The 72,089-nt window shown below is 37.2% G+C and overlaps 2 protein-coding genes and 1 pseudogene across 2 annotated transcripts; all 3 read right to left on the bottom strand.

Annotated features, from left to right (window-relative positions):
• Positions 1-26,219: 26,219 nt before the first annotated feature.
• On the bottom strand, positions 26,220-44,795 carry LOC140508526 (olfactory receptor 2L2-like; annotated as a pseudogene).
• On the bottom strand, positions 40,402-41,832 carry LOC140508525 (olfactory receptor 2L3-like). Its single transcript, XM_072616478.1, has one exon. It carries the CDS (start codon positions 41,654-41,656, stop codon positions 40,589-40,591), a length of 1,068 nt encoding a protein of 355 aa, XP_072472579.1. The 5' UTR covers positions 41,657-41,832; the 3' UTR covers positions 40,402-40,588.
• Positions 44,796-59,859: 15,064 nt separating the features above from the next.
• Positions 59,860-60,880, bottom strand: LOC140508524 (olfactory receptor 2L3-like). Its single transcript, XM_072616477.1, has one exon. The coding sequence runs from the start codon at positions 60,878-60,880 to the stop codon at positions 59,942-59,944; it is 939 nt and encodes a 312-aa protein (XP_072472578.1). The 3' UTR covers positions 59,860-59,941.
• Between the last annotated feature and the right edge of the window lie 11,209 nt (positions 60,881-72,089).

Genomic DNA, 72,089 nt, shown 5'->3' with positions numbered 1-72,089 from the left:
TTCAGTGGTGAACATTGGCCTTTTCTAGCTAAGGACTGCAAAGGTCTCAGTCTGACTGAAGCAATGTACACTCAGTGAGTAGTACTTCTTAATAAGAAATGAGGTAGGGAATGGCCTGTTTACCTAGTAAAAAAAAATCCATGTGAGAGAAGAAGGCTCTCAGCTTTTCCGGCCAAAACAGAAACAATTACTATTTACACTCACTTCAGTCAATTTGTCCCCCCAAAATGGCTAAGTGGGACTTATTGTTGGCAAGTCAATGAGAGCCAGAGTAATTTAGTTTGAACTTGCAAGATAGGATACATCTCTTCTTAAATATTTAAAAAACTCGACCATACCTTAATAACAACTTGAGAAGAATCAGGTCTGTTAACATTCACAGCCATATGAGAGGGGGAGTGAATTATTAACTAAATAAGAATAGAAGAGATATCCAGAGATAATTTCAGCTATGTGAAATTGAAAAACTTTTGATCAAAGTTCATGAAAACCATTCTAAGAAGGGAAGTGATTTTTCTCAAACAGAATAAAAGATCTTTGTATCAAAAGCCCTTAGAAGATACTGATATCTAGAATCGATAGTAGGCATGTATAAGACCAAAAGTCATTTCCCAATAGATAGGTAGTCAAACAATATAAAGAAAGTTTTCATAACTAGTATTTCAGCCTATGGATAACTACCTTAAGGAATATTGCCAATCACTAATTCTAATAACAACACAAACTAAAAAAAAAATCCTGAAATTTCATTCCACAGTCAGAAAATGGAAAAGATCACAAAAGTTGAGAAATATCAACGTCAAAGTGACTGCAAATATTGACAACGTAATGCATTGTTGGTAGGGTTGTGAATTGATCCTACTGTTGGATCAGATGGAGGCAGGCAAAGACAGTGACTAAGTGTACATACTCTTTGAACCAGAAACTTCATAGGTAGGAATATGCCTTAAGGATATCAAAAGCAAACAGAGCCCATTTACACATCAAATGAATTACAGAAGAATATTTTATGGTGGTAAAGAATGTTTTTTGGGGGCAGGTAATATTCTTTAGTGAATGAATAAAAGAAAGCTCTGATACACGGATAGAATGGGATATTATTATTCTGCAAGAGATGATGAGTGTGATGAAACAGAGAAACATGGAAAGAGCTAGAGAAAGTAATAAGAAATGAAGCATACATAATGAAAAACAACAATATATACAATGCCTTCAAGAAAAGAAATTAAATAAACAACAAAACAATTGAAATTAGCACCAAGTTTAGTCCCAAAGATGAGGCACTTGGAGTGTAAGACACTCAGATAACGTCTGACATTTTCCTATAAGTTGTTTAACTGATTTTTTCTTCTTCACTTTAATTCTGTAATAGAGACTGACCCTTTTTACATCATAAATTGTAGGTATAATAAAGAAATTACAATATGGTATTAAAACAGAGAAAATCATCATTCAGCACAAGCATAGTGGAAATCACATTATGTCAGCACTATAAGTCATTCCATAACTACAGTGGAGATTTTTACAGGTTACTGGTCTGGGAAATATTATCTAACACTCAGAAACTAGAGATTGTCATAGCCATGGAACCTGAGAAAATAAACTCCAAGAAAGAATAAGAAAATCTTCTTTACTCACATGACTTTCTATATCAAAGGGTTCTTGAGAAGAAATGTTCTCTATAAGGAAAAATGCTATAAAAATGTTAGATGCAATTAGCATTGAACTGCTGAACTAAATCCTACCATCTAATCCTCAATGGAGATTGGCAATGACTTTCTACAGGTCCCCCACACACTTGGTTGGCATAGAACATGGAGCAATGTACTTTGAGTCTGAATGGTTTCACTATAATTCTATCTCAGTTACTGGTCATGATAACCTGGGATGCACCTTCATTTCATTTGGCCTCAGTTTCCTCATCTGTCAAATGAGTAACTTTTACTTGATGATCTCAAAGTGTCTTTCCAACTCTAAATACATGATCTCTGTGATCCAGCTTTTATACCCCTCTCACCTTGACAAGTGATGATGAACAGCAGACTAGTAGGCTGCTCTTGCTCAGCTGATCCTGATGCAGTTCCTGAAGGCAGCTGCTGCAGGGAAAGACAGCTCAGAAATCCTATATATGTTATGTGGTTCTGTCAGGTGTGCTGATATCTATTTCTGTAACAATTCTGTTGCCCAAGTCTTCAGGGACAGCCTCTACAAACACCTCCTTCTCTGCCCCAAATAGCTTCCCTGAGCTCATTTATTTGTACATCACTGGCTCATGACATACAAACAAGCCATCATCCATACAGTGTCTCTGTGGAGAGGATTGTTGGCAATGAGACCAAAGCAGATCAAAAGGGAACATACTGACAGTCAATCACTGAAAAAATACATTAAGAAGACAATTTCTGAGTTGGCTATGGCTTTTAGAAGTCATCTATTCAATGCCTTCATTTTAAAATTGTAAGACTAATTTCCAGATGGGAGAAGGGACTTGCTTAACTTGATCCTGAAGGTCTGTGGTAGAATGAGGAGGGCCGCTTATAAGAGAGCAGTCATAGAATTGGAGAATTGGAAGCTGAGATGTGCCAGACTGGCTTAAACTGGATTGCAAGAAATGATTGTTAAAGTTTCATTGTGAACATTTTCACCTTGGAAATTCACAAATTACTACAAATCAGGGCATAATTTATTATTTATTATATTATTATTATTTATTAAGTCCATACTTATAAAGTGATCAAATTGTTAATAATTCAGATTAAAATGAACATTGTTTCAAGCATGTTTTTTTTTTTTTTTTTTTTTTGCGGGGGGAGAGTCAGTTGTCAGTTTTGGAGAATCATTTACTAGCACGTTTCTGACTGGAAGGCTCTTTTCATTTCACTTCAAGAGAGACAGTTCCAAGGACAGTATCACCAGAACTCAGGATGAGACACTTGCAACCTGGCTCTGACAGGAGTTGTCCAGTCGGCTAAAATTCCCTCCACTTCTCACGGCAAGTCATAGTCCAAAGGGCATATTGATGTTGCATTTGTGTTGCTTACTGTTAGAGGTATTGGGGGAAGAAACCACGATCCCCACCCGTTTCACTAACCATTGGGTTTACTGTTCCCTCAAATCAATTAGGGGTACAAACACTCCTAGGACCTTCCAGATAATACAATTGGATTTCCTTATATTACCTTTTGAAGATCCAGTGAGATCAAGGAACTGACCATGGTGAGTGCCAGAAGCAGAACAGATAAGTCGATAGCAAACACTTCCTCAGCCCCACTCCTGGAATTCTTGGGGATGCTCTAGTCAGACACAAAATGAGTCTTCTACATTCCCATGTGGTTTTAGTCCCATCTCTAGTACTTACTTGGAATCTTGTTCACTTGTTCTCTTGATTCAAAAGCAAAATGAGTACCAATAGTTGATCTTCCTCCATAACAGGACAATTGATAGAAAAATCCTCTGCATATTGGAAAGTGCTTGAGAGGGCAGTGGTTACTGTGTAAGACTTGAAGTCAGAATGATTGGAAATGGAATCCTGCTTGTGACACTTCCTAGCTGTGTGACCCTGGGCAAGTATCTTAATCTCTCTCAGGTTCAGTTTCCTTATTCTTCTACCCCAATTTATTAATTTATTGTTTTTCAGTTTTCAACATTCACTTGAACAAGTTTTAAATAATTTCTCTCTCCCTCCTACCTTCCCCCACCCCAAGATGACATACTATCTTATAAAGGCTCTACACATATATTCCTATTAAACACATTTTCACACTAGTCATGTTGCATAGAAGAATTACAGCAAAAGGGAGAAACCCCAAGGAAAAGAAAAGAACAAAGCATAACGAAATAAAAAATAGTCTGCTTCATTCTCCGATTCAGCTCCATAGTTCTTTCTCCGGATGTGGAGGGCATTTTGCATCATGAGCCCTTTGAAAATATTTTAGGTCCTTGCATTGCTGAGAAGGGCGAAATCTTTTGAAATCACTCCTCACACATGGTGGCTGTTATTGTGTATAATGTTCTCCTGGTTCTGCTCTCTTCACTCAGCATCAGTTAATATAAGTCTTTCTAGGTTTTTCTGAAGTCTACCTGTTTGTCATTTCTAATAGCACAACAGTACTTCATTACATTTATACACCACAGGTTGTTCAGTCATTCACCAATTGATGGGCATCCCCTGGATTGCCAGTTCTTGGCCACCACAAAAAGAACGGCTTTAAATGTTTTTGTATATGTATGTCCTTTTCCCCCTTTTTATAACCTCTTTGGGATATAGTCCTAGAACCAATATTGCTGAGTCAAATGATATGCACATTTTTATAGCCCTTTGAGCATAGTTCCAAACAACTCTCCAGAGTAGCTGGATCTGCTCAATAATGAATTAGTGTTCCAACTCTCCCACATCTTCTCCAACATTTATCATTTTCCTGTTTTGTCATGTTATTCAATCTCATAGGTTTGATGGGGTACTCAGAGTTGTTTTGATTTGCATATCTCTAATCAATAGTGATTAATGCATTTTTTTATATGACTGTAGATAGCTTTCATCTCTTCCTCTGAAAAGTGCCTTTTCAAATCCTTTGACCATTTATCACTTGGGGAATGATTTGTATTGTAAATTTTTCTCAGTTCTCTATATATTTTAGAAATAAGACTTTTATCATAGACAGTAGTTACAAAAATGCTTTCCCAGTTTTCTGATTTTCTCCTAATCTTATTTACATTAGCTGTGTTTGTGCAAAAACCTTTCAATTTAACATAATCAAACATCCATTTTGCATTTCATAATGTTCTCTGTCTCTTGTTTGATCATAAATTCCCCAAATCTCCATGAATCTGACAAATAAACTCCCCTGATTTGTTTGTTATACCAGTCTTTATACCTAGATTGTGTAATCTTTTTGGGTTTCATTCTGGTATATGGTGTCAGGCGTTGGTCTATCCCTGGTTTCTGTCACACTGTTTGCCAATTTTTCCAGTACTTTCTGTCAAATAGGTAATTCTTATCCCAGACAGTATCTTTATCAGACAGTAGACTGCTGCAATCATTGACTACTGTGCTGTGTGTACCTGATCTATTCCTCCAATCTACCCCTTTATTTCTTAGTAAGGACCCAATGGTTTTGATGATTGCTGCTTTATAATCCAATTTAAGCTTTGGTATGACTAGGCCATCTTCCCTAACATTTGTTTTCATTAATATCTTTGATATTCTGCACCTTTTTTTCTTCCAGAAAAATTTTAATATGACTTTTTCTTGTTCTACAAAATAATATTTTCATAGTTTGATTGGTATACCACTGGATAAGTAAATTAATTTAGGTAGAATTGTCATTTTTATTGTGTTAGCTTAACTTAACCATGAGCAACTGATGTTTTTCCACTCATTTACATCTGATTTTATTTGTGTGGAAAGTGTTTTGTAATTTTGTTCATATAGTCCTTGAGTCTGTTTTGGCAGATAGACTCCCAAGTATTTTATAATACCTATAGTAACTGAAAATGGGACTTCACTTTCTATTTCTTGCTCTTTGTTGGTAATATATAGAAAAACAGATGATTTATGTGGGTTAATTTTATATCCTGCAATTTTGCCAAAGTTGTTTATTATTTCAAGTAGGTTACTTGTTTTTCTAGGATTCTCTAAGTACATAATCATATCATCTGCAAAGAGTGATGACTACTTTCTTTTTCTCTATCAATTTCTGTTCCTTCTCTTATTGCTATAGGTAATATTTCTAGTACTATATTCAATAACAAGTTTTGATAATGGACATCCTTGTTTCACCGCTAATATTATTGGAAATGCATCTAGCTTATCCACATTACATATAAGGCCTGCTGATGGTTTTGCATAGATGTTACTTATCATTTAAAGGAAGGCTCCATTTATTCCTATGCTCTCCCATGTTTTCAATAAGAATGGTGTATTTTATCAAAAGGTTTTTCTGCATCTATTGAGGTCATCATATGTTTTCTGTTAGTTTTCCTTTTGATATGATCAATAATGTTGATAATTTTCCTAATATTTTCCTAATATTTAACTAGCCCTACATTCGTGATATAAATCCTACCTGACTGTGTGACCTGTCACTGGACTGTGAGGATTTTTGGCCTTAGTGCATGGTCACTTTTCATGCATGTGCCATGTACCACTGAGAAAAAAATATATTCCTTTCTGTCCTTATGCAGTTTTCTCCAGAGGTCTATCACACCTACCTACTATTCACCTCCTTAGCTTCTTTCTTGTTTATTTTGAGGTTAGATTTATCAACTTCAGAGAGGGGGAGGTTGAGACTCCCGATTAGTATGGTTTTGCTCTCTCTTTCTTCCTGTAACTCCTTTAACTTCTCCTCTAAGAATTTGGATGCTATACCACTCGGTTCATATATGTTTAGTAATTATATTACTCCATTGTCTGTGGTGCCTTTTAGGAGGGTATAGTTTCCTTCATATCTGTTGATTGGGTCTATTTTTGCTTTTGCTTTGTCTAACATTAGAATTTTGATCCCTGTTTATTTCTATTTCAGCTGAAGCATAATACATTCCACTCCAACTTTGCATATTTACTCTGTGTATATCTCCCTGTTTCAAATGTGTACCTTGTAAACAACATATTATAGGATTATGTTTTTTAGTCCATTCTGCTATGCACCTCTGTTTTATGGGAGAGTTCATCTCATTCACATTTACACTTATGATAACTATCTGTGTCTTTCTCTCTATCCTGCTTCCCCTTCTGTTCACATTTTTATTTCTCCTTTCTCCTTTCCCTCATCAAAAGAGTTTTACTTTTGACCATCACCTCTCTCACTCTTCCTTCCCTTCTATCAGTCCCTTTCCCTTTTCTTTCTCTTTTCCCTTATTACTTCTTACCTCCCTTCTTAGCACCCCTCCCTTTCCTTTCCTCTTTCCCCTTCTACTGCTTGTGGCGAAAGTTAGATTTTTGAACTTAACTGACTATGTTATTGTCTCTTTGAACAAAATCTGACAAGAATAAAGTTCAAACAGTACTCATCTCCCTCCCTTCTTTTCCTGTGCAATAGTAAGTTTTTGTGCCTCTTCATGTGATGTAATTTACCCTTTTCTGTCTCCTCCTTTCTGCTTCTTCCCTACACAACTCTTAATTAGGTTTTTTATTATTACATCAATTAATTTATGCCCACACTCTCTTTCTATGTATATCCCTTTTAAATGTCATAATAAATATGCAATTCTCAAAATTAATATGTATCATCCTCCCATATAGGAATGTAAACCATTTGCCCTTATTGAATATCAAGTTTTTTTCCCCTTTTCCCCCTGTTTACATTTCTATGCCTCTCTTGAGTCTTGTATTTGAAAACCAAATTTTCCATTGAGCTCTGTCCTTTTCATCAAGATGGTTTGGAAATTCCCTATTTCATTGAATGTCCATATCTGTAATGATAATTTAAATGGGAAGTTATTTCCCATTCATTATTAGACCCATGAGACTTATTTAAATCGCATGGAAATCTAAGTCTCATGTGGTGGGAGGAGCTTGCTGAACAGGTGGAACAGGGAGGCTAGACCTGAACTCAGAGGAAATTTGGTCAGAGCAGTCAGAACTGAGAGAGAAGGCAGACAGCTAGGCTCAAGGATGTTTGTTTGTTTGTGGGAAGACTCTAACATGGGGAAAGTTTGGGGATGGTATTGTTCTCTGCATTTTTGTTACTTTCATGCATTTGGCTTTCTGGTGCTGGAATTTGGCTTTCTGGTATCTGAATAAATATTTTTCTTCTGTCTTTTACATGGAAAGTCTGTTATACTTTGGAATTCAGAATTACACTGGCATAGTCATGGTTACTGTAGGAACTGTGAATATCATGATGTCACTCCCAATGGTGATAAGGGTGGGATTGTGAATATCAGACCCTTATTTGGAGACAGGCTTTAGAGGAAGAAATGTATATCCCAGGATGGGAAGATTTGCCTTATTCTTTCCTGGTGAGAGAATGGGCTAAAAATACAGGGCTCTGTGAAAACTGGCAAACAAGGCTATAGAAGAGAGAACCAAGAGATTTAGAAAGATGTTTGCAAGGAATACCAATAGAACCAGGGAAATAACTGGCAGGGGTGTATAGGAGAGACTGGACCTTGTTAATAAGTTATCACCTTATGTGTACAAGCAGAGACAAGCTACTGTAAGTGAAAGCTCACATGCAAAGGGAGTTGGCTAATTTGCATGAGGAGCTTTTTATGTTGTAACATTCAAACTCTCATTTAGAAAAGCAATCTCAAAAGTATCAGGTGGTAGAAGAAAAAGCTGTTGTTAGTTTATCTCACAAAAAGAAGCAAAAAATAACAAGAGGAAGGATGCATGGGAGGCTTCTCAGGCAGAAACACAACAGGAGGATCAAACACAACACAGTGTTTAGAGAGGCAACTGAGAGTTTTACTCAGCAGAAACTCACAGAAATTTTGAGTCATTTCACTCAATGGATAGGAGAATTGTTGGTATCTTGGGTGGTGAGAGTCAGTGAAAAAAAATAAATTTCCTTGAGAAAGTAGAGTAAGTAGCCAACATATTCAAAGTCAGAATAGATTAACAAGAAAATAATTATTTACTACTCTATTGAGAGCAGGGGTAGATTTTGGAAGAACAGATGGCATTTCAACTAATGAACTATACAGACTGTATTGAGAAGAGGAGCTTTATATAAGACTGAACAGGGAAGTAACAACCATCCTTACAGAATCTCCTGAAACATTGTATTCAAGTGTGTCCTGCAGGATGTCCAGGCCCCAGCTCAGATTAAAGAAAGTACACCTCTAGCCAGAATGATGACCCCAAAAGGACAAACCAGAAAATTTTAAACAACAGTGAATGAGGCTTTGCTAGTGGGTTCATAGACTCTGGAAGCATGGTTCACCTTATCTACCCTGCTTCTGGTTACTGTCTCCTTGTTTCATTTTGGCTTTTTGTCTGCTCAACTTGTTTGTCAGATTTGTTTCCTGTAGGCCCTGTCTGCAGATGCCTGACTGCTTAAGCTGAATGTAAGCCCCTATTGACTACTATGATATGTCACCCTGGACCTGGTGTTGACCAAGCTCTGGATGACAACTACAGAACTGACTCCTGGAATGGGATCTCTTGGGGCACAGACAACTCTACAACCAGTTTTAGCAGAAAGTTACTATGGAAGAAGAGAGTTTCTCCATTACCCAACGATGTGAGGTCCCATTCGACTGAGGGTGGAAGGATAGAGTGCTTGTGCTCAGACACCACCATAAGCTGTTGTTTTAATGTGCTTATTTTGTGTTATCCCTGTTACACTGTTGTAAAGTTCTATTGACATGTTGCCTAAGATAATGTTTTATATACTTCTGTTATCCCTGTTAAAGTTCTTTTGATACCAGTTACCGTAACAACCTATATAATGAAGATGAAAGATGCTGGGGAGAATGTAATGATAATTTAAATGGGAATATCTTTCCCATTTGTTAATAGGCCCATGGGACCTGCTTAAAACACATGGAAGCCTAAATCACATTTTGTGGGAGGAGCTTGTTGAACAGGTGGAACAGGATGGCTGAAAGAAGTAGAAACATGCATTGCAGACAGCCTTTTCAAGGAATTTAGCCACAAAAGATACTGGGGATATAGTATGATCATCAGCAAGGATAGAAGGATCAAGTGAGGGTTCCTTTTTTAGGATGGGGAAAACATGGATATGTTTTTAGACAGTAGGAAATGAGTAAATAAGACAGGTAGATATTGAAAAGAAGTGACACAACAGGGATAGCAGAGGGGGCAATCTGTTGGAGATTACAGAAAGACATGTATTGCCTGAGCAAGTAGAGAGGTTAGCCTTAATCAAGATTAAAGTTACTTCATCATGTGAGATGAAGTGAAGGTGAATATGTTGAAAAAGCTATATAAGTGATGTGAGATGAGGAAGAGGAGAGAAAAGGGAGCTTCTTACCTCATTTGTTTCTGCAAAATATGAGATTGTTTGATTCTGTGAGGAGAGGGAGAGCCATGTCATGTTTATGGTTGGATGAAAGAATTTGAGAGAGGCATTCTGGAAGATGGAGGAGTAAAAGAACTGACCTTCTCTGAGTTCTACCCCCAAAGCCCGTACAATCCCTGTAAAAAATGACTTTAAACAAATTCTAGATCAGCAGAAGCTACAAAACTACAGAGTGAAAGAAATTTCCATGCCAAGACAACCTGGAAGGCTCATAGGAAATGTCTATCTCACTGGGTGTGGAGCGGAGGGCAGCCCAGCCTTGGTTGCTCTGCATGGTGTGGACAGGACTGGAGCAGGTGGAATATCGGGCAGCAGCTGCAGTTCCAAGATTTTTTACTCCACAAATGCAAAAGACAGCTTCAGAGGTCAGAGGTTTGTGTATTGGTCCTTTCCTATGTTAAAATATTCTCGCTTTGGTACCCATAGTTCATAGTATCTTAAGTATGACTCAATGTCTGAGTTGTGATTTTAAACAGGTCACCATGTTTTCGCTTCCACCTTTCAAAAAGTTCAAGGATTTATGTCTTTTCACTTATTACTATATTTTAAGGCTTTCTCTCAATCAGGACCCCACAATCATTTTTTGAGTCAATCCAAAAAAAATGCATGAATGCTACATGGGATATTTTGTACACATTTCTAATTGGACAACCAAGGGCATTGAATTTAATTTTAAATAAATCTTAATTTCTGTGCTTAGGTGTCTTTCCTAAAACCATCTTCATGGCACATAAGACATCTTTATTTCTGAGGTTGTAGATAATAAGACTGAACATGGGATTAAACATGAGAATGGTACATATGGTGGCTAAGAGCTTGTTCTGACCTGGAGTATGATAGGATTTTAGTCTCATGTATGTAAAGGTGATCAGTGGTCCTTTAAAGTAAAAACTGTTATGTCTTGTGAAATCCTGAATCTACGTCTACTGTAGGTAGGGGCCAAAATTAAAATAGGCTAAAATTCTTTGGTCCACAGATAGGTTTTCAGTGGCTCACTTTCCAAGTAAAGGTGTAATTAATGATGAAGCTATTTTGCAAATATGGAAAAAAGGGAAATTTCAATAAATATCCATTAATTACAGCTATTACTTAAGATGTCTATTTATCATGAAATCCCTCTTCTCAGATGAAAAATTGATAATGGTTGATTCTGGTGGGTCAGGTAACAAAGAGGAGAGGGTACACTCACCAAGTGACATAATGGGCACAAAAGTGAAAAGTGGGAGGTGGGTTAAGCAGGTCATGGACAAATCACTTGCTATGTCTTTACTTTCTTTGTATCCTCTACATTTTTCACCAGGCAACCTGAAATGCTTTGGAAGGCTCCAAGCACCTGTAGGCCATATGTTGGGCAGGCCTGGTCTAAGACATCTTAAGGAGACCTCAGACTCCAAGGGATGAGGTTTGGTCTGACTGAAGTGTAAATACCTCCAGGATACACTGAATCAACAAGCCACAGACCCTGAGGAAAGCAAACTAGACTTCAGGTAATTTCACCTCACAAACTTTTACCTACAAATTTTCATCTAAAGAATAGCAAATGCTGAATGAGAGAAGATTGTAGGACAATCCAGTGTTACTGGATTCCAGGCCTTGCTGTGATGACCAGACATGGGCTGTTGCTGTATATGAGGAGAAGTCTATAGAGTGCAGTACCACAGGAAGCAGTATCACAGGAACATTTTTGAGAGAGTATGGTTGGGACTTATGGGAGGAAGAGAGGAGCCCCTGAGGATGAGCCCCAAGAAAAATTCAGAAAGCAAAAGTAGGTAGGGAAATATTTCCCACAACTCAGGACTGAAACTTGATGATGATGATGATGATGATGATGATGATGATGATGATAATAACAAGCTGCTCAAATAGGAGACCCACCCTAACCTCTTTTAATCCCAGTGCTTTTCCTCCATTAACTATTTCCTCCATTAACTATTTCTTCTTTAGCTTGTATGTAGCTTGTTTTGCATATATTTGTTTCTATATTTTCACCCCATTAATTGTAAGTTCTTGAGGTTAGGGCCTGTCTTTTCTCTCTTGTACTCTCAGCACTTAATACAGTGCCTGACACATAGTAGGAGGTTTCTTGAATTGAATTACCATCAGTTATAGTGATTCTGGATGGAAGCATGTCTAGGACACCAGTGAAAAAGTCCAAGTCTTCTGAAACTCTGAAATTAACAAGGCCATCTTTCAAGTTCACTATTCAAGAGTGAGTCTGGAAGCCAGGGTCCTACCCTCTCCCCAGTGATTTATTCCATCAGAGGCACTTGGCTCTCTTTCCTTTATCCTGCTAGATGCTAGAAAACTTGATTCTAAACTACATCTCTGATTTTCTACAATCCCTTAGGACACTGGTTCAGCTAAATACAAGGGGCGGGAGAAGGTAAATTGAGCAAAAAGCCTGGAGTCAGGAAGCCCTGATACCAGGCCTCAGACTCTTGCTGGCTGTGTGACCCTGGTTAACTCAATTAATCCTGCTTGCCTCAGTTTCTTCATCTGTAAAACGAAGTGGATAAGGAAATGTCAAACTGCTCCAGTTCTAGTGTCTTTGCCAAGAAAACCCAAAATGACTTCATGAAAAGTCGAACATGTTTAAGAAAGGACTGAATCAATACACCAACACAGGATACCACCACAGCTCCTTAAGAAATGCAAATGTGTTTCTTGTGCAATATCACTGCATTTAACCTAAAGGATTTCAAAGACTTCCAAACTGACCAATGTTGGGACTGGAAGCTCAATTCCGTGTGGACAGTCTCGGGCAGGTAAAAGTGGGACTTCTAAATCTTAGAGTCTTACGAGGCCCTCCATGAACAGCGGGGGTTCGAGAAGGTCAGACCGAGCTAGCTCGGCTAGCTCGGGTATTTCCGCCTCTCCCCCGGAGATACCTGATGGGTGGAGTCTCCCTGCCCTCGAGGTCGTCCCGGATTGGAGCACACCTAGTTACCTAACAGCACGGTATTGAGATGCAAACTGTGTGGCTAAAGGTTAAGTAGGATTGAGGAAGCCTAAAAGCTCTCTTAGCACGTGTGGAGCCAAAGAGAAAAGTAGGGCTCCGCTTCTTTTCTTTCCTCTCTCCCCTCCCCCTCTCTCCCCGCTTGTACTTCTACTTCCAATCCCTTAAGCTTAGCCTCCTTAGGAAATCTCCCCCTCTTCCTCCTAAGGAAGACCCCCCTGCACTTGTAACCGATTCCCTGGAATAAAGCTCAACCCTTGTTCGACTCTGGAACGACCTTTCTCTCATACGTTTATCCGGTTTGGCCAACCGAAGACCTGGGACAGGTAAGAAAGACTCGGGTAGCCCAATACAGGCCTCTAGGCTTGGCAGACCAAGTATGTTTTGAACCTAATCTACAGCCTTATCGGTTAGTTCAGTAAATATAACTAAGTTTTGTTCACAACTAGATTACCTCAGATTGACTTAATTGAGAAATTTAACCTTTTAAATTGAGAAATTTTAACCATTGAAGGACACTCCCCCACCTCACTTCTGTCAAAGGCATGGGGGATATTGCCCCTCCCCACACCCATAGAGAAGGCTTGGGGCACACTGCCAACCTATACTGAAACCTGCCTATTCTTTTCTCAAATCTTTATCTAGGATATTCTCTGTGTAAATTCTCACAAAGATTATACAGAGGTGAGAAAATGATAATATAGGTTTTTAGCTGCCCTTTTCATCATGATAAGGCCTGAAAATTTCAAGATAATGATATCTTCTACTTTTTGCAAATATCTTAAAATTCAATTTCGTTTTTTGAAAAGTAAAACTATTGAAAAAAGCAAAAAATGCTTCACTCAATGATATTATCTGACAGTGTATTCCTAGTTAAATAAAATAGCTTTTTACTTTTGATATGTTAAGAATTTAGTGTTTACACTACTATTTAAAAGGCCTTTTACATACTTGTGACTACTCTAGCAGTTTGAATGAAGTTTATGATGCCAACCACTTAAATAATTATTTTTCAATATTATATGGTGCTTACTATATTCCAGGCATTGAAATAGTTGATTTACAGTTATGATCTCTTTGATCCTAACAAGAACCTTGAGAAGGAGGTGCTATTATTATTTTCATTTTACAGGTAACAAAAATAAGGCAAACACAGGTTAAGTGACTTGTCTAGGGTCACCAGCTAGTAAACATCTGAGCCAAGATTTGAACTCAGGTGTTCCTGACTCTAGGCCTAGTACCATCCATTATTTTAGCAATTAACAGCTCTATTCAAGAGAACATAACTGTGACTAAAAAAAAAAAAATTATATTGGAGATTTCTGCAGTAGCATTGTAGCTATTAGTGCTTTTAAAACAAGCTTGCTTTCAGCATATGTTGTTGGTTTAGTCCAGTCACTCTTCCTAAATTCACCTTTTCCAATGTCATTTACAACGGACATTTCTTCTAATTTGAATTCTTTCTTCTAGGAAGTCATAGGACTGACTGTTGATAGACAACCCATTTGGAAGTGAATTCTCCATTGATAACGGTCACTTTTTATCAAAAAAATTAGAGTTATTTTCATTTTGTTTTGTTGATTCTATTTGGTACCACCATGTCTCACATTCTCCCAATTCTCCTCTCAATTAAAGTATCAATTAAAGTTTGGACTCAGTCAATAAACCTTTGATCTTTTTATTCTTTACTCATAAACCACATTTTTTCCAACATATGCCCATTAATCTACTTTTGCACTGAATGGATTGAGTATTAAAGCATATGTTCATTTTAGATTATTGACACCAAGGCTTCGAAATTACTTGTCATTCTCACTCTCTCTCAGTCCACACCATCAATCTCTTACCCAAACTTATCAATTTTACCTTCATAAAAACCCTTGGATATCCAAGGAAACTGACAAAATTATCACTTGTTCTGGTAAATTATACTCAAAGGATTCATACAGTCTATCAACTTTGTAACTCAGGCAACCAAGATATTAAGGTAATGCTAGCCTAACTTACTCTTCATGGAGCCATGCGTATTCATACTGATCCTTGCTTCCTCTTCTAGATCTTCATTTAGGATTATACACACATACACACACACACACATATATTGAAATCTATACATAGATATAGATGTATGCATATACACACATGTGTATGTGTGTATTATATATGTGTATGTGTATAGATACATGCAAACACCCATATGGATAGATAGATTCTAAACTTTCTCCTGCAACTAAAATCAAACTCATGCTGCCACATGTTATAAATTCTATTCTTTTCCATTTTTTTTATATTTTCCCAAAATTTGCCTTCCTCCAATCCTCTAGTTTTTATCTAATTTGCCACAATATTTCAAATGTCACTAGCATTTATTTAGTGATCCTGTTTGATCCTGTTCTTTCTATGGTTAAGGATATGGGTCATATTAGAGACACCATAGTATAGTGGAAATACTGTCTCCATAATTTTCTTTTTTTTTTTTAATTTATTTATTTAACTTTTGACATTCATTTCCACAAAATTTTAGGTTCCAAATTATCTCCCCATTTCTCCCCTCCCCCACCCCAAAACCCCAAGCATTCTAATTGTCACTATCACCAATCTGCCCTCTCTTCTAACATCCCTCCCTTCCCTTATCCCCATCTTCTCTTTTGTCCTGTAGGGCAAGATAACTTTCTATACCCCATTACCTGTATTTCTTATTTCCTAGTGGCAAGAACAGTACTTGACAGTTGTTCCTAAAACTTTGAGTTCCAACTTCTCATCATCCCTCCCTCCCCATCCATTCCCTTTGGGAAGGCAAGCAATTCAATAAAGGCCATATCTGTGTAATTTTGCAAATGACTTCCATAATAGTCATGTTGTGTAAGACTAACTATATTTCCCTCCATCCTATCCTACCCCCCATTGCTTCTATTCTCTCTTTTGATCCTGTCCCTCCCCAAGAGTGTTGACTTCTAATTGCTCCCTCCTCCCCTTGCCCTCCCTGCCATCATACCCCCCACCCTACTTATCCCCTTCTCCCCCCCTTTCCTGTGTTATAAGATAGGTTTTCATACCAAAATGAGCTGTGCGTTTTATTCCTTCCTTTAGTGGAATGTGATGAGAGAAAGCTTCATGTTTTTCTCTCACCTCACCTCTTTTTCCCTCCACTAAAAAAATGTTTTACCTGCCTCTTTTATGAGAGATAATTTGCCTCATTCCATTTCTCCCTTTCTCCTCCCAATATATTTCTCTCTCACAGCTTGATTTCATTTTTTTAAGATTTGATCCCATCCTATTCAATTCACTCTGTGCTCTCTGTCTCTCTGTCTCTGTCTCTCTGTCTCTGTCTCTGTCTCTCTCTCTCTCTCTCTCTGTTTGTGTGTGTGTGTGTAATCCCAGCAACTTACCAGATACTGAAAAGTTTCAAGCGTTACAAATATTGTCTTTCCATGTAGGAATGTAAACAGTTCAACTTTAGTGAAGTCCCTTATGGATTCTCTTTGCTGTTTACCTTTTCATGCTTCTCTTCATTCTTGTGTTTGAAAGTCAAATTTTCTTTTCAGCTCTGGTCTTTTCATCAAGAATGCTTGAAAGTCCTTGATTTCATTGAAAGACCATTTTTTCCCCCTGAAGTATTATACTCGGTTTGCTGGGGAGGTGATTCTTGGTTTTAGTCCTAGTTCCTTTGACTTCTGGAATACCATATTCCATGCCCTTCCATCCCTTAATGTAGAAGCTGCTAGATCTTGTGTTATCCTGATTGTATTTCCACAATACTTGAATTGTTTCTTTCTAGCTGCTTGTAATATTTTCTCCTTGATCAGGGAACTCTGGAATTTGGCCACAATGTTCCTAGGAGTTTCTCTTTTTGGATCTCTTTCAGGAGGTGGTCCGTGGATTCCTTGAATACTTATTTTTCCCTGTGGTTCTAGAATATCAGGGCAGTTTTCCTTGATAATTTCATGAAAGATGATGTCTAGGCTCTTTTTTTGATCATGGCTTTCAGGTAGTCCCATAATTTTTAAATTATCTCTCCTGGATCTGCTTTCCAGGTCAGTTGTTTTTCAAATGAGATATTTCACATTATCTTCCACTTTTTCATTCTTTTGGTTTTGTTTTGTGATTTCTTGGTTTCTCATAAAGTCATTAGCTTCCATCCGTTCCATTCTAATTTTGAAAGAACTATTTTCTTCAGTGAGCTTTTGAATGTCCTTTTCCATTTGGCTAATTCTGCTTTTGAAAGCATTCTTCTCCTCATTGGCTTTTTGAACCTCTTTTGTCAATTGAGTTAGCCTATTTTTCAAGGTGTTATTTTCTTCAGCATTTTTTAAGGTCTCCTTTAGCAGGGTGTTGACCTGCTTTTCATGCTTTTCTTGCATCTGTCTCATTTCTCTTCCCAGTTTTTCCTCCACCTCTCTAACTTGATTTTCCAAATCCTTTTTGAGCTCTTCCATGGCCTGAGCCCATTGAATATTTATTTTGGGTATGTGGGATACAGCAGCCTTGACTTCTGCGTATTTCCCTGATGGTAAACATTGTTCTTCCTCATCAGAAAGGAAGGAAGGAGATATCTGTTCACTAAGAAAGTAACCTTCTATGGTCTTATTTTTTCCCCTCTTTTCTGGGCATTTTTCCAGTTGGTTACTTGACTTCTGAGTGTCCTCTCCACACCCATCTGGCCTCCAGATCCTTCCAGTCAGCGCTTGGGGTCTGAGATTCAAATGCTGCTTCCCAGCCTCAGGGCTTTGGGCGGGGGCAGGGCTGCTATTCAGTGTGAGATTAAGTTCAGGTACTCAGGTGGGGGCAGGGCCACTCAGAGATCATTTCCCTCAGGGGGTTTATGTGGAGACCTTCAACAATGGATACGGGTTTCTGCCTGCTTTGGGAGCCCTTGTCCACTGCCACCTCTGCTGCTGCCTCACGAAGGGGCCTGAGTTATGGGGACACCCCGCTCCTCTCTCGGCAAGCTGGAAAGACCCTCTCACTGACCTTTGGTGTCTGTGGGTGGAGGGACCTGCCCAGCCACTGGAGTTTCCATCCTTGAAGCCTGCTCAGATCTGCTCCCTCTGGTGCTGCATATCCAAGGCAGTGCTGGGCTCTGCTCTGGGTCCGGTGTGTGACAGACCTTTTGGGGCAGTTTTTCAGGTCTCTCTGGAGCAGAAATCTCCTCCACTCCACTGTTCTGTGGCTTCTGCTGCTCCAGAATTTGTTGGGAGTTCTTCTTTACAGGTATTTTAAGGACTGTGGGTTTGGAGCTAGCATATGTGTATCTTTCTACTCCACCATCTTGGCTCCTCCTTCCCATAATTTTCTAGACATGTGACAATGATCAAATTGCTTAACCTTTCTGAGCCTCTATTTTTTCTAGTATAAGTTGGGAAAAATAATACCTCACAGAGTTGTGATGAGATCAAAATAATGTAAGGAAAGCACTTTTTCACCCCTAAAGAACCATAGCAATAGTTTGTGGTTATTGTTCAGTTATTCAGTAATATCTGACTCTTGGTGACCCCATGGATCATAGCAGCGAGACTCTGAACCTCTAGTTATCTCTTACTACCCTATCTCCTCCCTAACTGATGAATAAAATTCTACTAGTCATCTTTATTATGTTCTTTGCAGCACTAATGTTGTCTTCCTTTGCAAAAAACGAGTCAAGTATAAACCAAGCAGTACTCTCTTCTCTTTGATGTCCCGTGATTATCATCTCAGTCACCTTGAGTAGTGATCTTTAACTTTCTTTGATCTTGTACTTCCACTCTATATATGAAAAATATTTTTATTGCTTTTCTTCTCAACCTTAACTTACCCTTGTCTTTAGAAGCAATCATGTCAGTATCCTATCTTACGCACATTCCACAAAGTACCTTGCAGAGTGTCTTTCAATAAATGTCATTGAGATAAACAGGAGGAAACTCTGATTTTAGAAACTTTTATTCCATTGCCAAGTTTTAGCAAAACTGCAAAGTCAGCCAAGTTTACTTTCAGAGTGTATGATCTCCTCAGGCTGCACAGTTTTTCCACATTTGGTGACCCTTTGTTACCACCTTTTCAGGCAACTGAACTCTTCAAATCCATCCTTCTTACCCTTTATTAAAAATCTGATTTCAGAGTCAACTGCTTGTTAAAGGGTATGCTGAAGAAAACAAAACCTTTAAAAACTGACCAACCCATGCAGCAAAAGTGTTCCAAAAAGCAAGTGAGTAGAAGCTTGCCTTAAAAAGCAGAATTGGACAAATGGAAAAGGAAGTCCAAAAGCTCATTGAAGAAAATAATTCCTTAAAGATTAGAATGGAGCAGAGGGAAGCTGATGATGTCATGAAAAATCAAGAAATTATAAAACTAAAAGAATAAAAAATAGTGGATAATGCAAAATATCTCACAGAAAAAAAAGGGGAACTGGAAAACATATGTCAGATATAGGTATAAGGATGTAAGAAGGTGCCAATCAATAAATATGTTTTTAAAAGTCACTACTATGTACCTGGTATATCAGGCATTACAAATTCAAAGATCCAATAAAATATCTCTTATTCTTCCTGTTGTGGTTAGCCTTACCGTGAGATCCAATTTTTATGAAAATGCAATAACAGAACCCAGAAATCCACAGAACCAGTCTCCTAACTGCTGTGATGTCCTCATTCTTACCTGTGGCCAGAGAGGCTGAAACACACCTATGGGATCCCTTTGCCACTTACAAAAGATTCAGTCACTTGACACTAACTAAGCTAAGAAAACACTTAAGGACCAAAATAGAATTTCAGAAAATGAGATATGATAGACCTTTGGTGATAAGTGAGTGACAATAGAAAGGAACATGCATATTTCTCTGTTATGCATGTCACATTTGCAAAAAGTGGTCATATATTAGGGCATAAAATGTTATAAACGAATGCAGAAAAGCAGAATATTAAACATAGCATTTATAAACCACAATGAAATAAAATTCTTAAGAAAGGGGAACAGAGAAGTTTTCAAAACTCATTGCAGAACAAACTATTTAACCATAAAGAATGGTTGGACCAAAGAACAAATGATAGAAATAATTAATAATTCCATTAAATATAATGACCCTGATGACATAACATAACATTATTTTGGGGGATGTAGCCAAGGCAATTCTTGGGGGGAAAATCTGTGTTCTTTATACTCTATAATTCAGCCAAATTTGCCTTTGCTCTTTGCATCAGAGTTCCATCTATCATTAATATATCTTTGCACTGGAAATTCTTCATGATTCAAACTTACTCTTTCTTTATATTTGTCTTATGGAGCCCTCTTTTTTTCCTTTAAGAGGCAACAACATTTTATTCATGATGCTTTTTCTCATCTCTTTTCCTCTGCCCAATTGTTAGTGTTCTTGGTTCAAAATTACCTTATATTCAATTAGCAGATGACGTCTGTAAACTGATGAAGCAAGTAAACAAAGCTAGCACAATATTTTCTAAAGTAGCAATAATACTGCTAATATAAGTGTGGGAAACAAGAAAGTTCTATTTTTCACATTCCTAGGTGATAAGGGTTGAGACCTAGTATAGACAGGTTAGAGATCAGAAACTAATGTGCCGACACAAAGACTTGTGTGAGGAAAAGCCTATCAGAGAGGAGAACATGGAGTCACATTGCCAGGGAACAGTATTGTGGGAGGTCCAAAGTTAGAAAAACAGTCTAAGAATTCCCATATTTCTGAACGTGATGTAATCCTCTTGTAACCTTAATGGGGAGGTGACCTGTCCATTCAAGGGGAATGGACATTTAGATTAGTAAAGGTTTTCCCGATTTCACAACAGGGATTGTTCTTTGCTTAAGGTGAGCATGTTTCTCAGTGTTGGGAACTTGTTGGATGGGTTCACTTCTAACAGTTCTTGGGGCCTCATCATGATCTTTAGCATCAGAAAGGTTAGAAAAGAATTTTGCTTGTGGGGGATGGGAGCACGCCCATCGATTTTTCAGTGATCCAAACACCCACAGCCATGGTTCCCCTCTTCTGACCTCTAACTTCTCCTGAAATGTTTGAAATTGTTGTGAACTCAGAAAAGCAGTTAAAATAATCGATTGAATGGTCAGAGGCAGCTTAAGTCAGGGACCTAAGCAAGGGCAGGACAATTGGTGGCTAAGCACTTAGGCAGGACCAGTCCTTTTGTGGTCTCCTGAGCAAAAGTCCCAAGGTGGGAAGTGAGCTCTCTCAAGATAATGCTACTAGGTAGGGAATGAATAATCCTCTGGGTATTCCTTCAGAAGCCCATTTGAAGGAATTCTGGCTACATTCCTTCTCCTGTCTGCTCTGGAGAGAAAGCAGAGAGAAAGAGGGGGAGGGAGAATCTAGATTCTGGGAAGGATCCTGTTGAATTTGGCTTGGAATCAGTCAGAGTAAATTGACATGAATAGTTGAATTTTGACTAGTCAAATCTGAAATTATTTTATTTTCTAAAAAGAGAGGAACTGTATTCTTTATCTGTTCTGTGTATGTCTGTGTGTTTGGCAAGTGTTTTGTTACATTGTAAATGCAGCCATGCAGCCAGCCAGAGTAGCAAGGGCTGTAGCTGGACTTTCCCTTGGAATTCTGCTGACTCTTAACCTCCCCCTCTCCCTCCTTCTCTGATTACAGCAGCCTCAGAGGAGTGAGTGGGAGAGAGAGAGAGAGAGAGAGAGAGAGAGAGAGAGAGAGAGAGAGAGAGAGAGAGAGAGAGGGAGAGAGGGAGAGAGAGAGCGAGAGAGCGCTGTTAAAAAAAGTATCTTTCTCCATTCTAAACCCTGGTCAGGTTTGTGAAGGTTAAAAGGAAGATTTTTGCTCTTTGAAGAGTATCCAACTTAAAAAAAAACGTGGCTCTATTAACAAGTGCCTCATCAGTGAGGGTGTGAGGAAGTATTTTGAGAAGACAGAAAAATCATGTAACTTGATTTGATAATTAACAGCTCAATCAAATTTGAGATGACTCTCTCTGAAAGGATATCAGGGGATAGAGTGTTCCCATGTGTTGATAAGGAGATGAATTACTGTGCAAGGTGATGTGGAAATCCATTCGCCTGAATGAGTAATGACTTATTTTAAGCTTCAAGTAAGCTTAAATAGTTTAAATTTGTAAGTAAATCTAAATATTGTACATTGGGAATTACATTGTTAAATTAATGATGAATTGGTTTTAAAAAACTGTTATGAATTCTGTGTAAGAGCTTCTGGGCTATAGAATTCTTATTGAGAAAATGAGAATCTTGGAAAAAATACATATATTTTTATATATGGGTATGATTTTTAAGCCTGTTCCATCTAAGGATGTATTAAGTATGTTAAAAAAAAAGTTTATTTCTGCTGTTAAAGAAGTTTTTAACTAAACTTGGTTTTGCTGCGAATCAAGTATTTACAAAAGTATGTTTGTAAAAGGAAACTTATGGGCAAATGTCCAAAGGTCTTTGTTTTAAATTTATTTTTGGTAATTTTTTTGTCAGTTAGGTTCATGAGGGTTTTGTGATAAATTGTAAACTGTTCTTAAAAGAGGAAGATATTTTTTGTATGAAGAAATGTTTTGTATATCTTTTGTATGATTTTTGAAAGACCAACCTACCAAATTTACATTTGTAAGCTAATTTGTTATAATGACTTTAGGTTTTATGAGGGATTGGAAGATAAGGGACAAGATAAGAGAGACAAGAAATTTTATGGCTCCAGGAAGCTGTGTGATAATTTCAAGACAAAAAGCCTCCTGGACATATCCTGCTTTCCTTTGGAAGTCTAGTCATTACAGAAGGACTTCTTAAGATCTAATCTGAATGGGAGATGCTCAAAAAAGAGATGGTAACTCTTTCCTATTGTAGAAGGAGAGGAGGAGTGCCAGCCCACCCAGGGCCCCTAAGACTTGAAAAGCCTAAAATAACCACCCGAGTGGTGTGGCCCCTCACTTTGTTAAAATTTTAATCTCTTATGTAAACTGTAAACTGTTTATATTTGGAGTTCCAAAACAAGAAATTTATTTTGATGATAAATTATCTCTAGTGATCTGTTTTTAGGACTAATTTAAGATTTAAGTTATGAGTCCTGGTAAATTTTTGAATTGTGATACCTGATACCTGCCATTTAGCAAAAGCCTCTGGGACCGTTTCTTGTTGTGTCTTACTACTCAGACAGGAATGTGACTGTTACACTCAGGAGATGGTCTTGTCTTTAGCCTGGGGTGGGATCCTTCTGGCTCAGCTTCCCCACTGTATCCCTTTGAAAAGCAATGTTTTCCCACTTGGTTATTTCTGAGTCTGGTTATAAGATGTAGATGATATCTAATTAGGTCCTTGCTTTTCATCTTCATGGCATGTTTCTATAATCAAAGCAGATAGTTTAAGACGTAAACACAATGCAAGTAGTGGTATCTTGCTGTTTTCAGTTAACTGGGTAAATGAGTACTCTGGTATGGTCTTGTGAAAGATAAAATCCTTGAAATAGAACCTTCTTTCTGAATGTTATGGGAATAATTAAATAAAAGAAGGGAACCAAAATGTAAATGTGATGTTGTATCATTCTTCCATAGAACAAGACTGGGATTTAAAGCTGACTGTAATTCCATCGAATCATTGAGTTTAGGGGTGCTTAGGACCCAAAAATACTGGCATGCTGGATCCTGATCAAATGAATTCAATCCAAGCCTTCTATCAGCTAAAGAAGGTGAAAGCTTGTTATCTTATCTACAAAGGGACTGAGGGAGGAATCTGGGATGATCCCAGGCAATCTGGGGGTTGCAGGAATGGTCTTGATGGGAGTGACCAGTAGCTTGGAGAATTGGATTGATGATAGAACATAGTGATAGGTAAAACTTATTGGCCTCAGGAGAGCCAGTTCACCTGGGGAAAGCCAAAGAGCTTTCAAGGTTATGTTTTCCATGGTCATTTTACACAAATGGGACTAAAACTCTCTTGGGTAAGGGACAAAGCTCCCAATTTGGAATAAGGTCTTTACCTGTTACAAAATGATGTAAACACAATTAGTTTTAAAACAATTAACTGAATTAATTACTGAGACTAAATCAGAGGCATCTTTAGTTTGGGAAAAGAATTTCGGTCTGAGTTTTTTAAAGGAAAATAACCTCTGTTAATATTTTGCAGTGATGGAAAAGTTAAATACTTCTGTTTCAATTTGAATTCATTTCATGAACATAAGTTGAAATTAGTGTTTGAACTTATCATATGTGTAGCTCATTCTTTTAGATTGAGCATGGTTTGAAAGGGGCAGAGTAGTTTGGGAAACATGTAAATCTATTAGAGCAATAACTTATGGCTATAATGTTAAGTTTGATTTTATGACTGATTTGATCAGGAACTAGAACAAGTACAGAAAGCCAAAAGATGTTCTTTAGTCAATATGAAGTTATAGTAATATCTGAAACTGATTATTGGAACTTTCTGTTTTAAGATTTTATGAGACTATTAACTGGCTGTTCTTCTGAGTGTAAATCCATGTGTGGATAGTAAGAAAGACTGTCTGAGCCACTGATCAGTGATGCCAGTGAGCCTATGAGATGCTGGTATGAACTGCAAAGGGGTAATCTCATGCAAAGGTTAGGAGACCGGCTGTTAGGCCTGGGCTGAGGTAGGATTCTCCTGACTCAATTTTCCCACTGACACCTGACACACTTTAAGCCTGGCTGAATGCCAGTTAACAATCTACTCCTGCTTGGAATTGACATGAAGTTACGGAGATGCTGTTTCCCTGAAAAGTCCCTACTCAGTGGAAATTTCCTATGATCAAAAGTTTCATAAGCAAAATATCAGATCTATTAAATAGTAGATTGTTGGTAGGGGAACATCTGAGGTTAAGTCTAAAATTGAGCTATTAGGCTGAGGATTTCTGAACAACAACAATAAGTTAGGGTCCTTTAATTTTAGTAATACTGTACCATGGAGACAATCAGGTCAAGGACCTGTGAAGTTAGCATACACAGTTATTTTTATTTTGTCTCAGTTGGTTAATGTTAAAAGAAAAATGGCTTGTGGTCTATACCATAAATGCTTTAAAAGAAGCATCACATGACCAAAAGTTGGAATTGTTTTATGATGTGATACATACTGTGTAAAAATGATTATTTACTCTATTTATGTAAGTACTGGAGCCTGGTAATGACTCCTTAGTGAAATCTCATCCTCCTGATGTGGGAAATGAATAGTAAATTAATATAAAATGTACCAACTGGGTTCTAATGTGAATTTCTTAAACATGACAGTTGATCAAAGTTCCAATTTTGATTTTGTAAGAGTGATAAGAGTATAAAGCTTAGGAATGGTAACCTAAAATTGTATCAAGGTCAGTTTTATAGGAGAATGGACATCTGGATATCCACAAGAAGACAAAGGGAAGAAGTTACTGAGATACTGTGCTGAAGACAGCTTGAACAAGCATCCAGATCAGAAAACTCCATCAGATGATGTTCCTCCCCAGACTGCTGTATGAGACGGAACCTCTGAATGGACAATTCATTGATTTACATTTTTATTTTGAATCTCTGTATCTGTACTTACGAAAGGGACTGGCCCCTTATGATTTTCAATGCACTGGTAACTTTAGTCCCTTTCCACATTCATATAAAAGGGGAGATAGATGAAGGGAAGAATTCATAAGCGAAAGAATGTGGAGAGGTATTGATTGATTGGATTTAGGTGTGGAAAAAGACATTTTAATAAAGAGAAAAAGGGGAATTTTGTGGGAAACAAGAAAGTTCTGTTTTCTACAGTCCTAGGTCATAAGAATTGTGACCTAGCACGGAAAAGTAAGAGGTCGGAAACTAATATGCAAGCTCAAGGAGCTGTTTGAGGAAAAGTCTGTCACACAGGAAAACATAAAATCACTTGGCCATGGGATGGTATCCTGGGAGATCCAAAGTCTGAAAAACAATATAAGAAGCCCCATTTTTCTGAACGTGTTGTAGTCATCCTATAACCTTACCAGGGAGGCTACAGGTCCATTCAGGAGGAATGGACTTAAAGGTTAATAAAAGCTTTCCTGATTTCACAACAAGTATTGTTCTTTGCTTAAGGTGAGCATGTTTCTCAATGCTGGGGGCTTGTTAGATGGGCTCACTTCTAATAGAAACAATTTTGAAAATAGTAAGGACTCTGATAATCCAAAAGGCCAACCATATTTTGACAGTATGGGTGATGAAGAGTTGTACCCATCTTCTAACAGAGTAGTGATGAACTAGTAATACAGAAAGTCACACAAATTATTGGCAACGACAAATGATTGAATTTTCCAAGTTGCTACAAGTATTTGCACATGTGTTTCTTTCCAGGAAGATTAAGGCAGAGAAAGAGAAAGTAAATATGTATTAATTGAGCAAAATAAAATTTAATTTTAAATAATGGTTAATCAGGTTAATATACCCTTCTTTAATCTGTCAAATAAAGCAGTTCAACTATGTGATTTGTAAGAACATTTTGGGTTCTATGTCTGTGACTTTGTGTCCCCATCTACACTTTTTGGGATAAGTATCTCCCAAAGACTCTCTGAACAGCCCCCAGCACCTCCTTATTCCTCAGGCTATAGATGATAGGATTGAGCATAGGAGTGAGTATGGTATAGAAGACAGCCAATTTCTTGTCTTTTTCTGGGGAACGCAGAGATTGGGGCCTCAGATATGTATACACAAATGGGGCATAGTAGAAGGAGACCACAGTCAAGTGGGTAGAACAGGTAGTGAAGGCTTTCTTCCTCCCCTGTGATGAGTACATATGATGGACAGCATAGAGTACCCGACCATCGGAAGCAATGATGCCAAGGAAAGGGACCAAAAGAAACAGGTTGGTGCTGAAAAGCACTGTGTACTCATAGGCCCAGGTGTCTATGCAGGCCAGAGGCACCATGGCTGGGATATCACAAAAGAAATGATTAATAATTCTGGAGTTGCAATAGGGTATACAGAGTGCATACACAGTATGGAACATGGAATTAATGGATGCAGAGACCCAGGATACATCAATCATTAGCAAACACATTCTCTTGTTCATGAGAATGGGATAATGGAGGGGGCGGCAAATGGCCACATAGCGGTCAATGGCCATAGATGCCAGGAGCAGCCCTTCACCACTCCCTATGAGCAAAAAACAGAAACTTTGGAATCCACAACCTACCAAAGAAATGAAATTGTCCCCGGAAAGAAGTTAACAGCCATCTTGGGCACTGTACTGCAAATGTACACTAGGTCCATGAGAGAGAGCTGACTGAGCAGGATGTACATGGGGATGTGGAGACGGTGATCCATCCAGATGAGAAGAATCATGGTTGAGTTACCCGAGAAGGGTATTAGGAAGATGAGGAAAACCAGGAGGAAGAGGAGCAGGCCAGTTTTGGTTGGGGGAAACAGTCCCAGCAAGAAGAAACCAGTGGTGGTTTGATTCCATTCCTCCATAGCAGGGTGTTTCTGGAACTGTTTTGATGTAGGATAAAATGAGGGAATGGGAAGTAACTGCTGTGGAGTCCAACTTCCTTTAGTTTCTCCTAGAATCTTCCTATTCCTGAATGTCAACAATGATCCCATATTTTCCTGCCATGATTTTTCAGTAGCTATATGATATATTGGTAAGGATATTGGACTCGGAGCCAGGAAGATCTCATTTTAACTTTGGCCTCAGATATTTGCTTGCTGTGTGAGTCTGGCTATGTCATTGAGCTTTTTTGTGCCTCATTTTCTTCACCTGTGAAATGGAAAGAATAATTGAGTCTATTCCATAAGATTATTTCTGACATAACTTTGTTATGGGCTTTTAAAACATTAAAACACTGTGTAAATATGTGATGAGGCAGATCACTTTAGCACTCCAGGAGTCGTGTTGTGCATCTGTAAGGATGGAATTGAATTCTATGGCACCTAGGCAGCGAGTATTTGCTTGGCACCTTCTCTTCACTTCATTCTTTTTATGTTGTCTCCCATGTATTTGTCAATATTGAATAATATTTGCCAAATAAACGACTGCCCAAAACACTGTTTTATAGAGAACTCAAACAGGGGAAGGGTTCACATGGTGGTCAGAATAAAAGACACAAAGACATTCTGAAGATCTCTCTCAAAAATGTTTAAATTAATTGTATGACATGGGAGACAATGGCACAGGACACCTCAACATGGCATGCCCACCTCAGAGAAAGTGCTGCTTTGCTGAGCAAAGCAGAAGTGAAACAGCTCAAAGAAAATGTAGGATATGCAAATTTAGAGTATCCACTCCAAATGTTCAAAAGGACTGTTTGTTCCCGACCTCTGGCAGAGCATTCTGATCTCATATTGGTCTGATCAGCCACAGTCAGATATTGAAATCTGATACCAGCATAGTGATGACATTTTGTTCCTTTTCGAGAATGAAGCACAATAACCAATGAAACAAACAACCATTTGTAAGTGTTTAACAACCAGCTCTCTGAAAACTAGGCTATGGTTTAAATTCAATCTGCACTATTGATATGTTTTCCATCACTTTATAAAGTCTAAACACACAATGAAACAAACCAAACCCCTGAGTTTTGATGTGTAGCTTCTGCCAATTTCTGATGTGCGAATGTTCACCCTGAATGGTTAAGAATGGGAACCATCTCCAACACAGCCTGAGACATCTTTCCTAAGAAAGATGGTTTTTTAGTCTTCTCATCCTTCAGAGGTGGGGTCATGATCTAGTCCCTGCAAGTGGCTTTGCTGACTACCCTACTTCCCCTGGATTTCTGTCATTCTGAGGTCATACTGTACCAGAGACGATACCAATGACTTTCAATAATGTAGTTTTCCTTCCTCAAAATACTAGTATCTTCCTTGAGGGCACAATATTCTCCTTTCACTTCTCCAACTACCCCTCTCATACTTATCCATATGATAGCATTTTATTAATTATAGGTAATCATTGCATTTATGTGCATACATACATATATGTGCACATTCATTTATAGCTTTTGTATATTTATATAAAATATTCATATATTGTGCTAATCTATATAATTAATGTATATTAATTATACATAGCATTTGTCTAATGCTTTTAAGTTTGAAAAGTGCTGTGCAAATATTTTCTCATTTCGATCCTCACAACAACCATGAAAGGCAGGTGCTATTATTATTCCTCTTTATAAATGGGGTATCTGAGGTAAAGAAGAGTTAAGCGACTTGCCCAGGGTCACAGATTCAGTAAGTATCTGAGTATCTGCTAGATATTTGTGACAAATACCAAAGCACAAACATATATACATACATTTATTTCCAACTCTAACCCACATCAAACAATCAAACTATTTCTGGATATTTTCACGTTCATTTTAACCCATAGAATTCAAAGCATTACACAATCTGAGTTTTAATTTTTATGATATTCCTGTTGTGAAGTGGTATTTTATTTTGAGATTTGAAACTGTATTCCCTTCTTGAAACTCTACCTTCAGATTTGTTCTTTCCCAGGAACTGAGTCATGCTGACACAAGATAGCTGTTAATTCACCTTATCCAAAGATCTATCTATGGTCTGGGAGAAAGAGGATGACTGTAATCTCACTCAAATTTCCATATTTATAGCTATGTTTCCTTTGAAAAGAAAATAAAAATAAACTCAAATATCTGTTGCCTAAGACAGAATTTCCTATTCAATAAGGGTTACAGGGAAAACTGTCAATAAGTCAGGAAGCAAGTAGAGTTAGATCAACATCTTACTCCAAGACCACAGTAACCTGAAACACACAGATAATCTAAATGGTGCTGTTGTTGCCTGTACTTCATTCTCAAGGAGAACCATGGCATCCAGGAAATGATGGCATGACAGAAAAGTGAATTGGATTTAAGTGAAACAGGGCTATGCAAAGTCACCAGTCTCACTTTCTCCTCCAGAACCATCTGGGTCCAGTGGCCACATATATATCAAGACAACGGGAGATGGTCCAGGATGCAATGGGGGAGCATTTGCTGTTTCAAGCTAAGCTCTTCAAAGGACTCAGTCTGACTGAGGCAATGACCATTTAGTGATTAAGGCTTACTAAGAAATGAGGTAGAGAATGACTAGTTTACCTAGTTAAAAAATAATTCATCTGGTAAGAAAACCTTCAGGGTTTCTGGCCAAAACAAAAACAAATGCTATTTACAATCACTCTGAGCCAATTTGGATACAAAAAATGGCCAAGTGGGGACTGACCTGGGACTTAGTGTTGACCAATCAATGAGAGGCAGTGTGATTTATCTTGAACCTTTGCAACATAGCTTGTTTATAGGCTACCTTTCTTTATAAATATTAAAATAAATGCATCATACCTTAAAAACAAATTGAAGAGAAACAGGTCAGTTAATACTCACAGCTATTTTGGGGGCAGGTGTGTGTGCGTGTGTGTGTGTGTGAGTAAGTGTGTCTGTTTGTCTGTGTTTGTTTGTGTGTGTTGGTATCTGTGAATTCTTATTTGTGTGTGTTGATATCTGTGAATTCTTAACTAAATAAGAGTAGAAGAGATCGTCAGGGATAATTTCAGTTACATGAAATTGAAAAACTTTTGAACAAAGGTCATGAAAACTATTCTAAGATTGGAAGTGATTTTTTTCAACAAAGAAAAAATATATTTGTATCTAAAGTCCTTAAGAGGTACTTCTATCTAGAACAGACAACAGGCACGTATAAGAGCAAAAATCTTTCCCAATAGATAGGTAGTCAAAGAATGTAAAGAAAGAGTCTCCCAAAGTAGTGTTTCAGGCTGTGAATAATCACATTAATGAATATTGCTAATAACAATCCCAAGAGAAACACAAATTTTAAACGTTCCTGAAGTTTCATCTCACAGTCAGAAGATTGGAAATGATAACAAAAGATTGGGATTACCAATATTAGAGTGACTGTGTCAAGATGGACACAGTAATGCAATATTGGTTGGGTTGTGAAATGATCCCACTGTTGGAAAGCCAGATGGAGTCATATAAAGAAATTGTCTAAGTGTTCATGCTCTTTAAAGACTGACTTCATGGTTAAGAATATGCCTTAAGGAGTTCAATGACAGAGCCCATGTACACAAGAAATGATTTATAGCACAATACTTTATGATTGAAAAGAATACATTTTGAAGTATTATATATGTACGTGTATATATATAATTATATATATATTTATCGGAGGTAATATCCCTTAGCGAATGAATAAAAAGTTCTGATTCATGAATATAAAGGGATATTATTTATTCTGTAAGAAATGATGAGTGTGATGAAATCAGAGAAACATAGAAAGAGCTAGATAAACTAATGAGAAGTGAACAGAATGAAAAAAACAATATACACAATGACTTCAAGAATACAAATTAAATGAACAACAACACAATTGAAACTAGGACCAAATTTGGTCCCAAAGATGGAGCACTTTGCGTCTAGGGCACTGCACGTAATATCTGACATTTTCCTGTATGTTGTTAAAGCTTTATGGACTTTTTTCTTCGTTTTAGTTCTCTTAGAGAAACTGGCCATTTTACATTGCAAAATGTAGGCAATATGAAAAATTATCATACAGTATTATAATAGAGTAAATGAAATCATATTTAACATTGAAACTTCTTCTCAGTTTGAAGAACTGAGTAGAGGAAAACATCTTTTCGAAAAATGGGAAGCAAAGAAATACAAGATGCATTACATCTGTCACCCTGCCAGTTTTCTCTCTGTGTTCCAAGATTTTACTATGATATTTTTATTTGGAAACATGCAGGGCTTCATTGGCCAAGGCAATGAAAATTAATTAGCATTCTTGAGACCTTCCCTGTCAAGTTCTCTTAATGACTCAATGGAACCGTTTCTTTGTCAACTTATCCATTTATTGTCACTGCTTGCTACTCCACCAATCCATTATTAAATTGAGTTTTTAATGAGTCTAAGACTTAGATTCTAAGATATGATGCACCTCATTGCCAAACTAGCTTAACCTACGATAATGCTTTGCATTCTCTGGTATAACTGACATACTTTGCTTTGCTCTCTGAGTGAACCTAAAATGTCCCTTCCTGTGTCAGCAGCGACAAGGCCCAATGAAGCTGACCAGAAACATTCTTTTGTTGATGACTGCCAAGGACAAGGCACTGTGAACCAAATATAACTTGAATAACGGGACTTTTCTTATCTTTACATTTTATGGATTTATGCTATGCTAAGTCATACTATGTCGTGTTAATGATAGAAGAAACAGAGATATGCTAGATTTAAAATTTCAATTGACACTTTAACATTTCTCTTATCTTACTGTATTTGCAACTTATCTAATTAAAAATATTTTCTCACTGAAGGGGGAAGACCTAAGATGGTGGAGTAAAATTACGGGCATGCTACAGCTCTCCCTACAGACCCCTCAAAAAACATTTAAAAATGTCTCTCAACAAATTTTAGAGCAGCAGAAGCCACAAAATGACGGACTGAAGCAAATTTCCAGACCAAGACAATCTGGAAGGTTGACAGGAAGGGTCTATACCACTGGACTGGGAGTGGAGCACAGTCTGGCATGGGTCACTGCAGCACAACTGAATGGAGTAGGTCTTAGGGGACTGAATTGCTGGTGGTTACTGCAGATTCCAAACGTCTCAACCCACCAATGTTAAAGACAACTTCAAATGTCAGTGGGAAGGGTCTCTCACCTGGCTAAGAGGGGAGCATGATCTGGTCCCTGTCACAAGGTTGTAGCGACTGTTGAAACGATGGCTGCTTCTGGAGCCCTCCACTTAAACAAAGTCATTGAGTGGGAAAATAAACAAATGGGGAAAAAGAAACAAACTATAGATATCTTCTCACATCATTGCTGATGAGGATGATGAAAACATATAGCCAGAAGAAGACATCAAAGACAAAGCTCCTGTACCCAAAGAATTTTAGAAAAACATGAATTGATCTCTGGCCACGGAAGAGCTCAAAAACGATTTTCAAAAAAAAAATCAAGTAAGAGATGTAGAGGAAAAACTGGGAAGGAAAATGAGAGTGATGCAAGAAAATCATAAAAAATTCTAGTCAACAGGGGATGCAAAAAATGATGAAGAAAACAAAACCTTAAATTATAGGGTAACCCATACAGCAAAAGAGTTCCAAAAAGCCAATGAGGAGAAGTATGCCTTAAAAATCAGAACTGGGCAGATGGAAAAGGAGGTTCAAAAGCTCACTGAAGAAAATATTTCCGTAAGGATTAGAATGGAGCAGAGGGAAGCTAACGACTTCATGAAAAATCAAGAAATTATAAAACAAAACTAAAAGAATGAAAAAATAGTGGAAAATACAAAATATCTCATAGGGAAAAAAAAGTAGAACTGGAAAATACGTCAAGGAGAGAAAATAAAAAAAATATTGGACTACCTGAAAGTCATAATCAAAAGCAAGGACTTTAGACATCATACTTCAAGAAATTATCAAGGAAAACTATCCTGATATTCTAGAAGCAGAGGGTAAAATAGAAATGGAAAGAATCCAGTGAACATCTCCTGAAAGAGATCCAAAAAGGAAGACTCCTAGAAATATTGTAACCTAATTCCAGAGTTCCCAGGTAAAGGACAAAATATTACAAGCAGTGGGTAGGAAATAATTTAAGTATTGTGGAAACACAATCACAGGACTTAGCAGTTTCTACCGTGAGGCTTGGGATATGATATTGCAAAAGTCAAAGGAGATAGGATTAAAACCAAGAATCACCCACCCAGCAAAACTGAGTATAATACTTCAGGGGAAAAGGGAACTTAAATGACACAGAGGACTTCCAAGCATTCTTGTTGAAAAGACTAGAACTGAATAGAAAATTTGACTTTCAAATAAAAGAATCAAAAGAAGCATTAAAAAGTAAACAGGAAAGAGAAGTCATAAGGAACTTATTAAAGTTGAACTATTTACATTCCTACATGGAAACATAATATTTGCAAGTCATGAAACTTTTCCAAGTATTAGGATTGTTGGTGTGTGTATGTGTGTTTGTAGGTGTGTATATGTGTGTGTGTATACACACACACACACACACACACACACACACATATATATATAGAGAGAGAAGACAGAGACATAGAGAGACACAGAGACAGAGCAAGAGCACATAGTGTGAGGTGAATATGAAGAGATGATATCTAAAGAAGAAAATTAAGCACTGAGAGGAATGTACTAGGAGGAAGAGAAAGGAAGAGGTAGAATATAATAAATCATGTCCCATAGAAGAGGCAAGAAAAAGTTTTTACAATGGAAGGGAAGAAGGGGAAGGTAAGAGAGAATAAGTGAATCTTCCTTTTGTTAGATTTGGCTTAAGGCACAATAATATACACATTCAGTTGGCTATTTAAGTTTGTCTTACCCTACAGGAAAGCTGTGGATAAGGGGATAAGAGAGGGGGAATAATAGCAGCGATTACAGGTTGATAAAAGAGGCAATCAGAAGGAAGCACTTTGGAAGAAGGATAGATCACAGGAGAGAAATAAATAAATGGAGGGTGGAACAGTATAAAGGGAAATATCGTCAGTGTTTCACAACATAACCTTTATGGAAGTGTTTTGCATGATCACACATGTGTAACCCTTATCGAATTGCTTGCCTTATCAATGAGTGTGGGTGGGGAAGGGGAAGGGAGAGTATGTGGAACTCAAAGTTTAAAAATGAATGTTAGAGGTTGTTTTTAAATGCCACTAAGAAATAAGATATATAGACAATATAGTATGGAAATCTATCTTAACGTACAGGAAAATAGAAAAGAAGGGGTTAGGGGGAGAATAGAAGGATGGCAGATGGGAGGAAAGGGCAATCAGCATATATTTTGTCCTGGGTTGGGGATAGCAGTAGATGGGGAGAAAATATGAAATTCAAAATTTTGTTGAAGTGAATATTGAAAACTGAAAATAAATAAATTTATGTAAAAAAAGAAAAAAAATTCTTTCTTGTATTAAGGATAATGCTTATGGAGACCATAATTTTAGCTGGCATAGGTATTCTGAGCCAGGAAGGGAGGGAGGGGTGAAAGGGAATTGCTCTGAAGATAAAAAGTCCCTTTTGTCTGTCCATCCTTCAGTCTTTCCCCAAAGTTGGATCGAATTCCTGCATAGAGAAAGTGTAAAGCTTTCACAAATTTGGTTGTAAGAAAGAGACAAACAAGTTTATTGTATGTCCTTCTTTTAATTGCTCTCAAGATGACAACATGCATTTCATGGGAGTCAAATTCCAGAACTAGCTCACCTCAGAACCAAGAAGGCCAGTTCAGAATTGGTTAAATCTAGGTATTGGGCTGTCTCATTTATATGCCTTTTCAATAGAGACTATCACATCACTATCATTTTATGTGTTGACAGAGAAAATGTTTGTTCCATCAAATGATCCTTCAACCATACAAGACCATTCCCAGCTTTGGACAAAAGACTGTCTCCATCCAGGCTTGAGCAAAACACAAAGGAGCTTGTATACTGTTGAATAAATCAACTCAGGGTTGGACTGAGTTTGACCAGTATAAGACTCAATGCAATCTCATTTTCAGTAATGTCCTTCTGAAGAACTTTAGAGAATTAGGGGATGGTTAGAGCTCTCAGTCTCCTTGATGACAATCACTAAGAAAAATCATTTTTCACATTCCCCCATCTAATTCTATTGAGAAGCATAACCTTCTCAATGAACCACTAAGGGATAGGGCCAACACTTCATCAAGGAATTTAGATATTAGAATGGGTAACAATATGGGAAAGGGAGAAATTCGTCTGATGCATTGACAAAATCAAGGGGCAGTGCCATTTTTAGTAGGTTGACCATAAAGATAAAAATACAGTAAGTGAAAAGGTAAATATTGAATAAAATTATCCATTTAAGCCTCACAAGTCTCATCTCAAACAGTGGTCTGGTTTTTGGGATATCATCTGAGGAAGTTTTCTGGTCAGAGTGAGATTTAAACAGTCTCCAACATTATCTTCATTATGACTCCTTGTAGAGAAATTCTCTTTCTTTGTCAAGATCTCCTACAAAATTGATCTGAACGCAATTTTAAATTACTTTGCTAATAACCAAATAAAATAATGGAACTTGTCAACCTTTATGTTTCTATAATTATAAAATCAAAAATTGGGACCTTGGCCAATTTTCATGTTGATATACCTAAAAAAGTCAAATAAAAATAAGAAATAGAAAAATTAGAACTCAGTTTTTAGATTTCACATTATTCATTCCTTCATCAAGTGAATGAAATGCCACTAAAGAATTAATTACAGAAAAGCTGCCAGATTAACTACCATTGTAACAAAAGGTTCAGGAATGGTATACATAAATACATTGAGTAATCAACTTCAAAATAGTGCATATCAAACAAGTTATTTATAATAAAACAATTCCTATTTCTAGACATGTTCGAATAAATAACCCCTAATTAAAGTAGTTGCTTCCTTTAAGGCATTTACAAAATAGACCACAAAATTACCTAAATTAAAACTAACAAAATTAATTAACTGTACCCTAACTTATACCAGAACATATGTAGCTAGCAACCTATATCAAAGCTAAATACTTACTTATTAGAACTGAAATTCTAGACTAAATAGCTCAATCTTATACTTGCATCTTACTGTAATAACTCAGATGTTCCACTATTAGCCTATTATTTAATATATTTATTATCATTCTTACAAAATTTTTTGGTAATAGAAAATTGCTGTAATAAAAAAGGGATATGACTATAATAAGGGAACAGTATTTCCCAACTTCATGTCCATTCCAGACAGAAGTTAGATAGTTGGTAAATTGCTTTGAGGCAGGCTTAAAGTCTGTGAAGTGAGATATTCACTTTGGGGTAATTGAGTCAGGAGAATCTTACCTAAGCTCAAGCAGAATGGTCATTCTCCCAACTGTTCCTCTGAGAACGCCCTCTGTAGTTCATAAATGAAGTTAATGGCCCTCATGTAGTTGAAGGCAGTATGAATTATTGGTTCAATAGCATTCCTTGGTAACCATACCTGGAGTTAGACTCAGAATAAATTCAGTAAACAGTCCCATGAAGTAATGAATATCAAGTTCCAATAATCAGAAATTCAGATACGTGACTACAATCTCACATTGGTAAGAGAGTCACAATAGAAAGACACTACTGCTTTCAGAATCTTTTAAACAATGGGAACATCTTTAAGGTGAGCCTTAACTAGTTTGCATACATTCATATTCCTGGACTAGTTCCTGATCAAATAACAAACATAAGTAAAATCAAATTTCCCATTAAGATAACACAAAGTAGTTCATAAGTTACTTCTCTACATAGATTTGCATCTGTTTCTCAAGCTTATTTACCATCCTCTAACCATACTCAGTGTGAAAAGAATGAGGTACTTCACTTCCTCATCCTTTTTAAAAGCAAACAATTCATATTACAATACAATTTATCATATGCCAATTTACTCTGACTGACCCATAGTCAAATTACAGAGGCTAGCCTTACCTTTCAGGAGACCTATCTTGAAGTCTCTGCCTCCAGAATCTTGGTAATACAGGGAGTTGGAAAGACAAGGAGCAGAGTTTTGGGGAATAAGACTCACCCACTCTTCAGGGCCAGGAAAGGGTACTGTGGGCACCCAATCCCAGTGCTGTGGAGGGGGTAAAGATCAGTCTGCAAATTCCCTTCCAAATCTGAATCATATGACACCATGTAAATATTAACCATTCAGAGTTTGTTCTAAGAAAAGACAAATGAATTAGGATGTGTGTCCACATTTTAATTTCTCTCAAGTTGACAACATACATAGGAGTTGCAGTTCAGAAATAGGCCATCCCAAAGGGGGGCAGTCCAGAACTGGCTCATTTCGGGGATTGGGATGCCCAAGTTATAAACCCTTTTAACAGGGGCTGATATGACCCCACTGTCATTTTACCTCTGGACAGAGGATATACCTGTTCTGTCAGACCACACCCTAGCCACACAAGATCTTTCCCACCTTTGGGCTATCTAGATATCTAGGTAGAAGAATCTGTCCCCACCAGTGCCTGAGAAGAAGAGAATGGAAATTCCACACCTTTGATTAAGACAATTAGGCTGCAGCTGGAGTTTGGACAGGATGAGACTGCAGGCAGTCTCATTATCAGTAAAGTCTTTCTGAAGAATTTTGTAGAAGAGGTCTGGGGATGGATCTTTGAATCTCCGAGACAACCATCACCAGGAAAAATAATTTTTTCACAAAAGCAATCCCCCTCTCCCTATTCATTTGCTCCATTGAAAGAAAAAAGTAATACAATTACCTTGGTGGAGAGGCATGATAAATTTCTGACAAAAGGACTACGCATTTTGCTGTCTTCCTGGTCCAGAAGCCATGAGGAGGTATACAGTAAATGTTTCCCTATTTTTACATTCTTATCTCACCTCCTGACCTCTCTGCCTTTCTGCACACTTACCTCTCACCCTTCCAGGAGCATGAATCTAATGGGTGCAAACATATAGACCAAGTCAAATATTGTTTTCAGGGGCTCTACAAAACTCCTCCCAGTGCCTGAAATCCTTGGGTAGAACTTGCCAGAGAGAATCATAAACATTTTAGGACAAGCATTATAGTTTTCAAAGAAGGCAGTAAAGTCAAACAATGAGTACTGTGGAATAATTGGATAGATTGATTGAATTACTGAGTTTCTTGGTAGGAGAAGAGACTAGATAATCACTTGTCCAAAATGTGGCAAAAGGACATTGTCCTGCATTGAGCAGAGTTAAACGAGCTGATCTCAAAGGTCTATCTCAAGGATTCCAGATCAATTAAAAAGATTCATTCAACCCATTAGGCAGCAGATTTGATTACTGGATTGAACCTTTCATCATTTCATTTTATTCCAAATAGTTTTATATACTACCTTCATGCAGATACAGGCCATGAAAATACTGTCTTCCCATTAAAGAGTAACTGCAATCAGAAAATTAGAACGGAAAGAATATTGGATTTAGAGTTAGAGGTTCTGAGTTCTAATTGTCCTGTTTACTACTTCTATGACCAACAGCAACTCAATTCACTTTGAAGGTCATCAATTTCCTTACATATAAAATGTAATGTAAGAAGTGGTGGGGCTAGGTGACTTCTAAAATCTACCCAAACTCTAAATCAATGACCTTAGGATTCTGTGGGTGGCAACAAGGCATATTGGAACAATAATCATGAAGACCTAAACTCCAGTAAGGCTGCAGGCTATAGTGACCTAAACTATTCACTTAACCTCTTTGGGTTTCAGCATTTTCATTGATAAAATGCGAATAATGATAACAACTATCCGACATTTTCCTGTGAAGATCACATAAGATAAGCATTTAAGAGCCAATCAGTCAACAAACATATTTTTAAAAGTCCTTACAATATACTTAGTATTTCAAGTACTGCAAACTGCAAAGATCCATTGAAATATCTCTTATTTTTGCTGCTGTAATAATTCCTATCCTGTGATCATATTTTTGTGAAAATGCAATAATAGAACTCAGAAATCTGCCAAACCATTCTCCTAACTGGTGGAATGCCCTCATTCTTACCTGTATCCAGAGAGGATGCAACACACCTAGGCGATCCCTTTGCCATCTACAAAAGATTCAATTACTTGATACTAACTAAACTAAGTAAACACCTAAGGACCTAAGCACAATTTCAGAAAATGAGATATGATAGAACTTTGGTGATAAGTGAATGAGAATAGAAAAGAATATGCATATTTCTCTATAATGCATACCACATTTACAAAAATTGGCCATATATTAGGGCATGAAAATGTTATAAACAAATGCAGAAAAGCAGAATATTAAACATCGTTTATAGGCTACAATAAAATAAAATACTCAAAAAAGGAGGATAGAGAGTTATTCAAAAGTAATTGCAGCTGAAGTGATTTAATCCTAAAGAATAGATGGACCAAAGAACAAATCATGGCAATAATGGATAATTCCATTAAATATAGTGATGCTAATGAGATCACATACCTACATTTTTGGGCATGGAACCGGGCTAACTTCAGGGGAAAATTCATATCTCATATTACATATATACATATATATATTATATATATTCATATTACAGAACAGGTTGCCTTCTCTCTTTTCATTGAACAGAATTCCATCTTCCATCACTCTGTCTTTACACTGGAAATCCTTCATCTCTCAAACGTACTCTCTCTTTATATTTGTCTTATGTAGTCTTCTTTTTCCTTTAAGAGGTACCTAAGGAACCATTTTCTTCATGATACCTTTTCTCATCTCTTCTCTGCCTGATATTGCTCTTTGTTCAAAATTTTCTTGTATTCAATTCCCAGAAGACATGTGTGAACTGATGAAACAAACAAAACTAGCAGAGCAATTTCTAAAATTGCAATAATACTTCTAATACAAGCAATTTTGAAACAGTTAAGAATTCTGATCATCCAAAAGGTCCACCATGTTTTGACAATATGATTGATGAAGAATTGTATCCATCTCCTAATAGAGCAGTGATGAACCAATTATACACAATGTGCCACACATTGTTGGAGCTGGCCAGTGACTGATTATTCCAAGTTGCTGCAAGGGATTGCATATTGGTTTGTTTCCAGGGTCTTCATGGCAGAGAAAGAGAAAGTAAATACATATTAACTGAGAAAAATAAAATTTAATTTAATATAAGGGTTAATCAGGACTGATGGTTTAATACAGCCTGTGTCTTAATCTGTCAAATAAAGAAGTTCAGTTATGTGATTGGTAAGAATGCTTCAGGTTCTACTTCTGTGACTTTATGTTCCCATCTACACTTTTTGGGATAATGATCTCCCAAAGACTCTCTGGAGGGCTCCCAACACCTCTTTATTCCTCAGGCTATAGATGATAGGGTTGAGCATAGGAGTGAGGATTGTGTAGAAGACAGCTAAGTTCTTGTCCTCTTCTGGGGAACGCAGAGATGGGGGCCTCAGATATGTATAGACAAATGGGGCATAATAGAAGGAGACCACAGTTAGGAGGGTAGAACAGGTAGTGAAGGCTTTCTTTCTCCCCTGTGATGAACGCATATGATGGATGGCCAGGAGAACCCGACCATAGGAAGCCATGATTCCAAGGAAAGGGACCAAAAGAAACAGGTTGGTGCTGAAGAGCACTGTGTACTCATAGGCCCAGGTATCCATACAGGCCAAAGGCAACATGGCTGGGATATCACAAAAGAAATGATTAATGATTCTGGACTTGCAATAAGGCATACAGAGTGCATACATGGTATGGAACATGGAATTAATGGATGAAGAGACCCAGGACCCAGCTATCATTAGCAAACACATTCTCTTGTTCATGAGAATGGGATAATGGAGGGGCCGGCAAATGGCCACATAGCGGTCATAGGCCATAGATGCCAGGAGTAACCCCTCACCACCAGCTATAAGTAAAAAAGAGTAACTTTGGAATCCACAACCTACCAAAGAAATGGAATTGTTTCCAGAAAGAAAGTTAGTAGCCATCTTGGGCACTGTACTGCAAATGTGCACTAGGTCCATGAGAGAGAGCTGACTGAGCAGAATATACATGGGAGTGTGGAGATGGTGGTCTGTCCAAATGAGGAGAATCATGGTTGAGTTACCCAAGAAGGCGATTAGGAAGATGAGGACAACCAGGAGGAAGAGGAGCAGGCCAGTTTTGGTTGGGGGAAAAAGCCCCAGCAAGAAGAAACCAGTGGTAGTTTTATTCCATTCCTCCATAGCAGAGTGTTTCTGGAACTGTTTTGCTGTAGGATAAAATGAGGGAATGGGAAGTAACTGCTGTGGAGTCCAACTCCCTTTCGTTTCTCCTAGAATTTTCCTGTTCCTGCACATCAACAATGACTTCATATTCCGATGCTATGATTTTTCTTCAGCTTGATGGTTTATTAGATAAGAGCACGGGACATAAAGCCAGGAAGATCTCGTTTCAACTTTAGCTTCAAACATTTGCTTGCTGTGTGACTCTGGGTATGCCATTTATCCTCTTTGTGCCTCGTTTTCCCCACCTGTGAAGTGGAAGACTAATAGCATCTATTCCATAAAATTGTTTCTGACATAATATAAGTGCAGTATTTTGAAAATCTTCAAGCACTATATAAATATGTATTATTGTTGTTGCTAACATAGCAACTAGCTGGTAAAGTAAATAACTGCTGAACCTGTCATTAAAAAGATCTGAGTTTAAACCTGACATGATGCATTGGTTAACTCTGTGACTTTGAGAAAGGCACTTAACTTAACTGGTGTAAATTTTCACATTTCTAAAATGAGCTAGAGAAGGAAATGGCAAACTACTGTAGTATCCTTTGCCAAGGAAACCCCAAAGAAGGTCACAAAGAGTTGGACATGAGTGGAAACACGAAAACAACAAGTAGTATTAATCCCAGATCATTCCCATTCTAAATAATTGTCATTATTGTTAATAAGGGAATAGGAATGAACTTTGCACGCTCATCATATGTGTCTGATGTTGTGGGCAAGAGACAATTGTCATGGAGATTCCAGTGTTCCATGTGGATTTTATCTTCCACACTAGTTGCCCTTTTGTAAACTTTCATTCCCAAAGGTTAAGGCCATCTTAGTAGGAAACCATAGCGTCTGGGTTGTGAGGTACCTTTGAACAGCAATGATGCTTCTCCAGTTAAAACACTGCTGTGACAGAACCTTTGTGAGTCAAAGGACTCTGAGTTGGTGAGTCCCTGGTCATCTGGCCTCCTCTAATTTCTTAAGTGTTGGGCCTCACCGAGCTCTGAGATGGCAAGATTCTTGACTTGGTTGAAGGTTCACTGGACTGAGATTTGGATTTTACAATCCCGAAATAAGCAAGAAAGAGTGCATCTTAACTGGCTTCTAGAACATCAGGAGGCACAATAATGTAGCATGATCACACTGGTCTAGGCATCAAGAGGACTGGTTATCTGGTTACTGCTTTGCAACTAACAAGCTGTGATGAGGCAGTACCCTTTAGCCTTCCATGAGACATCTTGTACATCTGTAAAGATGGAATTGGATTCTATGGCACCTGTGCAATGATTATTTCATGCTTTGTATATTGTCCCATATATTTGCAAATATTATTCAATATTTACAAAACGTACAACTGCCCAAAAGACTATTTTATGGAGAACTCAAACAGGGCAAGGCTTCACATCGTGGTCAGAAGACGTGATACAAGGACACTCTCAAGGTCTCTCTCAAGAACTTTGGAATTAATTGTATGACATGCAAGACACTGGTACAGGACACCTCCACATGTCATGCCCACCTCAGAGAATGTGCTGTTCTCTGTGAGCAAAGCAAAAGTGAAACAGTTTAAAGGAAATGTAGGGTGTGCAAATTTAGAGTATCCACTCCAAATGTTCACATGGATTGTTTGTGCCTGACTTGTGGTTCAGCATTCAGAGTTCATATTGATCTGATCAACCACAGTCAGATATTGAAATCTGATACCAGCATAGTGATGACATTTTGATCTTCTTAGAGAATGAAGGCCAACAACCAACCAACTAAACAACCAACCATTTGTAAATGTTTAACAACCCGCTCTCTGAAAACTTGACTGCGGTTTAAGTTCAATCTACACTATTTACATGTTTTCAGTCACTTTCTTAAGTCTAAATACACAATGAAACAAATCAATCCCCTGAGCTTTGATGTGTAGCTTCTGCCAATTTCTGACGTGTGAATGTTCACCCTGAATAGCTAACAATGGGAACTAGCTCCAGCACAGCCTGAGCCATCTTTCCTGAGAAAGATGCCTTTGTAGTCTTCTAATCCTTTGGGGTCCAGATAACACTCCAGTTCCTGGAGGAGGCTTCACTGACTACCCTGCTTCTCCTAGATTTCTGTCATTCTGAGGTCATACTGTACCTAGAGTCAATACCAATGGCTTTAAGTCCTACAATTTTCCTTCCTCAAAATAATAGTATTTTCCTTAAGGGCACAAAACTCTCCTTTCACTTCTCTAACTACCCCTCTCATAACCAGCCCCAATAATAGCATTTTATTAAGTATAGATACCCATTGCATTGACACACACACACACATATATATACACATTCATTTATGGCATCTATATATTTATATGATTTATTCATATATTATACTAATTTATATAATTAATTTATAGTATTTATATACAGCATTTGTCTAGTGATTTTAGATTTGAAAATTGCTGTGCACATATTATCTCATATTTATCCTCACAACAACCCTGGGAGGTATGTGCTATTATTATTCCTTTTTTTAAAAGTGGGGGAACTGAGGTACAAAACATTTAAGTGATTTGTCCACGGTCATGGGTCAATTAAGTACCTGCATGTCTGCTAGATATTTGTGATAGATATCAAAACACAAATATGTATACATACATATATTTCCAACTCTAACCCACATCAAGTAATTAAACCATTTCTGGATAGTTCTAAATTCATTTTAACCCATAGAACTCAAAGCGTTACAAAATCTGAGTATGAATTTTTATGATATTCCTGTTGTGAGGTGGCATTTTATTTTGAGATCTGAAAACACATTTCCTAATTGATATTGTATCTTCACATTTCTTCTTTCCCAGGAGCTGAGTCATACTGACCCAATATAGCTGTTAATTCACCTAATTCAAAGAACTACCTATAGTCTAGGTAAAAGAGGAGGACTGCAATCTCACTAAAACTTCCATGTTTATACTTATTATTCTTTCGAAAAGAAAATAAAAATAAACTCAGAAATCTGCTACCTAAGAAAGAATTTCCGATTGATTAAGGATTACTGGGAAAATTGTCATTAATCAGGAAGCAAGTAGAGTGAGATCAACATCTTACACCAAGACTGCAGTAATCTGAAACTGTAATAATAACTGAAATAGAAAGATCTTTCTCATTAATTAATAAGCCCATATGATCTGCTTAAATTACCCGGAAGCCTAAGTCACATATGGTGGGAGGAGTTTGCTGAAGAGGCAGAATAGGAAGGGTGGAGAGGAACTGTGATGAAGTGAGTGGGGTCAGGTCAGAGGGGACAGAACGCAGGCCAACTGACACAACGTCACAGTTGATAGTCACAATGCCCTGACTGAGGGAGGGGAGGTTTGAGAATGGCTTTGCCCCCTGATGTGGTCACGGTTATTAACTTCTTGGTCATCGTGATGGATTTTGCTTTCTGGCTCTGGGATTTGGCTTTCTGGTGTTTTAATAAATGCTTTTCTTCAGCCTTCTATATGGAGAGTCTTCTATACATGGTGATTGAGAACTACACTGGTATCTTCATAGTCACCAGCAGTGCTGTGAATATTGCCTTGGCGATACAAACACACAGATGATCTAAGGGTTGTTGTCAGTCCTTCATTCTCAAGGAGGATCATGACATCAGGGAGATGATGCCATGACGACAAGCGTACTGGATTTAAGTGAGACAGGACTGTCCAAAGTCACCATCCTCAGTTTCTCCTCCAGAACCATATGAGTCCAGTGGCAACATGGATCAGGACAGAAATAGATGACCCAGGATGCAGTGGGGGACATTGGCCTTTCCAAGCTAAGGCCTTCAAAGGATTGAGTTTGACTGAGGCAATGCCCACTCAGTGAGTAAGGCTTGATAAGAAATAAGGTAGAGAATGACCACTTTACTAGTTAAAAAGTTATCCTTCTGGAAGAGCAATAACCTCAAGGTTTCTGACCACAACAAGAACAATTGCTATTTATAGTCACTCTGAGCCAATTTGGGTGCCAAATATAGTCAAGTGGAGATTGTCCTGGGACATATTGTTGACAAATCAATGAGAGCCAGTGTGATTTAAGTTGAAACTTTGCATTATAACTTATTTATAGACTACATTTATTCCTAAATATTAAAAGAAACCATACCTTCAAAACAAATTGAAGAGAAACAAGTCACTTAATATTCACAGCTATATTGGGACAGGTGTGTGTGTGGATGTGTTTGTGTGTACATCGGTATGTGTTAATTCCTAACTAAATAAGGTAGAAAAGATGACTAGGGATAATTTCAGCTACATGAAATTGAAAAGCTTTTGAACAAAGATCATGAAAACTAAGAACGGAAGTGATTTTTTTAACCAGGAAAAAAAGATATTTGTATCTAAAGCTTTTAGGAGGTAGTGATATCTAGAATAGACAACAAGCACATGGTAGAGCAAAAATCATTTACCAATAGATAGGTAGTCAAAGAATGTAAAGAAAGAGTTTCCAAAGGTAATATTTCAGCCTATGAATAACACGTTAATAAATACTTCCAATCACCAATCCTAAGAGAAACACAAATTTAAAAAGTATTCTGAAGTTTCATCTCACAGTCAGAAAATTGGAAAAGAACAAAAGATGCGGATTACCAATGTCAGAGCGACTATGGCAAGATGGACTAATTAATGCATTATTGGATGAGTTCTGAATTAATCCCACTGTTGGAAAGCCAGATGAAGTCATGTAAAGAAAGTGACTGTGTTCATATTCTTTAAAGACAGACTTCATGGGTAAGAATACACCTTAAGGAGGTCAATGACAAACAGTGTCCATATACACAAGAAATGATTTATAGAACAATGTTTTATTGTTGCAAAGAATATTTTTTGGGGCAGGTAATATCCCTTAGGGAATGAATAAACAATTTCTGATTTATGAATATAAAGGGATATTACGGTTCTGGAGGAAATGATGAGTGTGATTAAATAGAGAAACATGGAAAGAGCTAGTAACTAATGGGAAGTGAAGTAAACAGAACAAAAAAATAATATACACCATGACTTCAGCAATAGAAATTAAATGAACAGCAAAATAATTGAAACTGCTACCAACTTTAGTCCCAAAGATGGAGCATTTTGAGTGTAGGAGTCTGCAAATAATGTCTGACTTTCTTGTGCAAGTTGTTAAAGCTTAATGGACTTTTTATTATTCATTTTAATTCTCTTATAGAGATTGGCTCTTTTTACATTGCAAAATGTAGGTAATATAAAAATAACAATGAAGTATTAAAACAGAGGAAATGAAATTATTTTCTACATTGAAATCTCTCCAAATTAGAAGAACTGAGTAGAGGGAAATATCTTTTAGAAAATAGCAAGCAAAGACATACAAGACACATTACACCAACCCCACTCCCCCCTCGCAACTTTTCTTCTGTGTTCTAAGATTTTACTATGATATTTGTATTTGGAAACATGCAGGGTTTCATTGTCCCAGGCACTGAAAATTAATTTGCCTTCTTGAGGCTTTCCTTTCAAGTTCTCTTAATGTCTCAATGGAACCATTGCTTTGTCAAATTATCCATCTATTTTCACTGCTTGCTATCCCATCAATGCATTATTAAATTGAGTATTTAATGAGTCTAGGACTTAGACTCTAAGATAAAATGCACCTCATTGCCAAACTAGATTAAGACCACATTCATTTATAGGCTGCATGTACCTCCTGTTTTAATCCTAACAACTCATGGAAATTACATTGTCAGTACTCTCAGTGTGCAATGTACATGCTTAATAAAGAATTGCTGAATGAATTAAAGAATTAATAAGTTTCTCTGTGAGGGTGATAGAATTGAGACTGATATATATCTAAACTCTTATTTACTCTAAGAATCACAGGATTTCATGCCTGGTGGGTCTTCAGAAATTACTAAATTCATGAATACATTTACTTTGATTACCTTGCTTACATCATGCTGTCCAAAGCCCAGAGCTAATAAGAAGACTATTTTTTTTCCCAAATTCCTTCTGGGAACAGTTCTCTCTGTTGCTCTCTGTCATTCTATTTTTTCTATCTCTTTACCTCTTTGAGGGCAGCTAGGTGATGCAGTAGATAGAGCACCAGTGCAGGAGTCAGGAAGACCTGAGTTCAAATCTCACCTCAAACATTTGACGCTCACTAGCTGTGTGACCTTGGACAAGTCACTTAACCTCAATTGCCTCATCGTGGGTCATCTCCAGGCATCCTGATGAATATCTGGATTCAGATGGCTCTGGAAGAGAAGTGAGGCTGGTGACCTGCACAGCCGTCCCTCACTCAAAACAAAGTCAAGTGCAAGTCGTGTCATTATTTCTCTGATGGCATGATCTTCTTCGAGAATGAAGGACGAACACACACACACACACACACACACACACATACATACACACACACACACCTCTGAATCTCTCTGTGTCTCTGACTCTGCTTATGTCTGCTTCTCTGTCTGTTGCTGACTCTTTCTTTGCTTTCTGGCTCTGTATCTGTGTCCGTGTGTATCTGTTTCTCTCTGTCTCCCTTCACTCAACTGCATTCATAAATACCTTCTTTCTTTGCCTCCTCGGGTATTTCCAAGCCATGAAAGTTATTTCTTTTGCATCCCTTCCTTCAGATTTCCACAATTTAGCAGGTTTTTCTTTATTTCTAAAAGAATGGACTTTTTGACTTCCAGCTCTCAGGTCAAGCATTTTTGTCCAAGGAAATCATTAAAAGAGATGTAGGTTTAGGTTACAAGACAGAATCCTTGGATTTGTTTGAGTTATTCAGTTTTTGAGGATGACACGTGAGAAAGAAACCTATCTGGATGAAGGAAAGGGGAGCATTAATGAGGAGAAAAAAGGCAAAATAAGAAGAAAGCCAAGCTGTGACATGTCTTCCTATTTTGCTCTCCTGCCCTGGAAATGATCCCAATGGAGATTTCAAAAAGATCAGTAATCCCAGAGCCAGAAGATCCACACCTTTATAATTTGCGAAAACTATTTCAGCTCATTCATACTCAGTTTTCTCCTTTATGGGGAGAATATGCTATGCTATGCTGTTCAAGGTTCAAATGCCACTAAGTATATTTAAAATACTTTATTTCTGTAAAGGAGCATATTGAAGTGATACTATTATTTCAAGATTGTTACTTAATGTTTTTATCACCGTCATCTTATCCTGAAGGTGGACATAGGAATGTCTTCATTTTGCATTTAACAAGGGATATTCAGAGTTTTTGATTGTTTTTCCCTTAGGACTTCAAAATATAAAGTGAACATATGTGTATTTACTTAAGGTGCATCACTTGCCTATCCCTATCTATCTAGAGAACCATGCACAGCTGGACTGAAGAAGGTTCTTGAATCACTTTAGCCTACTCTAGACAGAGTAGTTCATTTTTAGGAACCTCGTAATACTATTAGCAATTACACGTAGACAACATAGTATCAAAGCAATTCTCTCAGCTGACTTGTAAGCACTTCAGTTCTCTCATCTTTTAGGTTGGGTGCAGATTTTGGACTTGTTTCAGAAAAAGTACATGGTAAGTATGTAATTTTTGGACTCCAGCCTCTAAGAGGTTCACTCTTGATCTGGTCAGACAGGAAGGGCAGGAAGACAGCTTCTGAGGGGTTAATTATCTTATTTACTTTAGTAATTCTTTTCCAAAGGGTTTACTGATAATGGGAGCACCACCTCCTGTAGCATTGTCTCATCACCCTTCTTGCAGCGGCCAAGGAGGGGGGACAAGTAGCCCTGAGTCTCCATGGGGTAAATTGAGGCAAACACAGTACTCCAGCTGCTGCACTCTGATAAATCCCCTCATTCCTCAGTTGGGCTGATTGAGGCAACCACAGATTCCTCCTGGGCCTTCAAGGGGACTTATGAAATCATACACAGGATTCAACTACCACGTTCCCCCATGGATATCCAACTCACTTACCAGTGCCCTATGACTTTATAGAGAAACAGACAAGGAAGACATATTGCCAGTAATAGCCTCGCAAGTTAACTTTAGTGATGTCATCAGTCAGCAAAAGCATAGAGAAAACCACATATCAGCCCTATAACTCACTGCTCAACTACAGTGGGGATGTTTATAAGTCTCATGCATGGAGAATACCTAACACTCAGTAATTAGAGATTGTCTTGGCCATGGAGACTGGAACATTAAACTCTAAGAAAGAATAACAAAATCTTCTTTACTTACCATACTTTCTATGTCAAAGAAAAATTGAGAAAAAAATGTTCTACATAAAGAAAAATACTATATAAATGTAAGTTGCTATTAGTATTTAGCTGTTGAAGTGTATTCTGTCATCTAACAGTCAATGGAAATCGGCAATGACTTTGTACAGATCCTCCCCAATTTACCTGTCATATAAAATGGAGGAATGGACTTTGAGTCAGAATGGTCACATTTTCATTCTATCTCAGACAGTTACTGGTCATGAGTACCTGGGAAGCACCTTCATCTCACTTGACCTCAGTTTCCTCATCTGTCAAATGAGCAAGTTTGCCGTGATGATCTCAAAGTGTCCTTCCAACTCCAAATATGTGATCCTTGTGATTCCATCTTTGATGCCCCTCTCACCTTGAAAATGATGATGAACAACAGACCAATAGGCTGCTCTTGCTCAGTTTGTCCTGATTCCATTTCTGAAAGCAGCTAATGCAGAGAAAGGCAGCTCAGAAATCTTATGTATGTACTGTGGTACTGCCAGGTGTGCTGATATCATTTTCTGCAGTTAATGTAAAGCCCAAGTCCTCAGGGACAGCTTCTACAACCACCAAATCCACTCCCCCCATCTCTCACCCAAACACATACCTTGAGTTCATTTATTTGTACATCCCTGCAACTTGATATACAAACACGCCATAATCCAGGCATCATCTCTCTGGAGATAGTTTTGGCTTGTACATTTACCAAGAGCAGACCAAGAGGGAATTCACTGATACTCAGTCACTGAAAAATACATTGAGAAGACAATTTGTGAGCTGGCTATGGCTTTTAGAAGTTGCATAATTCAATCACTTCATTTTGAAATGATAAGACTAATTTCCAGATAGGAGAAGGGAGTTGCTTAACTTGACATTGAAAGTCCTTGGGGGAATCTGGAGGGAAGCCTACATGTCTGTCAATGAGGGCTGTTTTAGAATTATGGAATTGGATGCTTAGATGTGCTTGAGTCAGCTTAACCTGAATTACAAGAAATAACCGTCAAATATTCAATGTGAACATTTGTGCATTTGAAATCCACTAATTTCTACAAATCTGGTAATAATTCAGTGTTTTCTTGATTGTCTAGACTTAAAGTGATCCAATGCAAATGTTAATAATTCAGATGAAAATGAACACTGTGTCAAGTATACTTTTCTTTTGGAGAGTCAGTTACTAGCTTTGGAGGGTTATTTTCTATCACAGTTCTGACTGGAAACTTCTTGTCATTTCACTTTAGGAGTGAGAGTTTGCTCCAATGACATAAGCCCCAGAACTAGATATGTAAGACTTGCATCCTGACTCTGAACGGAGTTGCCCAACCAGCTAAAATTCACTCCACTTCTCAGGGTACTCATCAGTCCAATGGGTATATTGATATCGCCTTTATATTGATTCCTGTTAGAGTAATTGGGGAAGAAATGAGGACCCCCTACTTTCACTAGCCGTTAGCTTTACTGTTCCCCTTATATGACAAGATCCCTAAGATCTTGCAGCTCACATTACTCTTTGAAGGTCCAATGAGATCAAGGAAGAACCATGGTCAGTGACAGAACCAGAATAGCTAAGACGACAGCAAACATTACCCTGGCCCCCAACTCCAAGAATTTTTGTGAGTGTTTTACTCAGACATACAATTACTCTTCTGCCTTCCTGCATGCCTTTAGTTCCATCTGTAGTATTTACTGGATTCTTGTGTCCTTGTTCCCTTGAATCAAAAGTAAAGTGAGTACGGGCACTTGGTCTGCCTCTATCACAGGACAGTTGAGGGAAAAATGCTCTGTTCATTAGAAAATGCTTGATAGGACAGTAGTTACTGTGTTAGACTTGAAGTCAGAAGGAGTGAAATTGGAATCTTGCTTATGACACTTCCTAGCTCTGTGACCCTGGGCAAGTACCTTACCCTCTCTCAGCTTCAGTTTCTTCATTCTTTTTTCCCCAAAATTTATTCGTTTATTTTTCTTCAGTTTTCAACATTCACTTCCATAAGATTTAAACATTTTCCACCTCACTCCCATATCCCTCCCCAAGATGGAATGCAATTTTAAATAGGCTATACACATATATTCCCATTAAATACATTTCCATGTTAGTCATGTTGCATTGAACAATTTTAGCAAAGGGGAGAAACCATGACCATAACAAAACAAAACATAAAAAATAGATAATAGTCTGCTTCATTCTGCATTCCAACTCCTTACTTCTTTCTCTGGATGTAAATGGAATTTTCCATCATGAGTTCTTTGGAAAGGTTTTATGTCCTTACATTGCTGAGAAAGGCTGAGTCCATCAAAATCAGTCCTCAAACACTGGCTGTTACTGTGTATAATGTTCTCCAGATTCTTCTCCCCTCACTCGGGATCAGTTCATATAATTCTTTCCAGGTTTTTTTGAAATCAGTCTGTTCACCTTTCCTTATAGTAAAATAGCATTCTATTACTTTCATATACCACAACTTGCTCAGCCATTTCCCAATTGATGGGCATCCCCTCAATTTCCGGTTCTTGACCTTCACAAAAAGATCTGCTAAAAATAGTTTTGTACACGTGGTTCCTTTGCCCCATTTTTATGATGCCTTTGGGATACAATCCTAGAAGCAGTATTGCTGCGTTAAAGGGTATGCACATTTTTGCAGCCCTTTAGGTAGGGTTTCAAACTGCTCCCCAGAAGGATTGGATCTGCTCACAGCTCCAAAAATAATTAATGAGTGTTTCAATTCTTCCACATCTTCTCTAACATTTATAATTTTCTGTTTTGTTGTGTTAGCCTATCTGATAGATGTGGTGTGGTACCTCAGAGCTCTTTTGATTTGCATCTCTCCAATCAGTAGTGATTTAGAGCATTTTTTTTCTTCCTCTGAAAACTGCCTGTTCATATCCTGTCACCGTTTTTCAGCTGAAGAATGACAAGTAAATTTGACTCCGTTTTGTATGTATTTTAGAAATGAAGTCTTTATCAGAGACACTATTTGTAAAAATTGTTTCCCAATTTTTTGCTTCCCTCCTAATCTCGATTGCTTTAGCTTTGTTTGTGCAAAAACTTTTCAATTTAATATAGTCAAAATTGTCCATTTTTCACTTCTTAATATTCTCTGTCTCTCCTTTGGTTATCAGCTCCTCCATTCTTCATAAATCTGACAAATAAATTACCTTTTCTTCCCCTATTTTTTTTTATAGTATCAGTCTTTATACCTAGTTCGTGTACCCATTTAGACTTTATTCTGATATATGGTGTCAGGTGTTGGTCTATGGCTAGCTTCTACCACACTATTTTCTATTTTTCCCAGCAGTTTTGGTCAAACAATGAATTCTTATCCCAGAAGTTGTGGTCTGAAGATTTATCCAACAATAATCTGCTACAATCATTGACTACTATGTCTTGTGTTTCTAATCTATTCTACTGACCTACCCTTCTATTTCTTTGCTAGTCGAAATGGTTTTTATGATTACTGCTTTATAATACAATTTAAGATCTAGAATGGTTAGGTCACCTTCCCTAACATTTCTTTTCATTAATTTGCTTGATATTCTGGACATTTTCTTCTTTAAGATGAATTTTGATGTTATTTTTTTCTAACTCTATAAAATGATTTTTTGTAGTTTGATTAGTATGGTTCTGAATAAGTAAATTCATTTAGGTAGAATTGTCATTTTTATTATATTATCTCAGTTTGCCAATGAGCAACTGATGTTTTTTGAGTCATTTAGATCTGACATTGTGTTAAAAGGCTTTTGTAGTTGTGTTCATACAGTCTCTGGCTTTGTTTTGTCAGGTAGACTCCCAAATATTACATAGTATTGGCAGCAACTTGAAATGGGAATTCTCTTTCCACTTTTTGCTGTTGGGGTTTAGAAGTGATATAGAGAAAAAAAGATGTTTTATTTGGGCTTATTTTGTATCTTCAATTTTGACAAAGTTGTTTATTATTTCAAGTCATTTTAACTTGATTTTCTAAATTTATAATCATATCACCTGCACAGAGAGAGAACTTCATTTCTTCTTTGTCTATTTTAATTTCATAAATTTCTTTTCCGTCTCTTATTGCTATAGGCAACATTTGTAGTACCATGTTCAATATCAGTGGGGATAATGGACATCCTTATTTCACCCCTATTCTTCTTGGAAAGTCATCTATCTTATCCCCATTACATATAATGCGTACTGATGGTTTTATGTAGATTCCACTTATCACTTTAAGAAAGACTTCATTTATTGCTGTGCTCTCCAGTGTTTTCAATAGGAATGGAGCTGTATTTATCAAAAGCTTTTTCTGCAACTACTGAGGTCATCACATGGTTTATGTTGGTTTTGTAGTTGATATGATCGATTATGCTGATAGTTTTCCTGATACTGAATCAGCCTTTCATTCCTGGTAAAAATCCTACTCAATCAAAATGTGTTATTCTCATGATAAATTGTTGGAATATTTTGCTGATATCTTATTTAAAATTTTTACATCTATATTAATTAGGAAAATTGGTCTCTAAATTTCTTTTTCTATTTTGGCTCTTACCAGTTTAAGTGTCAGCACTATATTTATATCACAAAAAGAATCTGGTAGGACTTCTTCCTCACCCATTTTCCCAAATTGTGTATATAGTATTGGAATAAACAGTTCTTTAAATGTTTCATAGAATTTGCTTAAAATTTATTTGTTTTTGGAAATTTTTTTCTTTTTTTAATTGAATTATTTTATTTGTTTTCAATGTTCTACAATCACTTCCACATATCTTAGATTTTTTTCCCACTCCCTCCCCCTTATTCTCTCCTCCCTCCCCAATCCCTCCCTGAGACTGAGTACAATCTTACATAAGTTCTACACCTACATTCCTATTAAATGCATGTTGCAGAGAAGAATTAAAATGAATGGGGGAAACAATAAAAAAAAATAACATAATACACAAGAAAATGGTCTGTTTTGGTCTGTGATCCAATTCCATAGTTCTTTCTCTGGATGAAGAAGGTGTTTTGCCTTAAGAGTCCATTGGAAATTTTTTAAGTCCATGCATTTCAATGAAGTACTAAGTCTACTAGAAAATTAGTCATACACTGTGGTCGTTACTGTAGACAACGTTCTGCTGGTTCTCCTCCTTTCATTCAATAGAAGTTCATATAAGTCATTCCAAGATTCTCTGAAGTCTTCCTGTTCATCATTTCTCATAGAACAATAGTTTTCCATTACATACATATGCCACAACTTGTTCAGCCATTCCCCAATTGATGAGCATTCCCTTTTTCCCCCAAATTTTGGCCACCACGAAGAGAGTTGCTATAAACATTTTTGCACATCTGGGACTCTTTCCCATTCCTGTGATCTATTTGGGAAAGGGTCCTAGAAGCAATATTGCTGAGTTAAAGGGTATGGACATTTTTGTAGCCCTTTGGGCATGGTTCAAAATTGCTTTCTAGAATGGTTGGATCACCTCACAGCTTCACTAGCAATGAATCAGTGTTCCAACTCTCCCACATATTCTCCAAATTTTATCATCTTCCAGTTTTGTTATGTTAGCCAATCTGATAGCTGTGATGTGATACCACAGAGTTGTTTTGATTTGTATCTCTGTAATCAATAGTGATTTAGAGCATTTTTTCATGTGATTATAGATCGCTTTGATTTCTTCCTCTGAAAATTACTTGCTCATATCCTTTGACCATCTATCAATTGGGGAATGACTTGCATTCTTGTACATTTCACTCAGTTCTCTATATATTATAGAAATGAGGCCTTTATCACAGACACTATTTGTAAAAATTCTTTCCTAGTTTTGTGCTTCTTCATAACTTGGTTGCATTGGGTTTTTGTGTGCAAAAACTTTTCAATTTAATGTAATCAAAATTATCCATTTTGTACTTCATGATGTTCTCTATCTCATCTTGGGTCATAAATTTCTCCATTCTCCATAAATCTGAAAATTACACTATTCCTTGCTCCACTAATTTGTTTACAGTATCAACCTTGATACCTGGATCACATATCCATTTGGACTTTATTTTTGTGTATAGTGTCATGCATTGGTCTATGCCCAGTTCCTGCCACACTGTTATGCAGTTCTGCCAGCAATTTTTGTCAAACAGTAAGTTCTTACCCCAGAAACTGGGGTCCTTGGGTTTATCAAATAGTAGATTACCATATTCATTAACTACTGAGTCTTGTGTACCTAACATATTCCACTGGTCTACCCTCCTGTTTCTTAGCCAGAACTACGTAGTTTTCTTGATTGCTGCTTCAAAATACAGTTTGATCTCTGGTAGGGTTTGGCTACCTTCCATAGCATATCTTTTCCTTAGTTTCATTGATATTCTGGACCTTTTGTTCTTCCAGTTGAATATTGATATTATTTTTTCCTTGCTCTGCAAAATAATTATCTGTTAGTTTGATTGACATGGCACTGAATAAGTAAATTAATTTAGGTAGAATTGTCATTTTGATTACATTAACTTGATCTACTCAAGAGCAACTGATGTCTTTCCACTTAGTTAGATCTGACTTTATTTGTGTGAATAGTGCTTTGTAATTGTGTTCATATAGTCCCTGGGTTTGTTCCCAGGTGTTTTATAGTGTCTACTGTAGCTTTAAATGGGATTTCTCTTTCTATCTCTTGCGGTTGGGCTTTGTTAATAATATACAGAAATGCAGATGATTTATGTGGGTATATTTTGTAACCAGCAACTTTGACAAAGTTGTTTATTATTTCAAATAGTTTTTTACTTGATTCTCTGGGATTCTCTAACTTTACCATCATATTATCTTCTATGAGTGATATCATCCTTTTTCTTTGCCTATTCTAAGTCCTTCGATTTCTTTATCTTCTCTTATTGCTACAGCTGGCATTTCTAACACTATATTGAATACCAATGGTGATAACGGACATCCTTGTTTCATCCCTGATCTTACTGGAAATGTATCTAGCTTGTCCCCATTGCATATAGTGCTTGATGATGGTTTTAGGTAGATATCTGCTTATTATCTTATGGAAAGTTCCATTTATTCCTATGCTTACCAGTGTTTTCAATAGGAATGGGTGTGGTACTTTGTCCAAAGCTTTGTCCCCATGTATTGAGATAATCATGTGGTTTCTGTTTGTTTTGTTGTTGATATGATCAATAATGCTAATAGTTTTTTCTAGTCTTGAATCAGCCCTGCATTCCTGGTATATCTTACCTGAAAAAACGTGTATTATTCTTGTGATAACTTGCTGTATTCTTTTTGTTAAAACCTTATTTAAAATTTTTACATCTATGTCTATTAGAGAAATTGGTCTATAATGTTTTTTCTCTGTTTTCACTCTTCCTTATTTAGGCTTCAGAAGCATATTTGAATCATAAAAAGAATTTGGTAGGACTCATTCTTTGGCAATTTTCCCAGATAGTCTATATAGTATTGGAATTAACTGTTCTTTAAATGTTTGTTAGAATTTACTTGCAAATACATCTGGAGCTGGAGATATTTTTCCCAGGGAGTTAACTTATGGCTTGTTCAATTTCCTTTTCTGAGATGGGGCTAATTAAGTTCTCAACTTAATCTTCTCTTAATCTGGGCAAATTATATTTTTTAAAATAATCATCCATCTCATTTAGATTGTCAAATTTATGGGCATAGGGTTGGGCAAAGTAATTTCTAACTATTGTTTTAATTTCCTACTCATTGGAGGTGAGTTCACTTTTTTCATTTTTGATATTGGTAATCTGGTTTTCTTCTTTCTTTTTTTTCAATCAAATTGAGCCAAGGTTTATCAATTTTATTGGTTCTTTCATAAAACCATCTCTTAGTATTGTTTATTAGTTCAATACCTCACTTAATATCAATTTTATTAATCTCTCCTTTGGCGTTCAGTATTTCTAATTCGGTATTTACTTGGGAATTTTCAATTTGTTCTTTTTCTAGCTTTTTCAGCTGCACGCTGAATTCATTGATTTCCTCTTTCTCTGTTTTATTCATGTAGGCATTCAAAGATATAAAACTTCCCCTAAGAACTGCTTTTGCAACGTCCCATAAGATTTGTTAAGTTGTCTCATCATTGTCATTCTCTTGAGTGAAGTTGTTGACTGTTTCTATAATTTGTTCTTTAACCCACTCATTCTTGAGGATTAGATTGTTTAGTTTTCAATTGATTTTTGGCTCTTATTTCCATCTTTATTTCTTTTGATTAGATCTATTTCTGCTTTTGCTTTTTCTGAGATTAGGATCGCTACTCCTGCTTTTTTACATCACCTGAAACACAATAAATTCTTCTCCAACCTTTTACCTTTACCCTATGTGTGTCTCTCCTTTTCAAATGTGTTTCTTGTAAACAACATATTGTTGGATTATGATTTTTAATTTATTCTGCTATCTGTCTCTGTTTTATGGGAGATTTCATCCCACTCACGTTCACAGTTATGATTACTATTTGTATCTTTTCCTCAATCTCCTTTCCCCTTGTTTATGCTTTTAGTTCTTCCTTCTCCCTTGCCTTCCCCAAGAGAGTTTTAATTTTTGACCACTGCTTCCCTCAGTCCTCCCTCCCTTCTTTCAGTCCATCTCCTTGCCCAAAATCTTATGCTCAACTCTGCTGAGTAATTAATCCTTGGTTGTAGTCTCAGCTCCTTTGCCTTATAGAATATCATATTCCAGTTTCTTCGATCTTTCAATCTAAAAGCTGCAGCAGCCTGTGTGATCCTGACTGTAGCTCCTCCATATTTGAATTGTTTCTTTCTGGCTGCCTATGGTATTTTCTCCTTCATTTCACAGTTCTGAAATTTGGCAACCATATTCCTTGGAGTTTTTATTTTGGGGTCCATTCCAGGAGGTGAATGGTGGATTCTTTCAATGACTCTTTTGACCTCTAGATCTAGAAATTCTGGACAATTTTCCTTGATAATTTCTTCAATGACATTGTCCAGGCTCCTTTTTTCATCTTGGCTTTCTGGTAGCCCAATAATCCATACATTTTCTCTTCTGAATCTTTTTTTCCAGGTCAGTTGTTTTTCCAAGTAGATATTTTACATTTTCTTCTGTTTTTTCATTCTTTAGATTCTGTTTGACGGATTCTTGATATCTCACAGATTCATTAGCTTCTGCTTGCCAGATTCCATTTTTTATCAAATTGTTTTCTTCAGTTAATTTTTGCATCTCCTTTTCCATCTTTCCAATTGTTCCATTTAAGGAGCTATTTTCACCAGTTACGTGTTGTATTTGCTTTTCCATTTGTCCAATTTTCCTTTTTAAGGAGCTGTTCTTTTCAGTGAATTCTTTTTTCATATTTTTAATATCATTGGTCAGTTTTTCTTCTTTTCTCTAATTTGGGTTTTAAAATACTTCCAAAGCTCTTCCAAGAAGGCTCTCTTTGTTTCTGACTAGTTCTTATTCCCTTCTGAAATTTCAGATGGGAGCACAGTCTCAATGCTGACCTCTTTGGTGTTTGTGGTTTGGTCCTTGCCCCATAGAAAGATTTTGTGGTCTTTTCTTTTCTGCCTTGCTTTTTAGTCATGATAATAACCCTTTTTCTGGCTTTTAAGGTAGATCTCTGCTTCTGTGGCACAGGGAGCTCTGTCTCACCATTCTTGTGCCTAAAACTTGAAGCTTTGTGTGTTGTGGCCTCTGCTTCTTTCAGCTAGAAATCAAGTGCTGCAGCTTACTGGTGCTGAGCTGGGTGGTGTTTGAAAACAGAAGCCAGGTGAGGACTTTTTGGGTTTCCCCATAATTACTCCAGAGCCGGCTCATTAAGTGTGGGCAATGGGTGATCTGGACACTGGAGGCTTCTCTGCTGAGCCTGTCAAAGTCTCCTACAAAATAGATCTGAACATAATTTTAAATTACTTTCCTAATAAGAATTTCAAATAATGAAGGCTGGTAACCCTTACACTTCTATTATTATAAAATAAAAATTTGAGACCTTAGCCAATTTTCATGTCCACATATCTAAGAAACTCAATTAAAAAAAAAGAAACAGAAAAATTAAAACCCAGTTTTTAGACTTCACGCTATTTATTCCCTCATCAAGAGGATGAGATTCCACTAAAGAATTAGTAACAGAAAAGTTTCCAGATTAACTACAATTGTCTCAAAATGTCCTGGGATGGTATACATAAACATTAAAAATAATGGTTAATCAAAACTGATGGATTAATACAGCCTGTGTCTTACTCTGTCAAACAAAGTAGCTCAGATATGTGATTGGTAAGAATGTTTCCGGTTCTATTTCTTTCACTTTATATCCCTAGCTACTCTTTCTGGGATAATAATCTCCCAAAGACTCTCTGAAGGGCCCCCAACACCTCCTGATTCCTCAGGCTATAGATGATGGGGTTGAGCATAGGAGTTAGGATGGTGTAGAAGACAGCCAAGTTCTTGTCCTCTTCTGGGGAATGCAGAGATGGGGGCCTCAGATATGTATACACAAATGGTGCATAGTAGAAGGAGACCACAGTCAGGTGGGTAGAACAGGTAGTGAAAGCTTTCTTCCTACCCTGTGATGAGTGGGTATGATGGACAGCATAGAGAACCCGACCATAGGAAGCCATGATGCCAAGGAAAGGGACCAAAAGAAACAGATTGGTATTGAAGAGCACTATACACTCATAGGCCCAAGTATCCATGCAGGCCAGAGGCAATATTGCTGAGATATCACAAAAGAAATGATTAATGATTCTGGACTTGCAATATGGCATACAGAGTACGTACACAGTATGGACCATGGAATTAATGGATGAAGAGACCCAGGACCCAGAAATCATCAGCAAACACATTCTCTTGTTCATGAGAATGGGATAATGGAGGGGGCGGCAAATGGCCACATAGCGGTCAATGGCCATGGATACCAGGAGCATCCCTTCACCACCAGCTGTGAGAAAAAAACAGAAACTTTGGAATCCACACCCTACCAAAGAAATGGATTTGCTCCCCGACAGAAAGTTAGCAGCCATCTTGGGCACTGTACTGCAAATGTTCATTAGGTCCATGAGAGAAAGCTGACTGAGCAGGATGTACATGGGGGTGTGGAGGTGGTCATTCATCCAGATGAGGAGAATCATGGTTGAGTTACCCAATAAAGTGATTAGGAAGATGAGGACAACAAGGAGGAAAAACAACAGTCCAGTTTTTGTTGGGGGTAAAATCCCCAGCAAGAAGAAACCAGTAGTGGTTTGATTCCATTCCTCCATAGCAGGGTGTTTTTGGAACTGTTCCACTGTAGGATAAAATGAGAGAATGGGAAGTAACTTCTGTGAAGTCTAACTCCCTTTGGTTTTTCCTAGAATCTCCCTATTCTTGCACATCAGCCATGCTTCCATATTGTCCTGCCATGATTTTTCAGCAGCTATGTGATATATTGGTAAGAACATTGGACTTGGAACCAGGAAGATCTCATTTTAACTTTGGCGTCAGATATTTCCTTGCTGTGTGAGTCTGGGTATGTCATTTAGCTTTCTTGTGCCTCATTTTATTCACCTGTGAAATTAAAAGAATAATTGTGTCTATTCTGTAAGATTATATCTGACATAACTTTGTTATGTGCTTTTAAAACCTTAAAACACTGTGTAAATATGTATTTTGTTGTTGTTATCATAGCAACTATCTGGTAAAGTGAATAAATACTGGGCCTGTGGTTAGGAAGATCTGAGTTTAAACCTGGCATCAGACATTGATTAGCTCTGTGAACTTGGGAAACTCACTAAACATTGTTGGATTCAGTGTTCACATTCATAAAATCATCTGGAGAAGGAAATGGCAAACCACTGTAGCATGTTTATGAAAGAAACTCCAAAGGGGGTCACAAAGAGTTGGACATGAGTGAAATCAAGTAAACAACAAGTTATATTAATCCCAGTTCTTTCCCAATTCTAAATAATTGTTGTTAGTGTCATTGCAGTGCAAAACCTATCTAATTTTTATACTCATAACAACCCTAGAAAGTAGGTGCTATTATTATTTCTTTTTTATAATTGGGGCAAGTGAATGTGATGGCAATCAAAATAGGTTCTGTTGCTGTTTCTCTTCTTAGTGCAATTGATTGCCTCTTATTGAATCTTGCCTTTATCAATCAAATATCTTTACGAGGAGTAAAGTATGGAAAGAATAGTTTCTTTAATCAGAAATAGTATATATATTTGTGTGGTTAATGTGATTAAAGTTCTTCCCCACCCATTAATGGGTCTGATAATTATATGGAAGTTGATTAGGGAAGATTATAGAAACACCCACAGCTTTTGCTAAATGAGGCACTGACAATGAAGGGGTGGTATGCCCTCTGACAGATACAGATGCACAAGCATACATAAATATATTTCCAACTTTAACCCACATCAAACAATCAAACCATTTCTGCATAGTTCCAAATTCATTTTAATCCCATAGAATTCAAGGCATTACACAGAGTATAAATTTTCATGATATGCCTGTTGTGAGGTGGCATTTTATTTTGAGATCTAAAATCATGTTCCCTACTTGAGATTGTACCTTCAAATTTCTTTTTTCTCAGGAACTGAGTCATACTGACACAAGATAGCTGTTAATTTACTTAATCCAAAGAAATACTTATGGTCTGGGTAAAGGAATGACTGCTGCCTCACTAAAATTTGCATGTTTATACCTATGATGCCTTTGAAAAGAAAATAAAAATAAACTCAAAAACCTGTTACCTAAGAAACAATTTCCTATTGAGTAAGAATTACTGGGAAAATTGGCAGTAAGTCAGGAAGCAAGTAGAGTGAGATCAGCATCTTACACCAAGACCACAGAAACCTGAAACACACTGACGGTCTATATATCATTGTTGTTGTTTGTTCTTAATTCTCAAGGAGGACCATGACATCAAGGAGATTATGTCATGCCAGACAAGTGAATTGGAGTTAAGTGGGAACAGGGCTGTGGAAAATCAAAAGCCTTAGTTTCTCCTCTAGAATCATCTGGATCCAGTGCCCACATATAGATCAAGAAAACAGGAGATGGTCCAGCATGCAGTGGGGATGTTCACCTTTCTAATCTAATGTCTTCAAAGGACTCAGTCTGACTGATGGAATGTCCACTCAGGCTTACTTAGAAATGAGATAGAGAATGACCACTTTAGGTAGTTAAAAAAATAAATCTGGGAGAAGAAGACCCTCAGAGTTTCTGGCCAAAATAAAAATAATTGCTATTTACAGTCACTCTGAGCCATTTTGGGTCTCAACAATGACCAAGTGGGGATTGGTCTCTGACTTATTGTGGGCCAATCAGTGAGAGCCAGTGTGATTTAAGTTGAAGTTTTACAAGATAGCTTATTCATAGACTACATTTCTTCTTAAATATTAAAAGAAACCCACATACCTTAAAAAATTCGTGAGAAACGGGTCAATTGTTATTCACAACTATACTGGGGCAGGTGTGTGTATGTGTGTGTGAATATTTAGCTAAATAAGAGTAGCAGAGATGGCCAGGGATAAGTTCAACTACAAGAAATTGAAAAGCTTTTGAACAAAGTTCGTGAAAACTATTCTAAAAAGGGAAGTGATTTTTTTTCAACCAGGAAAAAAGATCTATATATCAAAGCTATTAGGAGGTAGTGATATGTAGGATAGACAACAGGCACATATAAATGTAAAAATCATTTGCCAATAGATAGGTAGTCAAAAAATACAAAGAAAAAGTTTCAAAAAGTAGTATTTCAGCCTATGGATAACCACATTAATGAATACTGTCAATCCTAAGAGAACCACAGACTAAAAAACTGTCCTGAAGTTTCATCTCACAGTCAGAAAATTGGAAAAGAACCCAAAAATATGGGAATTACCAATTTTAGAGTGAATGTGGCAATATGGACATATTAATACATTATTGATAAGGTTGTGAATTTATCCTACTGTTGGAAAGTCAGATGTAGTCATGGATAGAAAATGATTGTGTTCACACTCTTTAAACCAGACTATGCCTTAGAATATGCCTTAAGGAGGTTAATGACAAACAAAGCCTAAATAAACAATTGATTTATAGTAAAATGTTTTATGGCAGCAAAGAATATTGTTTTGGGGCAGGTTAATATCCCTTAGTTAGGGAATGAATAAACCAGTTCTGATAAATGAATATAATGGGACATTAATGTACGGCATATAATGACGAGTGTGATGAAACAGAGAAACATGGAAAGAGCTAGATAAACTAATGAAAAGTGAAGTAAGCAGAATAAAAAAAATGACTTAAACAGTACAAATTAAATGAAGGACAAAATAGTTAAAACTAGGAACATATGTAGCCTCAAATATGGGGCACTTTGCATGTGGAACAATACAAGTAATGTCTGCATTTTTCCTGTATGTTGTTAAAGCTTTATGACCTTTTGTTCTTAATTTTAATTCTCTTATAGAGAATAGCTCCTTTTACATTGTCAGATGAGGATAATAATAAAAATAGCTATAAAGTATTAAAATAGAGAAAATGAAATCATATTTTACATTACAACCTCTCCAAACTTGACTAACTGAATAGAAGAAAACAACTTTTAGAAAAATAACAAGCAAAGAAATACAAGACATATTCCTCCCTGTCCCTGCCCCCATTCTCTCTTTGGTCTGAGCTTTGAGTATGATATTTTATTTGGAAACCTCCAGTGTTTCATTGGTACAGGCACTGGAAATTAATTAGCCTACTTGAGCTCTTTACTTCAAGTTCTCTTAAAGTCTCCATGAAACCACTGCTTTGCCAGATTGTCTGTCTATTGTCATTGCTTCCTACCCCACTAACCCATTATTAAATCGAGTTTTTAATGAATCTAAGACTTAGACTCTAAGGTATGATGAACATCATTGACTAAATAGCTTAGTTCCACATTCCATTTGTAGCCTGCATGCACCTCCTGTTTTAACCCTACCAACTCAGCCAAATTACATTATCAGTACTCTCAATGTGCAATGATAGTACGTGCTTAATAAAGAATTGCTGAATGAATTAATGAACGAATGAGTTTCTCTGTGAAGGTGACAAAGTTGAGACTGATCTATATCCAAATACTTATTTACTCAAAATTCAGAGGATCTCATGCCTGGTGGGCTTCAGAAATCATTGAATTCATGAATACATTTACCTTGATTTCCTTGGTTACTACATTTACTTCGATTTCCTTGGTTACATCATGCTGTCCAAAACCCAGAGCTAACTAGAAGACCATTTTTTTCCAAATTTCTTCGAAACAGTTTTCTCTGTTGGTCTGTCTCGGTCTATTTTTTTTTCTATCTCTTTACCTCTCTGAGTCTCTGGCTCTGCCTATATCTGCCTGTATCTGCTTCTCTGGCTGTCTCTGACTCTATTTGAGTTTTATGGCTCTGTCTCTATGGCTGTGTCTATCTGTTTCTCTCTGTCTTCCCTCACTTCTTTTAAAAATATCTTCTCTCTTTGCTTCCTCAGGTATTTCTGAACCATGAAAGCTGTTTGCTTTGCATCCCTTTCTTCAGATTTCCTATTTAGCAGGTTTTTCTTTCTTTCTAAATAGATGGACTTTTAGACTCTCACTATCAGCTCAGGTAGTTTTGTCCAAGGAAATCATTTGAAGAGAGGTAGGTTTAGGTTACAAGATAGAATTATTGAATTTGATGGAGTTATTCAGTTTTTGAGTACAAGGACACTTATCTGGATGAAGGAAAAGGGTGCATTAATGAAGAAAAAGGAGGCAAAAGAAGTAGGAAGTCAAGCCCTGACATGTCTTCCCATTTTGCTCTCCTGCCATGAAAATGATCACAAGTGTGATTTCAGAAACAGCAGTAATCCCACACCCAGAAGAATCACAATGGTACAATTTGGGGGAAACGATTTCACCTCACTCGTACTCAGTTTTCTCCTACATGGAGCTCTTCAAGGTTCAAACGGCACAAAATATATTCAAAGTGTTTTATATCCATAAAGCACCACATTGAAGTGATACTATTATTTCAAGATTGCTGGCTAATGTTTTGTCACCGTCATTTTATACTGAAGGTGGACATAGGAATGTTTTCATTTTGTATTTGACAAGTGATAAGGAGATTTTTTTGATTGTTTTTCCCTTGCACCTCAAAATATAAAATGGACATATCTGTATTTACATAATATGCATCACTTGCATGTCCCCATCTATCTAGGGAACCAAGCTTAGTTAGACTGCAGAAGGTCGTTGAATCCCTTTAGTCACTGCACCAAAACATCTCTTAATTGAATAGTTCAATTTTGGAAACTCACTAATACTATTAACAATTGCACCCAGAAAGCACTATATCAAAGCAATTCTCTCAAATGAATTGTAAGCACTTTACTTCTGGCAACTTATATCACAATAAGGAAGAATAAAGCCCAAGCAATCTAGGATGGCCCTGGTAAAGTGGCACATAGGGAAGGGAATAGTTCTAGAGACATGGGGAGAAGCAAAAGGTTGAAACTTCGCTGATAACTTTAAAGAATTATACAAGCATGATCTAATGTTGCTGCTACTGCAGCTAAGTAACATAACAGTGAACCATGGAGAGCTGTGGGGAGGGAGAGCCTTGGCGTCTGGTTTTCAGTCCTGAATATGACAAGATCTCTTCAGTTCTACACATTACAGCACATTAGAGCCCCCTGTTATTTGGGTAGAATGTGGTAGTATCTACTGGTGGAGAGAGTTTCCACAAAAGAAGAACCCCAGAACTATGACCTGCTAGCTATGTTCAATGCCATTAATATAGTTTGGGAATCAAATGACTTGGCTTTGGATCTTGCTGCCCTTACTATATACCATAGGAGGACCCTTCACCAGTCTGACCTGTTTTCTTAAGTGCAAAATGAAGTTGAGTCAGAACTTCTCTGGGGTCCTATTGCCCCAACAATGTTAGGTTTTTATTCTCATTTGATGGGGACTTTGGAGTGTTATGCTAAGACACCAGGTTTCCTCGTCACTCAGACTTTAGACATAGATGAATGTCCATCAGGTGCTTTTGCCAAATTCTTTATATGGATGAATAGAGGTGTCTATGCTCTCATATTCAGTATCTGAATTCAGATTCAGTATCTAGAAGAGAATTAATGAAGAGCAAGTGATATCCCTGCAGGAGCAAATGTCTATTAGCTGAAAAGAATATTAGGAATTTTGGGAAATAGAAAGAGAATATATTCACTGAGTGAAGTAAGTAAGCCAGGAAAATATATATCATGCCTTTCCCATCTCATAGACACATGTGGTCACTCACATACATGCACACACACACACACACACACACAGAAGGCCTACACAGACCCCAACATCTTCTCCAACTCAGGAGCTTTTGAAGAAACAAAACCTTCCTGACACTACATTGCTCTTCATCAGAGCTGCCATTTGCTTTCTTGAAAAGGAAATCATTGAATTCCACACTTTTCTCTCTCTTGTCTGACAGTCATTTTCCCCAGTTATTATTTTGCTCAATAGTCAGGGAACAGAGATGGTGAATTATGTACAGAATGCTTGTCTTTTGAGGAATGAAGTTGAGGATCAGGGGTCTGATTTTAGGAATGGAGTGCGTGGCATCAGTGTCAGAGGTAGGATGCTTGACTTCAAGGCCACCCTGGAATGCTGTCACACTGTGGCATTGCTTACTCATTTTGCACATCTTTCCCTCCTATCCCTCCCCGACCTTTCCTCACACAGTTGCACATGTCTCTAGCCTCCTCCTTCTCTTGCTTTTTAGAGGCCTTTCCCAGGTGTGATGTGCTATCATCAAATGCCTTCTTCGATTAATCACAGACTCTATATGGGAAGGGACTATCCAAGGTGACCTTCTTCCTGCATTGTAGCAGGGCCATGCTGACCCTTTTCTTGCAAGAATTTGTGGATCTACAGAGAAAGAAGTTCCATGAACACTTTTAGCTACTTCTCCATATCTAACAGTTTCTCCTTTTGTCTAATTTAAATTTCAGGGAAGACAGTATCATATCATGGAGAATGTGGATTTGAAATAATTTTGAAACATTTAAAAACCTGGGTTTTTCTCACCCCTGAAACTTACTATATTCTTCTTAACCTTAGTTCTCTCTTCTTTAGGTTGGGTGCAGATTTTGGACTTTTTTCAGAAATAACATGTTTTTGAACTTCAGTCTCTAAGAGGTTCATTCTTGACCTGGTCAGATAGGAAGGATAGGAAGACAGAATCTGAGGGGTTAATGATCTTACGTAATTCATTCTAGTAATTCTTTTCATATTACAATTTCAATATTACAGATTATGGGAGCATCAACTCCTAGAGTATTTCCTCATCACCCTTCTTGCAGTGGTCAAAGAGAGGGGACCTTTGAGTCTCCATAAGGTAAATTTAAGCAGACACAGCTCTCTAGGTGGTGCCCTCTGCTAAATTCCCTCAGTTCTAAATTGGGCTGGTTGAGGCACTCAAAAATCCCCCCCAGGACTTCATGGGACTCCATCAAGACATACTGTCATATTCCCCAATTTTCCAACAGGCATGGGAAGTATTATCTAACACTAGGAAACTTGAGATTGTCCTGGCCATTGAGCCTGGAAAACGAAACTCCGAGAAAGAATATTAAAATTCTCCTCCCTTACAGGACTTGGTTTATCAAAGGGCTCTTGAGAAAAATGTTTTGCATAAGGAAAAATACTATATGAATTGAGTTGTTTTTAATATTTAATTGTTGAAGCATATCCTACTATGAAATTGTCAATGGAAAGTGGCGATGACTTTGTACAGATCCTCCTCACTTTTGCTTGTCATATAAAGTCAGAATGGTCACATTTTAAATTATATCTCAGACAAATACTGGTCATGAGAACCTGGGAAGCACCTTCATCTCACTTGGCCCGAGTTTCCTCATCTGTCAAATGAGAATGTTTGACTTGATCTCAAAGGGTCCTTCCAACTCTAAATATGTGATCCTTGTGATGCCACCTTTGATGCCCCTCTCACCTTGACAGGTGATTATGACCAACATAGTAATAGGCTACTCTTGCTCAGCGGTTCCTGATGCAATTCCTGAAGACAGCTGCTGCAGAGAAAAGCAGTTCAGAAAATTTTATATATGTGCTGTGGTACTGTTAGGTATGGTGATATCACTTTCTGTAGTGACTGAGATGGCCAAGTCCTCAGGGACAGGCTCTACAACCACATACCTCCTTTTCTCCCTGAAACACTTTCTCTGAGCTCATTTATTTGTGCATCCCTTCCCCTTGATATACAAACATGCCATAATACAGCCATTATCTCTCTGGAGATAGTTTTTGCTTGTACGTTCTCCAAGAGAAGACCCAAAGGGAATTCACTGATACTTAATTACTGAAATATACATTGAGAACACAATTTATGAGCTGGCCATGGCTTTTAGAAGTTATTTAATTCACTCTCTTCATTTTAAAATGAGAAGACTAATTTCCAGAGAGGAGAAGGGAGTTACTTAACTTGACACTGAAAGCCCTTGGTAGAATCAGGAGGGCAGCCTACATGTCTGTCAATGAGGGCTATTTTAGAATTATAGAGTTAGAAGCTGAGATGTTCTTGGTCCAGCTTAATCTGGATCAGAACAAATGACTGTTAAAATTTCAGTGTGAATATTTACATTCTGGAAATCCATAAATTGTTTTAAATCTGGGCATAATTTATTGTTTTCTTGATTTTCCAGTGATTAATTGGATTTAAATTGATTTAAAGTGATTAAATGTTAATAATTCAGATTAAAGTGAACATTGTGCAAAGCACACTTTTTAAAAAATTTTGGAGTTATTTGTCAATTTTGGACAGTAATTTTCTAACACAGTCCTGACTGGAAGACTCTTTTTATTTCATGTAAGGAGGGACAGTTTCACTCAATGATATGAGCCCTAGAACTAGATATGGGAGACTTACATCCTGACTCTGACAGGAGGTGCCCAACTAGCTGAAATTTCCTCACCTTCCCAGGGTACTCAGCAGTCCAATGGGCATATTGATATTGCATTTATATTGCTTCCTGTTAGAATTATTTGGGGGAAGAAATGGGGATCCCCCACTTTCACTAGCCATTGGGTGTACTGTTTCCTGAAATATACTGGGGTACAAAGACTCCTAGCATCTTGCAGACCACACAATACAATGTCCTTTTATTACTATTTGAATGTCCACTGAGATCAAGGAAGTACCGTGGTCAGTGGAAAACCAGAATAGCTAAGAAGACAGCAAACACTACCCTGGACCCCACTCCAAAAATTCTTGAGGATGCTCTACTCAGACATACAATGACTTATCTACCTTCCCATATGTCTTTAGTTCCATCTCTAGTACTTACTAGGTTCTTGTATACTTGTTCCCTTGAATCAAAAGTAAAGTGAGTATGAAAACTTGGTCTGTCTTCAGTAGAGGACAGTTGAGAGAAAAATCCTCTTCCTATTGGAAAGTACTTGGTAGGGCAGTGGTTACTGTGTTAGACTTGAAGTCAGAAAGATTGAAATTGGAATCTTGCTTGTGACACTTTCTAGCTCTGTGACCCTGGGCAAGCACCTTAACCTTTCTCAGCTTCAGTTTCCACATTCTTTTTTTCCCTCAAATTTATTAATTTATTTTTCTTCAGTTTTCAACTTTCACTTCCATAAGTTTTAATTTTGCCCTCTCACTCCCATCTCTGTCCCCAAGATGGCATACCATTTTAATGGTCTCTACATATGTATTCCCATTCAACGCATTTCCACATTAGTTATGTTGCATTAAACAATTACAATAAAGGGCAGAAACCATGACAAGACCAAACAAAACATAAGAAAAAAGAAAATTGTCTCCTTCTTTCTGCATTCTAACTTCTTAGTTCTTTCTCTGGATGTGGATGACATTTTGAATCATGAGTCCTTTGGAAATGTGTTATATCCTTGCATTGCTGGGAAAGGCTAACTCCATCAAAATCACACTGGCTGTTACTGTGTATAATGTTCTCCTGGTTCTGTTCACTTCACTCAGCCTCAAATGATATAATTCTTCCCAGGTTTTTTTTGAAGTCAGTCTGTTCATCATTTCTTATAGCACAATAATATTCCACGACATTAATATACCACAACTTGTTCAGTCATTCCCCAATTGATGGACATCCTTTCAATTTCCAGTTCTTGGCCAACACAAAAAAAGCTGCTATAAATAGTTTTGTACATATGGGTCCTTTTCCCCGTTTTCATGATCTCTTTGAGATACGGTCCTAAAAGAAAGGTAGCTGGGTCAAAGGTATGCACCTTTTTGTAGCCTTTTGGGCATAGTTCCAAATTGTTCTTCAGAATGTTTGGATCTACTCACAACTCCAAAAATACAAAATGAGTGTTTCAACTCTCCCATATCTTCTTCAACATTTATCATTTTCCTACTTTGCTGTGTTAGCCAATCTGATAGGTGTGATGTGGTACCTCAGAATTGTTTTGATTTGCATCTCTCTATACAATAGTGATTTAGAACATTTTTTCATATGACTAAAGATTGCTTTAATTTCTTCCTCTGAAATCTTCCTGTTCAAATCCTTTCACCATTTATCAATTGAGGAATGATTTTTACTCTTGTAAATTTGACTCAGTTTTCTGTATATTATAGAAATGAGGTCCTTATCACAGACACTAGTTTTAAAAATTATTTCCCGATTTTTTGCTTCCCTGCTAATCTTGATTGCTTTAGCTTTGTGCAAAACTTTTCAGCATAATATCGTCAAAACTATTCATTTTGCACTTCAGAATGTTTTCTACCTCTTCTTTGGTTATCAATTCCACAATTCTCAATAAATCTGATGAATAAATTATTCTTTGTTCCCCTAATTACTTTATAGTATCAGTCTTCATACCTATATCGTGTACCCATTTGGACTGGTGTTGGTCTATGCCTAGTTTGCACCACAGTATTTTCTATTTTTCCCAGCAGTTTTTGCCAAACGGTGAATTCTTATCCCAGAAGCTGTGGTCCTTAGATTTATCCAACAGTAGTTCACAATAATCATTGACTACTATTCTTGAGTATCCAACCTATTTAACTGATCTACCCCTCTATTTCTCAGCCAGAATCAAGTGGTGATAATGGCTGCTTTATAATACAATTTAACATCTGGTTTGGCTAGGCCATCTTCACTAACATTTCTTTTTCTTAATTCCTTTGATACTCTGAAGATTTTCGTTTTCAAGATGAATTTCAATATTATTTTTTCTAGCTTTATAAAATGATTTTTGGTAGTTTAATTGGTATGGCACTTAATATGTAGATTCATTTAAGTAGAATTGGCATTTTTACTGTATTAGCTTGGTTTACCAATGAGCAACTGATGCTTTTTGAGTCATTTAGATTTCTCTTTATTTACGTTGAAAGGTTTTTCTAATTGTGTTCGTGCAGTCCCTGGCTTTGTTTTGTCAGGTAAACTCCCAAATATTATATAGTCTCTAGAACAACTTTAAATGGAATTTCTCTTTCAATTTTTTGC

This window comes from Notamacropus eugenii, chromosome 5 (assembly GCF_028372415.1).
Source record: "Notamacropus eugenii isolate mMacEug1 chromosome 5, mMacEug1.pri_v2, whole genome shotgun sequence".
In the NCBI taxonomy this organism is placed as follows: domain Eukaryota; kingdom Metazoa; phylum Chordata; class Mammalia; order Diprotodontia; family Macropodidae; genus Notamacropus; species Notamacropus eugenii.
The sequence above is the reverse complement of the archived record's forward strand: the minus strand, read 5'-3'. Positions and strand labels throughout refer to the sequence as shown.

What these genes read in the sequence shown, in the direction of transcription:
- LOC140508525 (XM_072616478.1), bottom strand. Translation starts at nt 41,656, where the DNA reads ATGAAGTCATTGTTGATGTGCAGGAACAGGAAAATTCTAGGAGAAACG.
- LOC140508524 (XM_072616477.1), bottom strand. Translation starts at nt 60,880, where the DNA reads ATGGAGGAATGGAATCAAACCACTACTGGTTTCTTCTTGCTGGGGATT.